General features: G+C 41.9%; 3 protein-coding genes and 1 long non-coding RNA gene across 12 annotated transcripts; 1 reads left to right on the top strand and 3 right to left on the bottom strand.

Moving 5' to 3' along the window:
• Positions 1–1,856: 1,856 nt before the first annotated feature.
• Positions 1,857–4,511, bottom strand: LOC119716523 (uncharacterized). The gene is made up of 3 exons (XR_005264694.2): positions 3,869–4,511; positions 3,656–3,782; positions 1,857–2,467 (listed from the first exon to the last, which is right to left on the bottom strand). It is a non-coding gene; the product is annotated as an uncharacterized lncRNA (long non-coding RNA).
• Positions 4,512–10,448: 5,937 nt separating this feature from the next.
• LOC101796851 (glutathione S-transferase 3) lies at positions 10,449–18,830 on the bottom strand. Of its 3 annotated transcripts, XM_027455109.3 has the most exons (8): positions 18,645–18,786; positions 17,857–17,910; positions 16,489–16,595; positions 15,071–15,122; positions 14,598–14,730; positions 13,112–13,253; positions 12,002–12,133; positions 10,449–11,246 (listed from the first exon to the last, which is right to left on the bottom strand). In XM_027455109.3, exons 3-8 carry the CDS (start codon positions 16,573–16,575, stop codon positions 11,103–11,105), a joined length of 690 nt encoding a protein of 229 aa, XP_027310910.1. In that variant the 5' UTR covers positions 16,576–16,595; positions 17,857–17,910; positions 18,645–18,786; the 3' UTR covers positions 10,449–11,102. The 3 variants fall into 3 exon arrangements, with proteins under 3 accessions (XP_027310910.1, XP_005009255.1, XP_005009254.1); XM_005009198.6 differs by lacking the exon at positions 17,857–17,910 and having other exon boundaries at positions 18,729–18,830; XM_005009197.6 differs by lacking the exon at positions 17,857–17,910 and having other exon boundaries at positions 18,645–18,809.
• A 1,393-nt stretch (positions 18,831–20,223) lies between these two features.
• Positions 20,224–49,773, bottom strand: CILK1 (ciliogenesis associated kinase 1). Of its 7 annotated transcripts, none has more exons than XM_072036370.1 (15): positions 49,626–49,773; positions 49,326–49,445; positions 45,027–45,212; positions 43,354–43,408; positions 42,468–42,589; positions 40,457–40,536; positions 39,073–39,205; positions 38,451–38,622; positions 37,796–37,963; positions 35,115–35,411; positions 33,893–34,083; positions 26,430–26,581; positions 25,822–25,950; positions 24,253–24,366; positions 20,224–23,789 (listed from the first exon to the last, which is right to left on the bottom strand). In XM_072036370.1, exons 3-15 carry the CDS (start codon positions 45,125–45,127, stop codon positions 23,635–23,637), a joined length of 1,869 nt encoding a protein of 622 aa, XP_071892471.1. In that variant the 5' UTR covers positions 45,128–45,212; positions 49,326–49,445; positions 49,626–49,773; the 3' UTR covers positions 20,224–23,634. The 7 variants fall into 7 exon arrangements, with proteins under 7 accessions (XP_071892471.1, XP_071892466.1, XP_027310909.2 ...); XM_072036365.1 differs by having other exon boundaries at positions 45,027–45,291; positions 49,356–49,445; XM_027455108.3 differs by having other exon boundaries at positions 49,356–49,445.
• Positions 49,774–49,923: 150 nt separating this feature from the next.
• Positions 49,924–66,233, top strand: FBXO9 (F-box protein 9). The gene is made up of 13 exons (XM_072036371.1): positions 49,924–50,179; positions 53,766–53,843; positions 55,444–55,602; positions 56,228–56,285; positions 58,217–58,316; positions 58,838–58,968; positions 60,386–60,500; positions 61,190–61,308; positions 61,748–61,838; positions 62,805–62,900; positions 63,472–63,565; positions 64,063–64,217; positions 64,841–66,233. The coding sequence occupies exons 1-13, from the start codon at positions 50,177–50,179 to the stop codon at positions 64,947–64,949; spliced, it is 1,308 nt and encodes a 435-aa protein (XP_071892472.1). The 5' UTR covers positions 49,924–50,176; the 3' UTR covers positions 64,950–66,233.
• Positions 66,234–70,424: the final 4,191 nt, after the last annotated feature.

The following is a 70,424-nucleotide window of genomic DNA, read 5'->3' as shown; positions in this document are numbered from 1 at the left end:
GAAAAGAAAACGAGTTTCTTTTACAAAACATTTGGTAAGCCACACCTGTGAGTATTGAAGCAGCTGGCATGGAGCCCAGGTACCACTTAAATGATCTTGGGTTGGGCATAGGCAGATTTTAAATAATACACGTAACATACCCCAGCATGTCAAGTTCCCACTGTGCTCTGTGGATACATTTCATTGTGATGTAGCTTGAAGTCCAAAGATTTCTCTAAAGGAACTTGCCTGTGATCCTCACAAGCCACCCTGCAGCTGACCAGGGGGACCATAGCTGCTTCCAGCAGCATCCTGCCAGAGGTGAAGACAGCATATACAGCTAAATGCCATGGGAGAGTTAAGCAAGAAGGCTCGCAGATTCTCCCTTTGCTTCTGATCAAGCTCTTAGAGTGAAGCACAATGCCTTGATAAAAAATTAGAGTCCATATGAGTACCTAGAACAATCCCTGTGTCACGCAAACCCAGACTTGCCAACTTTTCATAAAGTAACCTTCCAGTGACTGCTCTGGGTCTGTCCTGGAAGCTTTACCGAGCTCCCAAGTACAAGGTCAGCCATGCCCACATTTGCCTTCCTGCGTATCTCTGCAAGCTGTTTGGCACCTGTCCAGGCCACCGGCACAGAAAAGTCTGAGAACAGAAATCCTAATCCCGAGTTACGCCCATGGCGCTGCTGGCAAGGAGAGCTTAAATGCGGAGCCAGAGACGAGATTTATGCTAGCAGACAAAGCGAGGCCAGCGCACAGACTCCAGGCAGCACTGGCACGTGCCTCTCCATATAGCAAAAATTTCCTAAAACAGTGTTGACCTGTGCCAACTAATGCTATCCCACATGGCATTCAAGCACCATGGGTGGGGAAGCGTAGGCTTCATAGGTCATTTCCAATAACCAGTTCAGGTGCAGCCACCTGACTGAGATTGGCTGTAGGGACTTGAGCTCCACCATGCCAAGGGCTGCAAGGTCAGAGAACTCTCCTGGAGCAATGTGACCAGCATGGACATTGACAAATAACACAGACTGATTGTTTGAGGGGGTCTGGACAGAACCTAGAGCAACATTTAGTGATGCACCCAGGAACGAGGACAGTGAGGACAACATGAGGGTAGGCTACAAGCTAGCGGGCAGGGAAAGATGCCTTACGTGGCTTACAACTCTGTGCAACATCAGGGGCCAACCTAAATACCAGTTATGCACATGCCCCAAAGGAGCATAATCTACAGAGATATCTAGCCATCAATTTGTACTACTTTAAAATAAGTTTAAGGCATGTCAGTTTATAGAATGTTACTATTTGGACCCTTTAGCACTTATCGACTATTGATCTAAGCACCTCAGCATGGGCAAAAGGCTTATTACGTAAGCATGAGATATGCAATATCAAGGCTTTAAAGCCAACTGAAAAGTAACTCTAATCCATATTGTGAAATATTTATCTTAAATAAGTAAGGTATTATAATGACTTATTTCAACTTGTAACTTGTGTAAGTGTGTGTGTCCTCTGTATGGTTTCTGGCATGTACTGGGAATACTCCCAGTTTATGTGCATTGTTACAATTATCTATTTAGGAACAGGTAATAATCCAGTTTAGGTTTAAAGAATCTGTCTTCAGAAGGGGATGTTGGGAAGTAAGACAGAACTTTCAGTCCTGTTTTTATCTGATGTTGATCAAGCTGGACAAGAATATGTTTTCAATAAAAGATAAAAATGATTATTTGAAAATATTTAAAAGCAGCCCTTATCCCATGAGACATTTTTTTTTATTTGCTTTGGTCATTGTCTTTATAAAACCAGATTTATTTATACAACTCATATAAGGAGAAACAGATTTCATTGACAACAAAGACAATTTCTTCTCTTATAAAACAGCTTTGTTTTTATTGAAGTTAGTGTTTCCCTGGAGATCATCAGAATTTTCATAAGACCCAGCATTCTTTATACATATTTTAACCTTAGTTTCTCTTCAAAGCCAAATATTATCTCATTTCCTTAGACTCTTCTGCACAGATCCATCAGCACAGAAAGATTCAATGACACATTATTTATACAATCTACAAGTGTCTGACTTATAAGGTAATCTTTATTTGGTGTTTTGTGTCATCTTCAAAATTGTAAGATATGTGTGTTTTAATGATATTTATGAGTAAACTTCTACCTCTGCATTTACCTGTCTTGCAGATACATTTAACAGTTTGAGAAATGTAAGCTCAATATGATATTGTTTTGCCCCTGTTGCATGTTCAACATCATACAAATCTAGGAAAAAAATATAAATAACAATAAAAAAAAATAAAAATAAAAGTTCAACTAGGAAAAGGGGCTGAAAAATGACCGCAGATGGAACTTGGCTTCATTTCCTATTGAAAATTCTGTGTGTTAATGCTACAGCTTCTTCATCTTGTGGTGACCTTCTTGTCAGGTTGGAGGAAATTTTTAATTGTGGCAATGTTGCTTTCACTTGCTTTAAAAGCCTAAAATTGGAAACAATTCAACTTCTAAGAAGAAGGGTGGAAAAAGTTCTGATGACAAGCCAAGACTTGTGAAATAAGCCTCATCAAGTGGTGGTTCAAAACTGGGAGGGGGCAGTTTCCTAAAAGCAAATGATACAACCTCAGAGAAAAGTAGGTACAAGTCAGGTGGTACAAGTCATAGAATCACAGATTCATAGAACGGCTCGGGTTGGAAGAGACCTGAAAGACCACCTAGTTCCAAGCCCCCTGCCATGGGCAGGGATGCCACCCACTAGATCAGGTTGCCCAAAGCCCCATCCAGCCTGGCCTTGAACACTTCCAGAGATGGGGCATCCACAACCTCTCTGGGCAATCTGTTCCAGTGCCTCACTACCCTGACAATGAAGAGTTTCCTCCTGTCTATTCTAAATCTCTTAGTTTTTAGTTTAAGACCATCCCCCTTGTCCTATCATTATTTACCCAAGTAAAGGGTCCTCCTCTATCTTTTTTATAAGACTCCTTTAAGTACTGAAGGGCAGCAATGAGGTCTCCCCAGAGCCTTCTTTTGTCCAGGCTGAACATCCCCAGCTCTCTCAGCCTTTCTTCATAGGAGAGGTGCTCCAGCAAAGGAAGGTGTAAAGGAGTTTTCAGTACTGGGATAGTCTGCCTTTCAGAATTTAATCTTTCAGAGCTAGAGAGCTGCTTAACACCTGAAAGTTCATGATTTCTTTCAAGATTCCACAGCACTAATTACTATATACTTGATATCACTTTTATCCTTTCAAGTTCCTGACCTCAATGATATCCTCTAACAATGATTTCTGCAGTCCTAGTGTGAAACTGTTACCTTTTTTTCTGCTTGTATTTTGCTGCTTTTAATTTGAGTGTCTTATTCCGCTTATAAGACAGGGAATATGAAAACCACTCTCCCTCTCTTACTGGGACCACAAAGATAAAAAATAATTTATATAATAGTTTTGTTTGTTTCTTTTTAAACACATAGGACCATAATTCACTTCTCACATGTATTTCTCAGCTCTGCTTTTACTTACTATTATTTTATATTCTCTGTGCTTTACTTTATAGACTGTGTTCCCCGATCCTCTCTCTATTACTTCTGCATTCTGGCAAGGAGCTGCCAAAGCATTTTAACTTCTCTTCCACAAAGCTTGGAATGAATATGACTGTCTTATTATTTGATTTAATTACCTGCAGCAAAGAAAATTTGGAGATAATGTGGACGTTTTCACTTCTGCCATCAAGATTGTTTCATCAGTTGGATTTCTGCCCAGGTGAGCTGGTTTCCAAAAAGGAACTTCAAAGAATTCCAAGGAATCTACAGAAAGTGGGAGAAATTTTCATATATATCAGCATATTCCAGTCTCAGCTAAAAGATCATTAAAGTATTATACCTTTACCCACCTTGTAAAGTAGGTGTTGTATATAAACAGGAAAAACCTGATTATTTTGGCAATGGACAACATGAGCAAAATCCTTCTCTTTGCCTTCAGACAGTGTACCTAGAGAATGTACCCAAAGCAGAATTAAGATTTGAAAAGTAAGGAGTGAGCACAAGGAAGTAGGAATGAGCACATTGCACTCACCTTTGGAATGGAAGATACCTTGCACTCAGGCTATTTACTGCCTGGGGCTGGGAAATTCCTACCTTCTTGTACAGCTAATGATGGGTCTCATTAACGAATTAATGAATGTGATTCAGGATCCACTTCTGCTCCTCTCCATTGACTGCAAAGAGGTTTTGGGTCTTGGTAGGTTTGATTCAGTCCCCAGTCTCTTAAATTCTGACAACACAGTAAAAACTCTGCTGTTTGCTATCAAACATGCAAACATACCAAAAGGAGGTATTTACAGTTGAAATACAGGTCATTGTTGGAAGCGCTCCATCCAGTAAGGCTTTTAGCTCGGACTATCATCTGGAAGGCTTACTCTTGTGTTTCAAAACAGGAGAATGGACATCCATCTCTTCTGTCTGTCCATTTTGTGATTATGGGGATGTGGTCTCTCACCTTCTGCCTGACCATTAAAGAGCTCACTTCTTAATGTAGATAACACTATAATTCAAGAAAGTGACCCACTTCTCAGTACTGATAGACATAAAAATTGTGACTAGCTTGATTCAAGAGGAAAATAATTTCTAGAATTTAAAAACGAGTCATTAAATACAGAGTTGATTAAATATTCATGACCTAAACGTACATTTCAGTATTATTTCGGCATTCCTGGTCAGGAATATTGAAAAAAGGCTTTGGGGTACTTGAGAACCAGGGCAATGCTGTGTATAACCTTTATATACAAAGTGATAAATCTGTAGCAAGTAAAACAGTGTAAATACATTCATGTTATGGAAGTGGTTATGTTTCAATAGGTTATGTTTCAATGTGTCTTCCAAGGCTGGTACAAAGTTGGACTAGGTGATCTTTCAAGGTGCCTTCCAACCGAACTATTCTGTTCTATAGCAAACACGGGAATCCACTTTAGGATAGCATTTTTTATTACCAGGAATGTGTATTAGGAGAGTGTTTTTATTAACTTACCTCCAAACAGAATTTGGTCATGACAGCCAAGTACATAACCTTAACCAATAAAATTGTGCAACATTATACAAAAAGATGTATGAATCCTTCTGTAGGTTAAGCCTTTCCATAGGCTTACATACATGATTTAATTACTGTCCAGACATTTCCATCCACATGTTTCATATCTACAAGGTGTTTCCTGTGGACACCCTCAGCAATAAAATCAGCACTGGCTGCTCTAGTGTTGTAGCTGAACGCAGAGATTCCTAGTTTTCCTCATAGGAATGACCAGAAAAGACAGATCAGTCTTTGAGGCTTAAACATATACATTTGTCTTCAATAGGCTGTTTTGGAAAGGTGTGCCTCTTGCTTCAAGGACCAGGACACTATGCAACCTGTGACGTACTTTCCTAGTACAAAAACAATTTCTAGATCCAACAGAAGTACTTTCTCCAGCCTCAAGCCTGTACAGCTTCATATTTATATCTCTTACAATGAGCAAGAAGGTACCATGGCACTAGAAAAATAAACAATGTGCTTGTCTAATTAAGGTTAAGATACACACAGTAATGTTGCACCTTTTTTCTTTTTATGTTGTGTGGGAATACTTTGCATGTGAGAACTTAAACAATGAGGTACTATGCAACGTGTGACAGCTACACCTTTCATTGCAAGGCTGTCGCCATGCAAGCCCTTCTTAGACAAACTTTATCAGAAACGATTGACCAAAAGGTCATTCCGAGAGTAAAGACTGCCTGCAGCAAATCTGCTGACTAATAGCAGAGTTCGATAAGGTAGTTACTTCCTTGACAAAGGGGGTGGATACACATTAGTTCATCTGTGCATGAACTAATGTGTATCTGAGTAGGGCTGGCACAGCTGGGATCGTGAGCTAAGCTTGGGAGCATCAGGCTGAAGGATAAGGTTAAGCTCCTTCTGCCTCTTGCCAGCAGGAAGGTAATATTTCCATTCCATCTACTCTCGATTGACCTTTCCACGTGTGAGTTTGAAGGGTTCTGCTGCAGTGTAGAAATTGTTCTGAAATGGATAGTAGGGCAAGCAACAGAAAGAATTGGAAGCTACAGCATTTTTTATTAATTCTCAGTGTACGTACTACTGATTCAGGTCACCAAATCTCACATTTCTTCCCTCTTGTCACTTTTCTTCTTTATCTTCTGCAAACTTTGTTAATTTTTCTTTCAGTTCCATAAAATGACATAAATAAAATTTTACGTAAAATGTCAAATTGCAAAGTGCCAAGGGTATAACTGTGTTGAACTATCTAACGTTTAGTGACAGAGAGGGCAGGAACAGCCTCTTCTCAGAAAAGCACGCTGAAAGGATGGGAGAGGACTGCAACAGAAGTTGCAGCATGAGAAATTTTAAACAGACAAAGCTGAAGAAAGTTTTGCAATGACTTGGTCAGAACCTGGAGGGGCTGCTGGAGGTGTGTATATGTCTGATTTCTGCTCTGTACTCTTAGGGGGCTTGCAGTTATAACCTTGGAGAGGTTAACCATGCCTTACAGTTCAGTTAACTTACCATCTGGAGATAACTGTTTCTTTCCACTGACTACAAAAGTAGTCATCGTTCAAAATCAAGCACCTGGTGCTTTTAATTCTAGAGTTACTGTACCAGGCTTTGTCTCATTTAGGTCTTTCTCACAGAGGTTGTACTTTTCCTGCTGTGCTGCTGGGGATGGTTCAGGGCCGCACCATCTTCATCCTACATCTCCAACATGGGCACTTGCTGAAAGAGCAGGGCTCCATCTAGGGACAGAGGAAAAGTAACATCAGGCTAATTCAATGCCTTTTGTGTTGTTGAAATTCGGCTAGTACTACAACCTAGTAGTTGCCTAGGGAAGAAATTTTCCCCCAGAGCAAACAGGATATAGAAGAGCCTTTGCTAGGAGCAGGATCTTAAGCACGATGTAAACAATAAAACATTGATTAGCATGGGAGAGATATTGTGGCTGAGCAGTATCCTATGCTGTTGTCCTCTTCCCTCTTTAGGGAAGTGATATCCTCAAAAAACCCACGTCACACTCAGGATGTGTTTATGAACACTTTGCAAAGGTTAAGAGATTCTGTTTCAACTGCTACTAATCACACAAAAATGTTTTCTATGTTGCCATGAATATACAGACACCTTGGACTTTACAATTCTTGAGTTACCATTTTAATAATAAACAAATAGGTTGCTCAACTCCTTATTTAAAAGATGCCTGGTGGCACCCACTAAACACTACTCTCCAGCTTCCCACCTTGCAGCAGCAGTAGCCTGCCAGCTGTCTTTGGCATCTTCCACAAAGACAAGCTTTTTGAATTGTATTGCTACAGGGGATTGACTTAATTCGTGCCAGATGTCCCTGCTGGGGTTGTGCATCAGAAATGAGAGAAATAAAGCCAAACAGCGTGTTCCTGTCTCACCTTTCCTACAACTCATTGCCAAGGGTGAGTGTAAGCCCCAGTGGTCCTCTGAGGGCTCCTCTGTGCCCATGCCCAAGCAGGAACATGCAGCTGATGCTCAGATCCTACCTAGCACCCCCAAAATATGAACCTACCCCCTCCTGAACCTCAAAGCAGTGGCCAATGCTGTTGCGAATCATGGCCGAAAGCACGACAGACACCAGTTGAGTCAGATCATGCTGCTCCATTTTATTGCCCGAATAGCCTAACTTTTATAGTGAACTTTACAGGGGCGGACAGTGTTTCACACACGATTATTGGTCAAGAGCACTCAGACAAACAACTATAAGAAAACAACCCCCACCTGCAAGAAAAGAACCCCCCTTGTGATTAGCAGTCAGGAAAACAACCCCCTTTGTGATTAGCGGTCACGTAGACCCAGTCCTTGAGGCCAGCTGCTGGTAACAGTATTTTCTGAGTTCCTTAATTGGGCGATGTGGGAGTCACTGCTGTGGGAGCTTCTCACAGTTACTCTGGCAGCTTGGCTTGCTCAGCTACAGCAGGCCCTGAGATTTCTAAGGCCTACCCCTGGCTGCTTAAAGCAAGCTCAGATCGAACAATTGTTCCACGGGCACATGTCCACGTCCTGTATGCCAATTCCCAATACAATGCACAGGAGCATTTGCTCCAAGGTACCCAGCAGGTCCCAGTAACCCACATGGCCTTTCCTCCTCTTCCTTTGCTCCTTCCTTCAGTGAGAATTTTCCTACTGCTTTCATTGGGAATGGACTTGTAATTCCACCGACGGCCAATGTTTTTAACCCAAACAGGTTGTGTAGGACCACAGTGCTTACTTCCACTAAGCACAGCTTCTGCCTGGCTATCAGAATGATGCTGCAAGCTGCTTTGTATATATGTCTTGCCAGAGCAAGGGTTGAAAGCAAACCTAAGTCCTTGCAAAACGCATCAGAACTGTCTTAAGCACTTAAGTGCTTTGGGACGGTTCAGAGTGAAGTTATTCTTAGGATCACTGTGCATTCTGCCAAGAGGTATTGGGCCAGCAGCACTGGGAAACAGGGGAGATGATAACAAGCATCTGTATATTTTCTTTGCTTGCTACTGTCCTGAAGGTTGGTAACAGAACTGAAGTACTCTGATGTGTCTTAAGAGCATTATCTACTAAAGACCTAAGTAATTACCACTAGTAATTACAAGTCCTGTACAAGGACTCAAGGATACTCAATAAGGAGGTATTTTACACTTCTCTGGCTATTAGGCAATTCCTGAAGATTGATGGCCTCTAAGACCCCTCTGCTTCTCATGAGGTTTACAAAAGACTTAGATCTAACTTATTTCCTCTCTAGTTTACCCAAAATTTGGAAGATCACAATAATAATCTATAGACCTGTCACTCTGTGGAGGCTAAAAACTAAAGTGATAAAGTGAACTAAAGCGATAAACCTATATGGAAATATCCAGATAAGAAACACACCATCCTTAGAATTATTGCCTATTCCTTCCAGTGAGGAACAGCTCAGAACAGACCCTTGTCCAGCACTACTAATTTTCTTGACAAAAAAATAGCTAGTAACATGATTAAGTTCACCGTAAAGCATACTACCACTGGCCAGGGGGCTGCTTTTCTTCTGCTTTTTACTGTTTATCAACCAGGTTTGATTTGATTTTCTCCATATGAGCACCTAGTGACACCTCGGATATCCTGTGTCAGCTGTTCCAGAAGGCCACGAGTCTCCAGTAGTGCCTGTGTCACACTATGCAGCCCTTTGATGACAGTGTAAGTGGAGGTTGTGTTACATGGAGGGGTACACGCTAATTCATATATAAACACAAAAAGAATGCAAGTTCTCATTAACCCTCTCTCACAGATTAAACTGACACTTAATAAAATATCAGGAAATAACCCATCAGCTGGGCCAGATCAGGGTCTATCTACGTTAGAGGTCTGGAATAGGAGAATGTTTTTAAAGTGCATTTCTTGACTGTACTTTGGCTCTCACCGCATTGTGATCTTGGACTGCACAAAATGGATCTCTGCTGGGTGAAATTAAATTGAAAATTGTGCTTTCAGAGTACAGTCTAAACAGCACTCAGTCACCACAACCACTCAAGCTAGGCTGAAGCAACCCCACCCACAAACCCACACAGCACGGATGCCAAGTTTGCAGTACTGACTGTCCTTCTGTTCAACCTCATTGTTACTGTGCCATGCTCTCTGCTGACGGACATGGCTACAGCCTGCCAGGCTTAGAGCTGACAAACAGACACCCATTTCTTCTGCATCCCCATGTGCGGAACATTCAGCATCATGTCACACCTCGCCTCAGATTCCAGAGAAAAAGTTCAGCAAAGGGATGGAGATCAACAACTATAGGGTTTTCCAAATTTCCTTATTAAACCAATCTGAGATTAAACTGTAATTGCAATCGACATTAGGAAAGCAGGTGACAGATAAATCCTGTATTCTTGCAATGAGAGGAAACCATTCACAGTGCTGAGAACTTCAGCCGCTTTGAAGCTGGGAGATTGACAAGCTCTCAAGTGGGCAATTAATTCATCAAACAGTACTTAGGAGCATTCACTGCATTACAAGGTCAAGAAACATCCTGTTTCTCAGCATATAGCCAGGACTTAAACAACGACATTAGGGATGGAGAAGCCCCAAGCTAACACCCTATGAGCAGCTTTTCAAAGTGCATGAGCCATTTATTTGTTTGATTAAAAACATTTGCCATTCCTTTGTAAGCTCATCTGCTGAAACAATGCACTGAAGAAACTAATAGAGAGAGGAAAAGAAATAACATTTTGAGTATGGGAGTCATTAAAGCTTGGACAGGAATTATACCAGCTCTGTGTGATGGTTTACTACCTTCCCTTTTCATCTCCTTTCTTTGGTTTAAAATTGCAAATTAGATGTTTTTTCATGGGCTACACAGGTTAACAAGGACCCCCTTCAAATCAAGTCTTTGAGGATACATTTGGCATATACGATAAAGATTACCAACCTCAACTTTCACTCATGAGACAACACAAGAGGAACACAAATGAATAATAAGTTTATTTGATTAGAACAGGCCCTCTAGATATACCAGTTATACACGTATGACAGCTGGTAGTCATTTTATTTCTTAATTCAGTAATAGAAATGCAACTTAGCTATGAAGGCACAATGCTGGTATTACAGACAAATCACTAGTGTTCAACAGAACTGGCTAGAGAAACACCTCCCTCCTACTTTCTTTCAAAACCACTTCTTTCATTTTACTAAAGTGAAGTTAAAAACACCAAAGACCTGAATCGGGACCAATCATATAAAAATCTGATCTGGATTTCAGCAATACTTTTATACTCCTTGGAGCCAGTATAACATGCTGGAGCTCTCAGTCAGCAACTCACATTTCCTTCTCTTTTGCTTTCCCCTCTTCCAGTGAGCTTCCAGGAAGACAGCAAGCCTGCTGCCATTTCAATTGCTTAAAATTACCACAAAAATCTCAAGAAGAATGAAGGAAAGAGCACAGGTTATTAGTGAAATGCAAGTTAAAAAAAATTGCATACTGTACTTTGTATGAGAGAACACACGATATTGTTCACTGAAACTCTTTTTAAATGCATCTTCACCTTCCCTGTGCAGTTTAATTGTATGCTCTCACAGCTTTCTTCCACCAAGCATAGATGTTGCTTTAGACAGGCACACTAATTCGCTTTTATATCATAATACATGCGGAGAACTTTCCTCACAGTCTCCACATATTTATCATCAGGAACAGGTTTTCTCTGGCTTCCAGGCTCTAGAAACTTCTTGATTGTGGGGATGCTGCTTATCCTTCTTTTAAATGCCTAAAAGGTAAACAGAAAGTACATGGTAGTTAAAAAAAAAAAAGTTAACACAAGAAAATAAAAACTGTTAAATTCATTTGTGGAAGCAGAGTATTTAACTGAAGAGGGCAATATTTACAGAAAGCATTAAACAAATATTGTCTGCCACTGCTGGAGAAACTACAAACGATAAATGTCCAGAACTGTTTCATCAGCAAAGGAAATACTGGTAAGAGATGTGCCTGTATTCATCTCAGTCTTCCTAATGGAAGTCAATAACATCCTTTAACAAGCAGCATGAGAAGGCAAGACAAGAAATACAGTTTTAACCACGGATAAAGTTTACTTCCCCTCACTCCAAACTCATTATTTTAAATAGTAAGACAGCCCGCCATCTTGTACTGATATACATGTAGGTTGAAGTGGAAACAGTTATCTGTGGTTTCAGATGTGAGCTTTATACAAATCACAGATTCTGGTCTAGAAAGTATTTTCCGTTTCAGGCATCACAGAGCTGTTGAGAGGATACAAAAAAAAACAAAAAAACAACAACAGAAACAGAAGGTGGTTTTCTTCGTGTCTGTATGAGAATTACTCCAGAAAATTATACATTCTGTAGATGAATCCTATTAGGAGTTTCTTCCTAAAGCAAGCAGAGCAAGACTACAATAAAAGAAGAATGACAAACATTCCTGTCTTATGTAATTGTCCACACATAACAGAAATATCTTTTATCATATTTCCATCCATGTAAGAGTACTGTTAATGTAAGTTACCTGCAACTGAGGAAAGCTCGAGAGAACGTCCGACTTCTTCTCTTCTACCATTAAAATGGCTTCAAGAAGATGAATGTCCGCCCAGCTAAAACTGTTGCCAACAAGGAAGTCCTGCCCATGGTCTTTCAGAACCTGGAAGCACCATAAATGAAAGTGTTCAGACATGGATAAGCAGCTGTGGTTGATGTTTACAAAATACTCAGGCACACCTCCTCTGGCTGTACTTACAGCCTCCTTTTCACCTTTTTCTCCCCGGCCTCTAGGGATACTGTTAGTGCAGGAGATGTGAGCTCAGGGCCTATAATCACCAATCATTTATCCACAAGCAGTCCTCTCAGCAGTAATCTAGAATCCCACTGTTTCTCTTACCCATCCTTTTTTTCCATCCTATAGCCCTGGGTAACCCCATGTACTGGACTACAGGGTTAGATCCCTCCTTGGTTTTCTCCCCTTTCCAGCCTAATAAATCTTGATTTTTTTCTGCATTTGGTTACAGCTTCAGTGGGAAAATTGAGATCAGCCATAGAAAAAACAAGATGCCAGTACGGCTTATGTAGCAGGACGTTCAGAATAGAAGACTTCTGTGCCTCTTACATCTGCCTGAGGAAACTTAAAACACTGAGGCATCTCCAAAACTGGTTTATAAACTGTGGTAATAACTGCTTACTACTGTGGTTAAATAAATAAACAACATAAATATATAGTTGAGATGTTAAACAAAGTTGACAATTAGCTATTTCAAAATTGCATCTCCTTTGTAATGTAGGTTACATAGTTTCAGTTCTCCTAAAAGCAGGAAGCTGCAATTTCAACTGTATATAACCATCGTTTACACATTCAGTGGATCAAAGGGGTACTTGGACCTTTCACTGTCAGTGGTGATGTTGCTCAAACCACAAGATCTCATCCAGAAATTTCTACATTTAGCACACCCCCAGTTCTCTTACACTGCTCTGACCTCCCTCTCATCTGTCCAGCCTAGTGTCTGTATGATGTCCAGTTTACAGTACTGGGCTGAAACCTTCCTATTTCCTCTGCTTCTTGTAAAATACCCAGTGTGCCTACTGGTGCCCTTCCAGAACAGCAGAAGGAAGGGATCCTACGACGTACCTTTTCATATACTGGGAAGTACCTGCTGGTGGCCTTCTGAACTATAAAGGCACGTTGCTTTTCTTTATCCTCAGCCGATAAGAATGGGAACATCAAAATAAAGCCCATAAGGTCCTCAGTTCCTCCAACATACATATCAATCCTTACAACAAACAAAAAAAACACAAATGTAAATAAAAAGGCACCTCCATAACGACAGATCTGCACTGTAATCGTAGAAGTTGAACCCCCCCCACTCCCCCATCATACAAACTATTTTTCTGGTTAAAAAGTAGAGGCATTTTGGGTTTATATGGCAAGGTTTTGGTAGCAGGGGGCTGCAGGGGTGGCCTCTGTGAGCAGAGCCCAGCAACTGCCACATGTCAGATCAGAGCCAGCTCCAGCCAGCTCCGAAGGGACCCTCCACTGTTCAGAGCCAAGCCAGTAAGTGATGTTATTTGCACTATTAAATACAATGAGACGCTATCAGATATTCCTGCAAGGTTTAACATGTACCAGCTTCACCTCTCTGGTTTTCCAAAACTGCATTTCTACACTACAGGAGACCAGTTACCCGAAGTACTTCAGCCTGGGCTAATCGCAGTAAACCCTTCTCATAGCACTGCCCTCAAGAACAAATCAACAAATACGTTTGAATTCTATCTTCTGATAAACAGAAAGAATAGGTCCCAGACTAAATATATAACTTGATGGAAGAGGATTCTGTCTGCAGGAAGACGTATTCAAGGAATTAAAGCTGTAGGTGATGGCTCATTAACACCACAAAGAAGTTGGTAAACTATGACTGATGCTCCATGTTATTTTTCTTGTTACTTTCCTGAACCAGCTCCAGCCAATTTACTTAACTACTCACACTTCTGTGGTATTTTACCCACTGAAGTTGGATTCCTTACTAGTTAACCTTTAGTTTTCCTTTAATTGAAAAATAATAGGAAATGGGCATTTAAAGGCCACTGAGATATCCTAAACACATTTTTTTTCCTTCACAGACACAGCATTAAGATCTGGATTTAGTTTCACATGAAACCAGAAATCTTTTGGTGGTTTTTAGCTGCACTTTCTCCAATTCCCGAAAAACTAAAAAGTAAACTTTTTATAATGCTGAGGAACACCATCTGAACGCAGATAACATAACTTCCATGTCTTATTTTGCAAACAGAAAAGCTAAAAAACAACCACTGCTTTCCAAAACGTTTTCAGTTTATAAAAGTAGCTCAATATTTACACCCCAACCAGTTCCTGAATACCTGTGGCAAGCTGTACTAATGTTTTACTAGAGCACAACAGATCCACACATCAAGCATTTTTTTTTGTAAAGATAATCTAATCAGAACAAATCAGTTGGGTTGCACTGAACTGCAGCTTGTCAGTCTCACTGCAATTTGTGAGGCACTGAAGCACATCAGCAATTGTGTGTGCAACTACCCCGTTAATTCCACACGTATCTAAGTTACTGTAATGCATCCAACAAGAACAGTCACAGTACAGGGCTCTCTCCTTCAGGTCCTTTCCGTAGAGGTTGTACTTTGCTGCAATGTAGTTGAGGATGGCTCTGGTCTGCACCATCTTCATCCCATCGATCTCCACCAGGGGAACTTGCTGGAACAGCAGGGATCCACCTGAAGAAAGGGAAAGCAATACATTACTTAAGAACACAGTTCAAGCAAATTTTAAATCCCAAAATTTCACCCTCATTACCACTATCTTAATCTAAATCGGGACACTCAATGAAGTTTTAGGATAAGCTTTTGCAAATCATTGTGAAATTCCACAAGTTGGAAAGACATTCAGTTCTCAGTGTGGACAGATATCCACACACGGGGAAGAAAAGCAATTAAAAAAAAATCAGTCTGAAAAAATCTCTGCCGTGTGGGAAGTCAGTCCCACAGTCTTTAAACATCTTCTCTGAGACTATGTAAAGCCTGCTCACACTTCTCTTGAGGTTTTATATGCACTCACTTTGCAGGAGCTTCTCATACTGTTCTCGTGTTTCCAAAAACTCCTCTTCAAACTGAAAAAAACAAACAAGTGAATAAGGAAGAACAGGAAACGAACATCTTCTCACATTTCTAGGACAGACAAATTTCAGTCCTGGATAGTGCTTATCATGGAAGAGAATACAAATCTTGGTCCCTACATTCCAGACATAACTCTAAGGGAGAAAATGCAAGGGGCAGAAGCACTGGCAAAACCTCTTGGTCTATCACACCTGACAAATGCTGCTAAAGGCAGCCCTAGTAGAAAAATTGGCATTAGGACCTTGAGCGAGGATGGTTTATTTGGTATTGAACAGGCAATTTAACTTGAGACAGTCAACAACATGGACTAGGCTGTCCTTAAAATGCTTCCTGACATGTGGAAAAAAAGCTCAGCTGTGTGTTATTTTGATTTAGGAGCTACAAGGGAACAAATTATTAGGAAGTTAAAACAAAGCTTTTACAAAATAATGTTAAAGTATTATGCCAAGCAGGAAGATTAGTGCAGAAGCATATTTAGGACACCTAAAGATGAATTATTCACTAGATAAGAAACCAAAAGACACAGCATTGCCTGTGATCAGAGTGATGTAATTATATTCAGTATGGTTGAGGATGGCTGGTAATTACAGAGGATTTCAGTTCAAGATTAAGGCACCAAAGCTGGACATTTACATGTACGTGTGCCATACATGTCTAAGGTGCCATTATAGTCAACGTAATCCATAAAGACTAGAAAGTGATTGAGCTTACCAAGCACTAGAAGCCTCGACACGAACTCCCAAGGGTTCCTCCTCAGTCAGCCTCTCTACGAACGTGCGTGTGACGTGTGTTAATAATTAAGATTTGCTACAGCAGGGAAAACCCAGAAAGTTAGGCACACAAATACAGCACGGATGTTCAACTAGAGTAAGTGGGATCACATAGGCTAAGATAAGCTGTTAAATCTATCCACATGAAGCAAGCAGGACAAAATACGTTTCATGCTGCAGCTCATTTTGAAGGATGCAGCAAGCTGAATGAAAAAATAAAAATCCCTGTACAAGCATCCAGCTGAAAACAGACAGACTGGAGAATGCAAATTTGTTGCTGTTTTACTTGGCACGGATTATACTCGTTATGCCAGGAACACATCTATGGTTCAGCTCAGTAGCACTGGGTGAGCAACAGAAGGCTTAATTAAGCATTCTTGCATTAAGCAAGAGCCTGGCTTGCAGTGTCTCAGAAGACACGTAACTTGAAGCCATACTTTTGTGCACCTGAAGTAATAGCACTTAATCGTGCTGAATAACCAATACTTATTTACTATTGCATCTTGGGATAGTTTTTCTCGTTTGGTTAATGACCAGTGTCCTGACGAGCTTAAAATACGCAGCTTAAGGTTAAAATGGTGAAACAAACCTCAACCCCGGCTGCAGCTAACAACCAGCGAATGGATTCCATTTTGCCTCTTCCATCAAAGTAGTAAAGTTTGGGTTTTCCAGCCATGACTTCAGACTTCCTGTTACCTAAAATATTTATAAAAAATATATCAATAATAATTCAAAATACTGATGGCTATTGAATAACGGTTCACAGGTCACTCACGGGACAACGATTTAAGTTAACTTCAGACTGGAAGCTTTACTGAAATTATTAAACTGATTTGGTTTCATTGCAGCACAGTCAAGTCACAGTTATTTCATAGTTGTCTTCACCTCCCCCCCCCCCAAAGTCAGAAAAAGTAAGCATCAAGTTGTTAATCAGGAGATAACCAGAGAGAAAAATAAAGTCACCACTGAAGAAATCACTAAAACTCTTAAAAAATGAAAGTCTTAGCACTAGAGCTACTCAATCCATTGCCACTAAAAGCCATGTTTCAACCAGAGGGGACAAAAGGGAGCAGATAAGGTTTTTAAGTCCTTAAGTATCTAAACATTCATTCTACACATGAAGCATGAAAACACAGTTTCAAAACCTCTCACTTGTCTGTCTAGCTGTGGTGATCCAGGGTATGTGATTCTATACAAGTAGTAACAAAATTAAACAGATAAATAGATAAAGACCAGCTTCTTCTGTAATAACCCAGACTGAAATACTTAGATTCAGACTGCTGTACTATTTACTTTTCTACCGGTCTCATTTCTTTCTATTAATAAACCTTATTGATAAGTGTAACTTTTCAGTTTATCATATACACCATGCTTTGCAAGCAGAACTTTAGTACTTCCATGCCTCCATAGAGGAGGCAATTACTTGTTCTAGGATAGATGCATTTTGGTTGCAGAAGGAACTGGATTCCACTGCACAGCCATAAGCCAAGGGAGCATTGAATTTCATCATACTAGCACTGCATATGCACAGATCCGAAATAGTAACTCCTTGCTGCAGCTGAGGGCTGTTCTCCCTCTGCAGGGAGATGCCTTGTCACCTTAAGCAGCAGTTGAATCAGTCCTGGAAAGCAGCCTTATGGCATGCGAGCACTGACCGCCGGTTCTCAACGTTGCAAGCACTCCTTCAGAAGCAAGAGGGGTGGAAAAAAAAGCAACCTCTAACAGATCTTGAGCACAGATGCAGCACCAGGTAAGAAGGTGAGGAGAAAAAAAGAGAAAAAAAAAAAAAAAGGACACAAAATCACAAAATAAAGGCTGCTGCTGACAGGAATTCAAATGAGCAAGGTTATTTGGCCCTTTGTGCCTGCTGAAGGGCCTCCACTTGGCATGGAGCTGTGCAGCAGAGCCTGTGGCACCATGTCACACCAAGCAGCAGCGGGATGAGCCCAGCACCTACCTGAGCGTCAGGAGAAGAGGCTGATGACAACAAGCAACACGAGGTGCAGGCAGACTGCAACGAAACGGGCAAAGAAGGCAAAAAGGATGGTTTTCCACGAATGGAAATGGCTTGCAAGACAGTTAAACTCATTAAAGAGGGGAAAAGAAGGCAGCCGAGGTGATTGTTAATTTGAAGTATTTAAAAAGTAAGAGAAACATTAGAGCTTTTGGTTCAGCGTGCCCTTCTGAGATGTGCTCAAAGCATGCCAATGTCGCAGAATCACAGAAACATTAAGGTAGGAGATCATCCTCCTAGATCATCTGGCCGAGCTGTCCCCCTGCCACCACCATCACCCACTGAACCATGTCCCTAAGCACCAGGTCCAGCCTTGCCTTGAACACCCCCAGGGACGGTGACTCCACCACCTCCCTGGGCAACCCGTCCCAGTGCCTGCCTGCTCTTTCTGAGCAGAAATGTCTTCTCATTTCCAACCTGAGCCTCCCCTGGCACAACCTGAGGCCACTCCCTCTGGTCCTGTCGCTGGTTACCTGTGAGGAGAGGAGACCCCCGGCTCCCCACACCTTCCTCTCAGGCAGTTGCAGAGAGCAATGATGTCTCCCCTCAGCCTGCCGTTCCCCAGACTGAACAACCCCAGCTCCCCCAGAGGACACCCGAGCGGCAGTGCCACCCCCAGAGGCGCACAGCGTGGGGGCTCCTCAAGCTGCGCCAGCCAGGTGAGGCAGGACGAGCACCTCCAGCTGAGGGAAACACGGAACCAGCGAACATCCCGAGCTGGAAGCACCCACCAGGACCACCGAGCTGTCTCCACAGAAGAGCTCCCAAAAACCAGGACTGGGGGAACGCGCTCCTGCCCCTCGCCCCCTGCTCACCGCAACGCGAGGACACAAAATGGCGGCCGCCGCCTGCCTGAGGGGAGCTGAACTGAGCTGAGCCGAGCCCAGCCCGCCCGCCCGCCAGGCGGTGCCGAGAGGGACAGCAGCCAATAGAACGGCGCTGATTTGCGTAAACCGCAAAGGCCTGTGGGAGGAACGAAGATTGAGGGAAAACGTTAAAGTGCTTATAGCCAGCCTGGAAAAGACGTGTTTAGGCAGAAGTAATGACGAGAGAATGTTTCTGCTGTCTGTATCATCGAATTTTCACCCTCAAATTTCCTCACCGTAGCCTAAGAAGAAAGGCTATACGGAGCTTTATATAGAATTTGGGCCAAACGATACTCTGGATGTGAGGGCGATCTGGCTGCGACATCTGTCACCCCATTGATCGCCAGGGTTGATTCGGCTGATCTGGCTGGCTAGGCGGGTGTCCCCTTCCTCCCTCACCGCTCCATGTGCGTCCCTCCCGAAGCTGCGCGCTCGGTCGAAGAGGACGACCTTCCCCGATAGAGGCGTGTACCGTTCATCGGTCAAGGGTATACGGTAGCTGCGCTCCCCTGCTAGAACCTCCAAACAAGCTCAAGGTCCATTTGTAGGAGAACGTAGGGTAGTCAAGCTTCCAAGACTGCAGACACATCCAAGTGAGGCGCTGCACGGGGCAGTCTGCCATTGTTTTGCAACGGGACCCACCAGCAATTCCCCTCATACGTCTTCAATCCCACATCTACTTCTGCCCCCATACAGTTCAAGCCCGCTCCAAGTCAGCAAAATAGTTGGATATCCAACTTACTGGCCAAGGTATTTCTACCACCCTGAAAGGCAGCAGGAGAGGAGAGATCACAGATCCCTCAGCGGGATGGGGGAGAGAATTGGAAAAGAAGTGAAAGCTTGTGGCTTGAGATAAAGACAGTTTATTGGGACAGAAAAGAAAGGAAAATACTACTAATTATTATTAGCAGTACTATTATCATTATGTGTACAAACAAGTGATGCACAATGCGATTGCTCACCACCCGCTGATGGATGCCCAGCCTAACCCCAAGCAGTCTGGCCCCCCCACCCCTATATATTGCCATCCCTATCTATTTATTGTTCAGCATGATGCCAGATGGTATGGAATACCCCTTTGGCCAGTTTGGGTCACCTGTCCTGGGTCTGTCTGTCTGTCTGTCCCCTCCCAGCTCCTGCTGCACCCCCAGCCTGCCCCTTGGCAGGACAGAGTGAGGAGCTGACAAGTCCTTGCCTTAGTGCAGCACTGCTCTGCAACAATTAAAACATCAGTGTGTTATCAACATTATTATCATCCTAATCTGAAACACAGCACCCTACCAGATACTAGGAGGAAAATTAACTCTGTTTTAGCCAAAACCGGGACACAGCTACAAAGAGGCAGTACCCATCTGAGAAGGCACCAAATGGAAGGCTTATTTAAAAAAAAATAAAGTGCTGTTATTAAAAACTCAGTAGAAGATAAAAGACACTAGTCAGTCCGTATTTCTTCAATAGTAACTTTATTCTGGGCAGGAGACTTGACACAGAGGGAAAGAAAACGTTTGCAACAGTTTTGAACAAAAACACTGAAGGAACAAGAACCATTACTTCTTTAAGATCGTACTCACATCAACAATTCCACAATTCCTCTTCCACAGAAGCTCAGAAATGTTCTCCTCTCCTTCTGGAAGAACCTACTCACAACAACAGCCTTATTAGACATGGAAATACCATGGAATTGGTGAAGTTTTTTTTTTGGCTAACATCATGGCACTCACACAAGACTTTTATCAAAACCTGGATTACAGAGACAAACGATCTACTGTCAGGCTCCTTTATTTCCAACAGCCATTACACGCTATGCATAAGGCAGAGAAAAAGTAGACAGCAGAATTCGAGCAACACTTTGCACAAAGATGCTGCTAAACATTAAGACACAAAGGAGTAGGCTACATATGATAAATTCTCAGATGTGCTGCTTGCCCAGATTTCAGTGTAACAAACAGACTAACATCTTTTCCACCTGTGCTGCATGGTGAGAGCACAGCGTGATATACTGCTCAGCCAAGTCAGTCCTTACTCAGAAAGAACATTCTCCAACATCTGTAGGAATCTGCTTGAGTGAAGGTTACAAGAGTGCTCCCAATATACTAATACTTCACAATTTTCTCATCCAACTAAGTTAAAACTAGAAGTCATTCAGAAATGTCAAAGATTATTAGCTTTTTTTCCCCTCAAAAATAATGGCTTTTTTTCTTTCAGGAAAGGGGGAGTTGTGCCAAAAAAAATTGTAATACTATTTTTCTAATATTTTTGCTGAGCTGACCAAAACCTGAATGCCATATTCAGGTTCACTGCTGCAGGGCTGTGCTGATAAAAGTTCAAAGATTACAGGCCAGGTCCAGATTCAACATGTACCATGTTAAGCATGCTGAGTAGTCCCCATTGTCAGCGGCAGAGACCCAGGCATATCCAGGGGGCTATTAAGTTCTCAGGCGAGCTGAGTTTCTTGTGAGTGATTCTCACTTACCTCTGGTTTAGAGAATCAGCTCACGCTTAGGCACCAGTGGTTAGGTAGGATGAATCCAAGCCTCAGCAGCCCGTTCTTGTGACTTGTCTCCTGCTTCCATTAATAGGAATTATATGCATGAAACCGACTATAGAAATCGCCTACTTAGGTCTAAGGATATTTAGGACAGGTTTAGGGTATTTTCTCTTGAACTGATTATTCAGCGATAAAATAAATTAAATGATATCTAGACATAAATACAGGTATTTCTTTCCAACAAGAGAAACAACTATCTTTCCAGTTCTAACACAAATATACATATTTCCCTTTCCACTCAGCCAAGACAACATCAGCATGTGCTCCAGAGTTGGAATGGCTGCTTTAGGGCACTGCTACGCATTGGCATCACTGTACTTGTTTGTATCAAGTAATTAGAGTAGCTGGACATGTCCGTGGCACATATAAGTCTTATATGTATACCTCTATAATGCCTTCTGCTCCTTTTTTGCCTTGTACTGTCTCACTGTGGGCTGAGTTTGTTAAAGCAAACAGTGACCAGTGTCCCTCACGGTTCCCCCGTAGCACTGAGCCAGCAGCCTACTCTAGGGTCCTGTTTCCTGAGTCCCGTACGTTCTCCACGGAAAGAACTGAAGGTGCCAGAGCATGCCACCAGCCTCCAGTCCGCAGTGGGTGCCCCTTGTGGGTGCAGGCAGACCCCACAGGTAGGACTGCACTCACACACTAGCACTTCGCCTCCTTCAGATGGCCAGATGCCCAGAACCGTACCTGCTCTGAGGATCTTAGTCTCCCAAATTTAAGATCTGCCCGACCTGTTCATAAAATGAGTTCAGGTGAGGTTTCCCAGAGCTAAGCATTTCTGCACACTTCTGCAGGAAGATGTGTTTTCACAGCACACTTCAGCTTTGATGGTGCTTTTCCAAAGCACAGCTATAAAATATGTTCTCCCACAGCACTGTTTTATCCACAGGGCTAATCTTCTGTGGAAGGAGCTGCAGGAACACCCAAATGCTGACTGTGATCAGAACGAACCTTTTACTGCTGGCTGAACTCTGGCACTCCTTTCCAGTGCAGAAATAACCCAGGCTATGAGGCTATTCTCCTTTGTCTATAACCCGCTCATTCGTTCTCTCCTATAAACTGAGTTAAATGCTTTTAGTGAAATCAATCACAATTTTAGAATGTTTTTTAGTAGGATGAGGTAAGGTCCCAGTTTTTCCCAGGAGAGCCTGGGGGCCTAACTTACAGAACAGAGGACATACTCTTCACTTTGCAGTGAAGTCCTACTGAAAAGCAGAACTGAAGCTTAAATTGATTCATTTGCTCCAGATTTATGTTTTTCCCAAAAGTGATTTAAAACAGTTATAAAATAGATAGAATAGATACTGTTTCCTTAAACTCTGCTGCTGCTGGTATCTCACTAATACTTTGTTACTGTGAAACTAGCTTTGTAATTGTCAATACTGTCTTAAATCTGTCTTTGCATCTTATATTCCCAACAATGACAAAAAAGCAGAATCTACTTTCTCTCCTTAGAAGTCATTAGGAAACATTTACATGAATTTAACAGAGGTAGGTCCACATTCTATTTCATAGTGAACAACACCAAGAGGTAACTTTGAAACAGGACAAACAAGCATCGGAAAACAAATCTACCGAATACCCTTTACTAAAGGAGACTACCAAGATTTGGTAAAAGCAAAAGAATGGGACTGGAAAGCTGGACAGCAGCTCACCAAAAACCTGGTAAAGGTAAAAATAAATACTACAACAACAACAACAAAGCTTCCCACTGACTTCCAGCAGTCTCTCAGTGAATGCAAAGGAGAGTTTAGACTGTTACTCATCCCTACTCATTGATGTCAATACAAAGCAAATGAGTGTACAACCACAACAGCATGGCATCAGGATGTGGCACTGCTGAAATTATAAAGCCTCATTTAGCACATCAATTTCCAACAATATCTAATGAATGCCCCTTCCTCACTACTTCTCTTCCACTGCAATATTGCACCACTTTGCTTCTTTTTTTTTAAAACCCACTTTTATAAAAAAGTTGAATCCAATAAAGGAAAAGTTAAATTTTAAAAAAGTTTTATATAAAAATTTATCATATAAAAATGCCAAGACCCCTCAACCATATATACAAAATGATTTTGTTATGAAAATAACTGGACCCAATTATATAACAAAACAATTTCATACAAAAGAAGTACAAGATTGCATCCAAATTAATACAAATAAAAATTAAAAAAATGCCTTCAAAAAGGTCTCAACCATAGAAGATCTTTTAAATTTACAGGTATACAAAACAATATAAAATTGTCTTGTGTTAGTCACCATTTCATGGGAAATATACACTGGTTCAGGAAGTTTTTCCATGTGTCACCGGTTAGCACCGTACTTTGCAGACCAGTCAACGCGGCCGTGGATCGGCTGAGCTGGTGGCGGGAGAGGCATTAACCTTGGTGTGCTTTTTGAAGGGGAGTTGAATGAGGGCCGTCCAGGATGGGGTCTTACCAACTTCGGAGAAGCATAATCTAAGGGGCAAAAGAAAACACCAGGAGATAAAGATTCGGTAAGTAGCTGTCCACATTGGAAAACAACTGATCTAGAACATCATTTCTTGATGAAACAAGCATCAGCAAATTCTAGTCAAAAAAATGATGTGAAACACCAGAGGATCCAATCCCTAAACCCTTATCATACAAGGAGTATCTATGTCTCGGATTTGAAAAGTGTGAATTCTGTGCCAGCTCTCGCACCAGACTCTAGAATCCACTGAAATATGCTTACTGGTTAACAGCCGTGGATAAAAACATGTAATTCATACACCAAAAAATAAACCTTCTCCATATGAAGTTCACGAAGATTATGAACTATTTGTTCCAGTCACTCAAATATTTACAAAGCAAAGCAAAGATATGTAACTCAGTGCTGCACGTATGCAGCACAATCAGAGTAATGAGCAAGGGACTGAGACAGTGTTGGCACTATACTTACTAGAAGATGGATCTGCAATTGGTGCTAACTGAACCCTCTGCCCAGCAGAGCCTACTTCCTTCTTCAGAAACGAAGGGATATAACCACTACTTAGACCACTTGATCCTATGGGACCTGAAAGAAATGGCAAGAAACGTTGGAGGTCAATACAATAGATCTCCTGTACCACCAGCAGATGATAGATGTGTGAACTGATGGGCCATGTTTGAGATCAAGGCTGACCGTGGACTGATGGAAACAGCAACTTTGCTGAAGACAGAAATCCACACATCCTTTGTATGTCTCTGTTCAGAAAGCTTCTACTAAAGCCAGTAAGAGTGCCATTTAACAACCTGTGACAGATTTGTGTTCCAAATCTGGCAAGTCAGACACCAAAATTGTCCTTAATATGAGCAAGAACACATTTGACTGACCACTTTAGATAACCTTTAAGAACTGGAACAATAGTTATAAATAAAACCCTCTAATCTTATACCACAGCTGAACACTAAACACGTTAGCATGTACAGATGGCACATATTCCTATAGTGTAATAGAGCAGTACAGCCACGGCACAGCATATTGTGGGAAATTATGGTAATAAGGAAAAAAGGGAAAAACCTAATGATATCCTATACAGCTACAAAAGAATCAAAACCTTGTAGAAGAGCCAGAAAGGAGCCATGTGCTACATATATACTGGTTCTCACATAGTTTATCTATTTACATCTCCCATCTTAAATTTAAAAAAAATCATCTTCTGATTAAATTACATCCAAATTTTTAAGGGTGTTTTTATTTTTATTTAAGAGCTTCTAAAGGCCCCAAATATTTTTTTGACCAAGAAACAACAGAAAATTTCTCAATCTAATGTTTTTGTAAGAACATATGCAAAACAAGTACCACACTGCAGAGCTGTAATGTCATGTGAAAACATGAAGCCAGGAGAGATTAGAGAGGGAATAAATAGGTATAATTTAGAAAGTCAACATGTTTAAGTATATCTGGTAAAATCTAATGTTAAAATCTACAAAATAATTACTTCAAATCCAGTAATAGGGATTAAATACCTGAAATACCAGATGTCAAAAGATACTTGCAGACAAAAAATGGAAGTGGCTTTTTGTCTGATTTTTTTAAAGCTACAATTATTCCACTATTTTAAACAGCATCAATTAAAAGACACAAGGATAGAATGTTATTCACATAACAAGAGTGGTCTGTATGGCTATTTCAGTTTGTACCATTTTTCTTCTTTGTGACAGTCACTTAAGCAACAGTTTGGTTAAAATAACTCTGAAACCTGAAAATATGACTTACAAAAACTGGCAAAAGGAAATTAAAGGCTAGATGAAGTATTTCAGGTTGTACACACCTGAGCTGTCCATACTTCTATGCATGTGGTACTTCAACACAGCCTTTCAGGGATTCATTAGAAGAAATGCCTATGTTTTAGTTTCGTGTAATCTCCATGTAGTCTCATTACTGGACATAAGAACAGGCCTGGCAGCAAATATCCTTGGAGATGACAATGTACTACAAATGGTTGACCCCAACACACAGCTATTTGGAATTGCAGAGACATCTTACCTGAATTTATCCTGTTAATACTTCCTCCCAAACCTGAAGTTTTCCCAGGCAAACCAGAACTGGGCCAGGGATTAGACGGAACGGACTCTTTGCTCGAAGTGGAGACTAAGCTATTCCTTGTGTTTACTCCTATGACAAAAACACAACAATTACCACACTAAAAATCTCTGATTACGCAGGCCTGCATTCATTCCATCTCATACACAATCTTAGAGCAATTGTTCGGTTCCATGAATATTCATGAGACAAGTTAAGGGCATTTTCTCTTCCAGTCTAGAAGATCAGTCATATCCTTCTTAGGGAACCAGGGAACAGCCTGGCACATTAGCAGACATTTTCTACCACACTTAAAAGCATAAAAGAGCATGTGATAGAAGGGAGAAATGTCAGCAATCCTATCCCCCTTCATGAAAGCAGGATTTATCTCAGTTGCTAGACTGCTAAAATGTAGTTGGCATTATTGGCCAACTATATTAGCAAGAAAGCTCTTCCTCTCCTCGTTTTCTTTAAGTAATAGCCCCCCCTTCCACAAATTCAAAGGATAAAGCCTAATGTATTTCGTACCATTGTTGGAATTACAGGATGAAAAAGAAGTATTTGATACTAACCAGGTAGATACCTAGAATGTCTCAGGTAGTGCTGCTTTGCTGCAGAAACTCGCAACGTGGGAGTGTCCTGCCGAGGGAAGGTAACGTGGGAAGGTGCACTGTTGCCAGAGCCAACAGCATCCGAAGGCTTCAGGTCCAAAATGCTTTCAAATCTATAACCCAAAAATTGCTACGCTTAGTCCAATACTTATAGCATATGCTTATCCACAGTTGGCCTTCTCTCCTCCATCCCATCTCCACGAATCACTTCCTCATATTGTGTTTGCTACAGCATAAACACACAGACAACAGGGAATATTTTCAGCCTGAAACCATACAAGTGCCCCTAAAATTCTGACCTACACTTCTAGCTCTCTAATAAATTGCTTTCTTGGTTTTTATATATCACCTAGTAAGTTTTTCTCTACTGTGTCTGATCCATGGAAAATGCAGCTTAGAGTCATGTGATACAGTTTGTATGTGGGTGTGTTGGGTCTGTCTGAGCTGGAGTCACCTTTTCCCTGCAGCAGCCTGCACAGTGCTGTGCTCTGCACTCGTAGCTGGAACAGCACTGATATCACTCCAGTGTTGTGTCTATTGCTGCGTAGTGCTGGCACAGCATCAGGACTCCTAAGCCCCCAAGAGCCAGCAGGCTGGGGGTGGGCAAGTGATGGGGAGGGGACATTGCCGGGGCAGCTGACCTAAACCAACCAAAGGGATATTCCATAACACCTGATGTCACACTCAGCAATAAAAGGGGGGGCTCTCGTGGGGGAGGGGGCTGTTCCTCCTGAACAACCACTACGCGTTTGAGGCCCTGCTTCCCAGGACGTGGCCGAACACCGCTCGCTGATGGGAAGTAGAGAGTAATTTTTTTTCTCTCTCTCTGTGCTTCCGCGCGGACTGATTGTTTCTTTTGTATCTGTTTCTCCTTCCCATTCCCTTTCCCTTTAATTAAACCTTTCTCATCTCAAACCTCGAGTTCTCTGTGTTGTATTTTCTCCCCCCTCCTTCTGAGGAGAGGGGGAGTGAGAGAGCGGTTGTGGTGGAGCTTGGCTGCCCACCTGAGTAAAACCACCACAGTCCTTTTTTGGCGCCCAACGTGGGGCTCGAGGGTTGAGATAACAATAGCATTGATTGAAGTATTTACAACTAACATATCGATAGTCATAATGTTCGGTTTTCTGGCAATACTTTTCTGTGTGGATATGTTGTATGTAGCCTACTCTCTGTTTTCTTTTTTCCTTTACATCCGATCGGAGAAAGTGTTGAAGTCTGTGCTTGTTTTCTTTATCGTGTCGTGCTGTAACATACTGGCCTTCAGTTTTGTTTGGTATTCAGGCCCGGCATGGTTATCCTCCTGGTCTCCTGGAGATTATCTTATTGAAAATATTAAGAATTACAGCGCCTTCTTTTTTGCCCCTAACAGTCAATCAGTGAATAATATCGGGTGTGGTGCCTTCTACTTTTCTCCCTGTGGGCTAATTACAGCAGCCTTTCAGTATCTTGGATACCCTTGGTCAGATATTATCCTCCTATTACTAGGTTTTGTGTTTGTCTTCTTCCCCAAGGTAAAGCAATTTATTAAGAATATTATCCAAGGACCTGTCCCCAGACAAAGTTGTGGGTGGCAAGGTGTGTGGGGGGATTTGGGCAGGTACCTATCACGGTTTTCTCCTCCAATGGTTCTAAATTTCACCCCTGAACAAGTGCAAAATCCAAGGAAGCTGGTGCAGTGTTTGAAAGACGTATGCCCTGACCCTGGCAATACTAGAGAACTCCACCAGATTGCTGCACTCTGCTGGGGTCTGGCTTACGCCTATCAAATATCAATTAACATTGCCCAGCACCCTCAAGGGAATAGGGAGGTTCTTGAATTTGATGATGAGACAGCACAAACTGTGACCACCCTAGAGGACCGACCATCTATGGTATCAGTCGCCCCTGTAGTAAAGACGAAACAGTGGAAACGGAGATCAGGTCGTTTAGTACGGGAAGAAGCTCCTCCTACAGATGAGGGAGAAGAAGAAAAGGCAAGCAGCTCTAAAACAGCGTTATCATGGCAACATCACAAAGGAGAGACTGAAATCATAGATGAATCAGAAACTACTCGGTCTCTATCCTTGAGTGAGCTGCGAGAACTACGAAAAGACTTCAGTCGCCATCCAGGTGAGCACATCCTCACCTGGCTGCTTCGATGCTGGGATAGTGGGGCCAATACCCAACAGCTAGAAGGCAATGAAGCCAAGCAGCTGGGATCCCTTTCCAGAGAACGGCTCATTGATAGAGTAATTGGAAGAGAGGCACAAGTTATCAGCCTCTGGAGGCGAATCCTAACAGCTGTGAAAGAAAGGTATCCCCATAAAGAGGATATTGTCTACCAAGTAAACAAATGGACCACTATGGATCAGGGCCTCCAGCAGCTGCGGGAATTAGCTGTGCTGGAGATGATTTATAGTGATTTAAATAATGCCCAGACACCTACAGACCCCGATGAAGTTCAATGCACAACATCCATGTGGCGGAAGTTTGTACGGGCGGCACCCCTAACACATGCCAGCACACTGGCAGTAATGGGTTGGGATGAGGGGATGGGGCCAACTGTGGACACCGTGTCCAATCAACTTCATAAATATGAAGAAAATCTCTCTGCCCCAGTACGGGGCTGCATTTCAGCTGTGGAGAAATTGTCCCAACGGCTAGATGAACACATAGCTTCGTCCTCACCTAAACAAAAAAATCTTTCGGCCATCAAGCGCCAGCAGTCCCCGGCTCAAACAAGGGAGAATCCAGGACGCACACCGCGAGGTACCTTGTGGTTTTATTTACGTGACCATGGGGAAGATATGAGGAAGTGGGATGGTGAACCGACCTCGGCCCTAGCTGCTCGGGTACGTGAACTACGGAAAGATAGAGCAGCAACAAAGAGGGCCCCTAAGAGGATTGCTGCTCCAGTTTCTGTTGAACAGTCCCCCAGAGGCAGTAGAAGGAATAGTATTACTCCTGACCCTGACGAAGAGACTTCTGCTTCACATTTGGAAGAATTAATTGATAGATACTCCGACCAAGACTAGTGGGGCCCTGCCTCTGGCCAGGTAGAGGAGAGGGACAACCGGATTTACTGGACTGTGTGGATTCGATGGCCTGGCACACCGGAACCGCAAAAATATAAAGCTTTAGTGGACACAGGCGCACAGTGTACCCTAATGCCATCAGGCCACCAAGGGGCAGAACCCATCTCTATCTCTGGAGTGACGGGGGGATCCCAAGAGCTAACCATATTGGAAGCTGAAGTGAGTCTAACTGGGAAGGAGTGGCAAAAGCACCCCATCGTGACTGGCCCAGAGGCTCCGTGCATCCTCGGCATAGACTACCTCAGGAAAGGATACTTCAAGGATCCAAAAGGGTACCGGTGGGCTTTTGGCATAGCTGCCTTGAGCACAGAGAAGATTAAGCAGCTGTCTACCCTGCCTGGTCTCTCACAAGACCCTTCTGCTGTAGGACTGCTGAGGATTGAGGAACAGCAAGTGCCAATTGCGACTACAACTGTGCACCGGCGGCAATATCGCACCAACCGAGACTCCCTGATTCCTATCCATGAGTTAGTTCACCATCTGGAGAGCCAAGGAGTGATCAGCAAGACTCATTCACCTTTTAACAGTCCTATATGGCCAGTGCGAAAGTCCAATGGCGAGTGGAGGCTAACAGTGGACTATCGGGGCCTGAATGAAGTCACACCACCACTAAGTGCAGCAGTGCCAGACATGCTAGAACTCCAGTACGAACTAGAGTCAAAGGCAGCCAAGTGGTATGCTACAATCGATATTGCTAATGCATTTTTCTCTATCCCTCTAGCAGCAGCATGCAGGCCACAATTTGCTTTCACTTGGAGGGGCATTCAGTATACTTGGAATCGACTGCCCCAGGGGTGGAAACACAGCCCTACCATTTGCCATGGACTGATCCAGACGACACTGGAACAGGGGAACGCTCCTGAACACCTGCAGTACATCGATGATATCATTGTATGGGGTAATACAGCAGAAGAAGTTTTTGAGAAAGGGAAGAAAATAATTCAAATTCTCTTGAAAGCTGGCTTTGCCATTAAACAGAATAAGGTCAAAGGACCTGCACAGGAAATCCAGTTCCTGGGGGTAAAATGGCAGGATGGACGTCGCCACATTCCAACGGATGTGATCAACAAAATAACAGTTATGTCTCCACCAACTAGCAAAAAAGAAACACAAGCTTTCCTAGGTCTTGTGGGATTTTGGAGAATGCATGTGCCCGGTTATAGTCAGCTTGTGAGTCCTCTATATCGAGTAACTCGGAAGAGGAACTCGTTTGAGTGGGGCCCTGAGCAACAACAGGCCTTTGAACAACTCAAACAAGAAATAGCTCGTGCAGTAGCCCTTGGGCCTGTCCGTACTGGACCAGCTGTGCAAAACATACTGTACACTGCAGCTGGGGAGCATGGGCTCACCTGGAGCCTCTGGCAGAAGACCCCAGGAGAAACTCGAGGCCGACCTTTGGGGTTCTGGAGCCGGGGCTATCGAGGATCAGAAGCCAATTACACCCCAACTGAAAAGGAAATATTAACAGCATATGAGGGGATTCGAGCCGCTTCAGAAGTTGTTGGTACAGAAGCACAACTTCTCTTGGCCCCACGGCTACCTGTGTTACATTGGATGTTCAAAGAGAAAATCCCCACTACACATCATGCAACCGATGCTACGTGGAGTAAATGGGTAGCGTTAATTACACAGCGGGCTCGAATGGGAAAACCCAACCGCCCAGGAATCCTGGAAGAGATTATGGACTGGCCAGAGGGCAGGGATTTCGGAGCACCAACAGAAGAAGTAACTCGTCCTGAAGAGGCACCACCATACAATGAGTTGCCAGAAGACAGAAAGCAGTATGCGTTGTTTACTGACGGATCCTGCCGTGTGGTAGGGAGCCATCGGAAGTGGAAAGCTGCTGTGTGGAGTCCCACACGACAAGTTGTGGAGGCCATGGAAGGGGAAGGTGAGTCGAGTCAGTATGCAGAAGTGAAAGCTATACAACTGGCCCTAGAAATTGCTGAAAGAGAAAAGTGGCCGGTACTATATCTCTATACTGACTCATGGATGGTGGCAAATGCGCTGTGGGGGTGGCTGCAACAATGGAAACAGAACAACTGGCAGCGCAGAGGTAAACCTATCTGGGCTGCTACCCTGTGGCAAGATATTGCTGCTCGGGTAGAAAACCTGGCTGTAAAGGTACGTCATGTAGATGCCCATATGCCTAAGAATCGTGCTACCGAAGAACATCAGAACAATGAAGAAGTAGACAGAGCTTCAAAAATTGAAATAGCTCAGGTGGACCTGGACTGGGGACGTAAGGGTGAGCTGTTTGTAGCTCGATGGGCCCATGAAACATCAGGACATCTGGGGAGGGATGCCACTTACAGATGGGCTCGTGATCGAGGGGTGGACCTGACCATTGAGGCCATCACACAGGTTACCCATCAGTGTGAGACCTGTGCTGCAATCAAACGAGCCATGAGGGTAAAGTCTCCCTGGAATAGAGGGAGATGGCTTGGATTTCGTTATGGTGAGGCCTGGCAGATTGACTACATCGGACCACTTCCACAAACCCACCAAGGTAAACGTTACATACTCACCATGGTAGAAGCAACTACTGGGTGGCTGGAAACATATCCAGTAAACCATGCCACGGCCCGAAACACTATCTTGGGCCTGGAAAGACAAGTGTTGTGGCGACATGGTACACCAGAAAGAATTGAGTCCGACAATGGGAGTCACTTCCGAAATAATTTGATCACTTCCTGGGCCAAGAGACATGGCATTGAATGGGTGTACCACATCCCTTATCACCCACAAGCCTCTGGGAAGGTTGAGAGGTACAATGGACTGTTAAAGACTATGTTACGAGCATTGGGTGCTGGGACATGGAAACATTGGGATATAAATCTACCAGAGGCCACTTGGCTAGTTAACAACAGGGGGTCTGAAAGCCGTCCTGGTCCTGCTAAAACAAAACCCCTACACACTGTGGGAGAAGCTAAAGTCCCTGTAGTGCATGTGGGGAAGTGGATGGGGAAGGCAGTGTGGGTTGCCCCTGCCATGGGAAAAGGCAAACCCACTCGTGGGATTGTCTTTGCCCAAGGACCAGGGTATACCTGGTGGGTAATGCAGAAAGATGGGGATATCAAGTGTGTGCCACAAGGAGATTTAACACTGGGAGAAAATTAATCTGTTATCCAAGTTATGTGTTGTAGGAGGACACTGCAGAACCAATGACAGGTCAACTTTGCAAGGAACCGGGCAAGTGCAACAGTGATGTGAGCTAAGCTGGTGCTCGTGTCAAGAAAACCAACTTCGCATGTCCTGAGTGACCACTTTAACAGATGAAGCTGAAACCATCAACAGTTTTTATGAGCATTTTGGGAAAAGACCTATAGAATAAAGAGAAGTACAGACATAAAAATGCTTCAATGGACAGAAAACAATGGTGATGAGAACATCTATATACTAAACTGTACCTGATTGTGACACAAATGTTATGGAATAAGGGGTGGAAGTTGTGTTGGGTCTGTCTGAGCTGGAGTCACCTTTTCCCTGCAGCAGCCTGCACAGTGCTGTGCTCTGCACTCGTAGCTGGAACAGCACTGATATCACTCCAGTGTTGTGTCTATTGCTGCGTAGTGCTGGCACAGCATCAGGACTCCTAAGCCCCCAAGAGCCAGCAGGCTGGGGGTGGGCAAGTGATGGGGAGGGGACATTGCCGGGGCAGCTGACCTAAACCAACCAAAGGGATATTCCATAACACCTGATGTCACACTCAGCAATAAAAGGGGGGGCTCTCGTGGGGGAGGGGGCTGTTCCTCCTGAACAACCACTACGCGTTTGAGGCCCTGCTTCCCAGGACGTGGCCGAACACCGCTCGCTGATGGGAAGTAGAGAGTAATTTTTTTTCTCTCTCTCTGTGCTTCCGCGCGGACTGATTGTTTCTTTTGTATCTGTTTCTCCTTCCCATTCCCTTTCCCTTTAATTAAACCTTTCTCATCTCAAACCTCGAGTTCTCTGTGTTGTATTTTCTCCCCCCTCCTTCTGAGGAGAGGGGGAGTGAGAGAGCGGTTGTGGTGGAGCTTGGCTGCCCACCTGAGTAAAACCACCACAGTGGGAAATATGTTGAAATTTTTAATATGGAAAAAAGAAAATATACATTCAAAGATGAATTTGGGAAGACTTAAATATTATTTTCAGTGGAGAAAAATGAGCAAGAAACTGTACAGAAAGATGGACTGTCCATAAAAGAAGATGTTTCAATTGAAAGGTCAGCATTCAACAAGAAGCCAGGACAAAGTAGGCGAGAAAAAAAACCGCACGGATGTACGTTTCTATATCCACAGAAAGCATAAAAACAATATTATGCAAAAAATAAGACCAAATAGCATACAAACATAATAAAAAACAACTTACCTACAAAGAGTTTCATCATTCTGCCTCTTTTTGTTTTTCAGGTCAACTCTTGTGACAGAAGAGCCAAAATCAAGGTCTTCCAAATCATCCCAGTCTTCAGAACTCTTCACTGTTCTAGCAAGATGCCCCCATCTCCGCCTAGCTTTTGGTTTAAGTTCACCGTTTATGTTCTCAGTTCCAGCAGATGTTTTCTATTACAATAATTGAAAAGAAACAAACCCAGACAGTTACACTACAAACCAGGTGATAGGACCAAAGCAGCTTTTCTTCCTATCTGAAAGGGCAAGAGTGGTAGCAGAGCTGTAACAGAAAGCTAGTCTTTCTTTAAAGATGCTAAGAACACCATCTGCAGCCTGTAGACCTTATTACGTGTCTTCCCCATTTCATCCCATATTAAAATATTTTACATTGACAGAAGAATAAATTTCTTGGGTCTCATTTCCAATTCTACCTGTCTTTCACTGTACAACTTCTGAACAACTAGTGCATACATGATTTGTATTCCTTAACCCATCTTGGGAACACAAAACCATATGTACATTTATGTTTCCACTAGCCTGTACCTGCATATTTATAGAAAATATTCTCCTTGTGGGACAGCGCAGATACAAATTTGCCTCTCCTTAGTCATTTAAGTGTTATTTGTACATTTCAACCTTGAGTGAATCAGTACATTGCCAGTACAGATCCTGGTTAAGACCAATTGTTTATCAGAAGTGTTCACAGTAGTTTGGCCATCTATCTTATGCATCCATTCTCCTTGTATAATCAGCATAAATGGCAGGTTCTTACTCTGAAAGAATCCGTTGTCTTCCATGGCCTGTACAGAAACCCAAAGGGTTGTCTTAGTTATGTAAACTGGATGACTTAAATGGACTAAGCTAACAGACCCCCAGCGTAATTCAATACCATTTAACTTAATAGTTTTATCCCTGGCATCAATCACATTAATATGCACACCACTGTACATCATTTTACTCATGTAAAATCACCCTTTATAACAAAGGGAAGTGTAAAACGCCGTAAAATAAGAAATCAACTTGTTTGTTTTATAGCAATTGGATTTAGATTTCAACAGACTACCTTCCAGTTTACACCAGAGAGTCATAGCTGTTCTTTATTCACATTGCCTGTACTTTTAGTTCAGTACAAGAACCCCATGCAAGAGAGCAAGAAAAAATAAAACAGTTCAGGAAAATCCAAACGCTAGATGGACCTTTACCTGCTGAGGAACCTTATTGTGAATTGCAGGAAGAAGAAGCTGGTTAGACTTGTCTTCCTGCAAATAGTTACTGTGATCAGTCCCAGAGTTGTCTGTCTTATATGGATAGACCAAATGATGAGAAGCCTGGCTTTGCTGAAATGCTCGTGAAGAAATACGGGTGTGGGATTTTGAAGGAGGTTGTGGTGGCGGGACAGGCTTAATATGCAGAGATGATTTATCATGGAGTTCCTTCTGTTTTGCCAGGTCCTGAACACCCAAGGCATGCCCAACCTGGAAATATGGATATCGGAGTGCCTAAAACATAATGAAGAGGTTAGGATCCATCTTAGGAAACCAGTTTCTAACTTACCTAGCCCTATGGGACAGTACAAATTTTATTTACCCTTTTCTGAGGTAGAAAATAGTAGAAGGTGCATCTTTCAACACCAGACCCTAGTGAGCACAATCCACCTCAGAATATGCTGCAAAAGTAAAAAAATCTCAACAGATATCAAGTAATCAGATCACCTGTGAGTCTCCACAAAAGGGAAAGGTTCTGCAGAATGGTAACTAACTTCACCAGGAAATGTGTGATCTAGAGGCATGTTCCACTGTTCTCTGTCTTTGTGCATGCGAACATTCCTATGTGGAAAGGCATGAGCAACTGTCATCACAGATTCATCCATCAAGACTTGAATGACCCCAGAGACATTCTATCTCTTCCATTCTCCAGTGAAATAAACATATCCCTTATGAAAATTAGCATTTCTCTTTCTTGGAAGATATGTTGGTAAAATTGCCTTATCCTGCCTTACAAGTAATCAAGGAACTGTCAGTAAAGGCAATTCATCTCTGCCCACCTTGCTGTTTCAGGGATACTCATTTTCTCTCCCCAGAGACCTCTCACTGTAAAAAAAAACTGCTAAAAGCTCAGGTTTCTCACCATATTTATACTTACTCCAAAACAGGTGCTAAGAATTATCGGTCAATGGCTCTTAATACCAAGTTATATTCAGTGTTTTTGCTTTTCATTACCTCTGTGATTTCTTGATCTATTTTACTTCTAAGATGGTTTAATTAACTTTAAAGCTTTTTATTAGAATTCATACTGAAGGTCTGATATTGTAGAGGTTCACCTACAATCCTACTGAAGTCAAATCAGATTTGAACCCAGAATAACATCTGTTTTTCAGAAGGTGCCCTGCGTATTTCATTAGTTGGGTGCTATCACTACAAGCACTGTTACCTAAAAACCACTGGCTACCACCAACAGGACTGCTGTACATGCACTATTTGGACTATGTTTATATACAGCACGTTGGGACATATTTACAGTGCGATCAAGCCCACACTGTCCTTCAAATAGCTTTGATAAGGTAGCTTTGTCTAAGCAACAGTGGTCTGGATGGATTGGGTAACAGTGAGGTGAGCTGAAAGCTGGCTGAATGGCTAGGCCCAGAGGGTGGTGATAGGTGGAACAAAGTCTGGTTGGAAAGCAGTAACTGTCAGTGCACCCCAGGGGTCACTGATCTGGGAGGGGTGGCTGATACACCACAGTTGTCCTACAAGAGGGACCTTGACGTGTTGGAGAAGTGTTCTGACAGCAACCTCATGAATTTCAGCAAGAGGAACTGCCAAGAGCTGCACCTGGGGAGGAAGTGAGCCCAGGCACCAGTACGTGTTGGGGGTCACCCAGCTGGAAAGGAGCCGGGGGTCCTGGTGGACACCAAGCTGAATGTGAGCCAGCAATGGGCTCCCACTGCAAAGGGGGCCAACAGTGTCTTGGGCTGCACTAGGACCGTTACCAGCAGGTCAAGGGAATGATCCTTCCCCTCTACTCAGCCCAGGTGAGGCCACACCTGGAGTGCTGGGTCTGGTTCTGAACTCCCCAGTACAAGAGAAAGACCAACAAAGGGCTACAAAGGTGATTAAGGGACTGGAGCATCACATATACTCAGAAAGGCTGAGACACCTGGGACTGTTCAGCCTGAAGAAAAGGCTCAGGGGGAATCTTATCAATGCCTACAAATACCTGAAAGGAGGATGAAATGAGGTTGGAGCCAGGCTCTCTTCAGTGGTGCCCAGTGACAGGACAATAGGCAATGGACGCAAACCAGAGCACAGGAGCTCCCATCTGAACACAGGAGAAACTTCTGTGCTGTGAGGGTGACCAAGCACTGGCACGGAGAGGCTGGATGAGTCTCCGTCCTTGGAGATACACGAAAGCTGTATGGACATGGTGCTGGGCACTCTGCTGTAGGTGACCCTGCTTGCGCAGGGGGATTGGACCAGATGCCCTCCAGAGGTCCCTGCTAACCTCAAGCACTCTGTGATTCTGCGACACATCTCAACAGCAATGAAAGAAAGCACAGCACCATACTATATGCTCCAGCATCCAGACATCCTACCTTCAATCCTCTGTAATTCACAGCAACTAGGTTATACTTAATTCAGGTGCACATACACTGCAGTCACACAGAAAACTGAGGACACAGCCCATGTAGTTGATGCTACACACAACAGATTGATTACTCCCTTTTAATTACTCCCCTTTGTCTTGGAAATCGTTCTAGGCTTGTGCTCTTTTCCCTTCTGAGAACTGAATCCCTGAGCAACTGTTAAATGACTGCCTAAAAAAGTGACTTGTGATGGAAAGAAGAGTCATATGTGGAGATGAGAAAAAGAAAACAGAACCAAACCTGGCTAGCTGTTGGCCGCTTTTTGGGGTCCCACTGCAGCATGTCTCTCATAAGCTGCACTGCTTCGCTGCTAGCGTTAGGTATGAGGGTTTTCAGGTTGTTAGGTACACACTGAGGCCAGCGAAAATTCATGGAGGATGAAAGTTGGTAGCCTTCGGGCCAGTCATTCTGGAAGAATGAGATTTCCAAGCACAAAGTAAGTTCAAGTGTAAAATATCATAATGCCTAAATATACTAGCATATATTCTCCAGTCAGGAATAGACTACATCCAGCTATTCTAGAAGGTTTTAAGGATTTCACTAGAAATTTTCACCTCAGAACTCCAGTGGGAGGTCAGTCTTGCTTTATATCTGATCATGACAGAGGTATAAAGGTGACCATTTGCCATGATTCCAATTTTTATCCTCTTAAGGCATAGTTTTATACGCAATAGGCAAAAGATAAGGAAACGTCAATGTCAAAATAAATCACAGTCTGATGACTTTGTTTGCTGTTCAGCACTCTATTTCTCCTCCTCTATACTTCATTTTTTCTAGTATAATACTTATATAAATATAATACTTATGTATAAAGCATAAAGTAAAGGTAAATTGATTATTATTAATTGTAGAATACCTCTACTATTATTGCAGTGTGGAATGTCTCTGTACCCACCTTCTTTGGTGTCCCCAACACCTGGCAAATTTTGAATATAGTATCAATTTCACTGGCACCTGGGAAGAGCGGCCTCAGCGTGTAAACTTCTGCCATTATACAACCAACAGCCCAAATATCTATTGGAGAACTATAGCTGGTGGATCTCAGTAGGACTTCAGGAGCCCTGTACCTGTAAGAGTGAGGGGAAAAAAAGTAGAGAAACAAATCCCAACAATAAAAAAAAAGTCAAACACAGTCATACACAAAACCATTCTGCTATTCTTTTCTGTTAATAGAGAATATCCCTTAAAAGCTCCTATAAGACTTTTTTTTTTCCTAGAACAAAGATTTAAAACCTACATAAGCTCTTCTAAGTTCTCTTCTGCCTTCCTGACATGTAGCATTTCTAGCATGTACCACCTGTGTTAACAGGTCCCTCTCAGTTCTTGTTCTGGTGTCATCTGCAAACTGTCTTGCACTAACTGAAGCTTTTTGAATTACGCCAAACTTAAACAGAAGTTTGACAAAGAGGAGGAGTCAAAAGTGGCATTATATTCTGCACTAATTTTATACTACTTATCTAAAGGCTTGATTATAAGACCTGCAGATTCACGCAATATAAACTAGTACTTGCACTTACCATCTCGTGGATACGTAATCGGTGTAAGGAGGTCTAGATCGGATTTCTCGGGCTAAGCCAAAGTCTGCTATTTTTACAAGTTCTGGTCCCATGCACAGGAGGTTTTCAGGTTTCAAGTCTCTGTGAAAGAACCCTAAAATTCAAATGAAATATTGATGTGCATTGTGATGCCACACCCAGCTGTTCCTTTTATTTCCCACCTGGATTGTTTTGATTTAAGTCTTACAGCTGAAGCTTGAATAGCGGAACATGGAGTTCTGAGTCTGATATGGTCGGCAGAGCTAGTCTGTATAATGCTTGCTCACTCAGACTCTGAAGAACAGGATAAACGAATCAACTATTTTATAATAATTCAGACCATTTAGTTAGGTAGCTATCTTTCAAGTGTCACTTCCTTAAAATGAAAAACAAACAAACTAACACCATTTAATATTAGTTTTATTCTAATTAGACTAGCAATTGTGCAATGAAACTAACAAAAACATTTACCAAAAAGATATTTTAAACAATAGAAATTAAAATATAAGGTGGTTTTTCTGTACTTTGAAGGCTTTTTTGTTTTGTTTTTTTTTGGTAATCTGAGAACTTAACTCAGCAAGCACTGAACTACTCGTCGCCATATCATACAGCAGTTCTGAGTTTTTTTTTTTTGGTATTCTGGTAGGTTGTGATGCATTTGACAATCAGTAAAAATAATGGTGGTTTAGATGTTTTTTTAGGACTCTGACAGCTGACCAACAACATTGTACATGACTGTATTTAGCAGATCTAATTGCAGAGGGCAGTAAAACATGGTGATGAAGGTGTCTTAATCATTAAGATTTTTTTTTTTTGAGTGAGAATAAGATTTTTTATTATTATCAGTTAAGCAGGTCTTGTTACTACTAGCTAATACACCAGCTTTAGCTTTTACCGTCATTCTAAAAATTAAGTGCAAAGCCACGCAATGAAAGCTGTTTGTTACTCAGATTTTATTAAGACTATCTTACAGAGAATGTGCATTTTATACAGACACCTTTGTGTAACCTGGGAATAAAGCAGAGAATAACATTTATTTTATGCTCAACCTCAGAAGACCTCTAAGTCTATCAAGAATATGGCCATTAACATCAGGTAAGTTTTACAGGTAGCCAGTTGCCAGTTTGAGAATGTAGAAATCTACAGAAAAGAAATGAAGCAAACCTCCAAGTTGAAACATCAGGCAGCTATAAAACACAGATACCTGCTTTCTATTTTCAGTAACCTGAATTTCTAGTTTAGTGCCATTCTTTTGACCAATTCCTCTAATACAGTTATTACTATTCACTAAAACAAACAAACAAAAACCTTACACAGACACTATCTTGCTCTAATTCAAAATGTTTAGAGGTAAAACACAGCTTACCATGTTTATGGATAAATGCAAGTCCTTGCAGGATCTGATACATAATGTTCCTAACTGTAGACTCAGGAAACAGTTTGTTTCTGTAGGATAAAAAAAAAAAAAAAAAGGAGGAAATAGACATCAATGATTAAGTTCACACATTAGCTTATGCTGTCTTTATGAACCAAAGGTAAAAGGTAACAATGACAATAAAACTACTAGCTATATTTTAAGCACTTTCAGGTAGTTTATTGCTCCAAGAAAACTTGCTCAGTATTTGTATTACAGCCATATTATTTTATGTTAAGACTATATGTGACAGTGAATTTAAAAAAAAATAAAATTGGCCAACCAAACCTTAACATGAACAGGTTATCAGGCACATTCCTCAAGACAACAAGAGTTCACGTTAATTCAGTAATTCTTCCAGCCTCTCCTCAAAGCATATTGAAATTATACTTTTCAATTTCCCTTGCTATTATCTAACAGCTGATGTGCTACTTCTTCTGCTATTTGAAAAAATAAGTCTAATCTCCTACCGGTGAAAACAAGAGGCACTTCTCATAATATTTAGACAAGATCAGCCATAGGAGGCTTTTTAATGATGGCCCCTTTTATCAAGAGAAGATTAAACAACCCTGGACCAGCTGCCTCTGCATATGCCAAAACATGGTTGAGATGGTTTGGGGGAAGGGGAGGTCCAAAAAAAATAATAATATTTAAACAGAAAGGACCTAATAGGGAATAAAGAAGGCGGCCTGGGCCTTATTCAATTCCTGAGCTTGCTTCCTCGAAAAAACGGATCACCACATATTTTGGAAGTGAAATCACCTATTACAGTCAGCTGTTCATAACTTCTTGTTTATTTTTTATATTACAGCAGAAAAAGAACCAAATTTCCTCTACAGTTCCTTCAAGCAAGGCTGGCAATTTTAACTAAGACTTAAGGAAATAAACCAAATTCTTAAAGGCCTGATTTATGCGATACCTAACCAGTCTGAGGCCTAGCTAAACTGGAGAGAATGTGTTGCATACCTTTATAGACATTTGCCCTTTTCGTTTTCATAAGGAGGTAGAATATATTAAGCATTTCTAAGAATTTTATCATAATTCCTAGAGATAATTGGTTTATGAGATACTAGAATTATTTTCTAGTTCATTATTCCATTTCATTAAAAAAAATCAGCATCTACATACACGTGCACAATTTAGTGACAGTTGTTTTATACCTGTGCATGCATATTAAGTATTTCTACTCTTAAAAACGCATTTTATAAAGTATTTATGAAGCATTCACAGAGATATAACAATAATCTTACTTGGCTAAATGAAGCAAAATCACTGTCCTCCCACAGGCTTTCTACAGCCCATAGGAAGAAAATGACTTGTTCAGAATTTCAAAGTATGGACCTATTTTACCCCAGCTTATACTCTGGAGGATCCTATCGTGGCCAAAGGCTAAAATTAGGACTTTATTAATGCTCCAGCAAATATCAAAAAGAGGTAGATTTTCCTGAGAAGACTGACAGATAAAATTGGTATTCTCTGGACATGCCAGAACAAATTTCAAGAAAAACAAACAGGCAAAAAATTCCTAGAAGCAATTCCCAATTTGATCCCTCACAATTACTACACTTGTTTATTTATTTGAGGAAGCCCATCGGAAGGGGTGGTAATACCTGCCTCTAATAGAAAAAGTGTTGCCAGCTGGAGTACTTCCCTAGAAATAAAAAGTTCTATATTTAATGCCTCCTCAGCCTGAGGGATGTTAAAAATTCACTGTTCCTAACTCTCAGAAGAGTGCCCTACTTATCTGTCAGGCTAATCTGAGGAGGGACACTAGGAACTCTCATTAAACTGTTTGGAATATGCTCAAAGGTGAAAGCCACAGCTCCTGCTGTAACAGCAGTTTAAGCCACAGTGATCGAAGCCTAAGCAAATGATCCAAAGTCCCTTGAAAAGTAACAGGGATGTTAAAAGTAAGCAGAACGAGCACATTACACAATTTGGAGTGGGTGATGCTGTTACATACCTTTCTTTCATTAACTGATAAAGATTTTCCTTCATGTATTCAAACACAAAGTACAGATGATCATTTTCCCTGATAACTTCTTTCAGCTTTACTACATTGGCATGGTTTAGTTTTTTCAAAGACTAGAAGGAGAAAATACAAACAGGATTTTAAAAGGGGCTTACTCTAACAGAAAGAAAAAGACTGGTTCACTGATGCAGAAAGACTTGGCTTCAAAACTTTAGCATTTTAAACAATCACATGGCTGTGAGAATAAAGACCAGATTTGCAAATATTGGCTGCTACATAAACCCTGGAAATTCTTGTTTTTCTTCATCCTTCCTTCTTTTTACATTTTCTGCTCCACATTCCTTCTTGTAGCAACACAACTGTAGTGCAAGAAAAGTGACCTAGGTTTTCATTTGCAACAGTAACAGCAAAGCCTAGAAATTAAGGGAGAGCCTTAAAAGATCTCCTTAAAGCTTTGTTAATGTCTGAATTTCATGCTATGTCTCCAAACCAATTATCCAGAAAAAAACAACTGCATGTACAAAGGTTACTGCTGAGTGAAGGGCATGTGTTCTCAAGCTCTGCAAAACACACTGATCAGCTGCAGGTTTTGTGACATGAAAGCTGTCCCACTCACTCATTCACCACCCACTGAAAGGAAGCAGCAGCTCCATACAACCAAATTTTTTATTTTTATTTTTTTGTAAGACTACAGAATTTTGAAAAGACTACAGACACCCTGTTCAAATGCAAAGCCAGGGAAGAGGACTGTATGGACACATTCCACAGCAAATTTTGGGGAGACTTTTTGATGAAAGGGGTAGAAAGAATTTGGTGTTACTCAAAAATGTAACCGGGTTCTTTAATGTTTAAGTCAGCCATTGAATGAAGCAAGTACCTTAACCTCTCGAAGGTTCATGCATTCCTCCCAGGAATAAAACTTTCTCTTCATTCTACAATGGTACAGGGAAAAATAATTAATATGTGGTCAACATCAGCTACAATCTTAGATCCAGAAGTCTCATTACAGCTTAGCAACTCAGTTTCTTCATCTAAATATAAGGTGTTATTTCCTTTGTCACAGAACTTTACATCACTAGACAAAGTAGGCTCTAGTAGAATTTTAAAACACCACTCTCACACAGGATTGCCTTATTTTGCATATGCATCTTTCTGCAAAGATGTTAGACCTTTCAACACATCAGGGCATGCTATTTTTCTTTCATGTATACAGTGTGATGAAGCAGAATCCAACTGTAAGAAGAACAAGGGCAACAACAGTTACGACCAAGTCAGACTAAGTTTTGGAACAAATCTACTGAAAACCAAGTTAAATCACATCCCTGGGTCTCCAATTTCATCATATTCTACCTGCTCCTCTCCTCTGTATTTTGATTTCTTTGTAATCTTTAAACATTTCCCCTACATTTTATTTCTTCATTTTACAGTGTTCACTACCTCCCTTGCTAGTTTCATCTATCAAGCAAATTGCTTTTCAAATTTGCCTTGCCTTTCAAGCTTTAACAGAAAGAAACTGTGGCAGATCCTTTGTATCCTAATCCAGAATATAACTGTACAAAGCAGATTTTATTAATAAATCACTACCTATTATTGTAGTAATTTTCCAGTTTGAAATCAGTGCTTAAAAAATGTTAAGTATACTGACATGGTGTTCATTTCTTGAAAGCTTTTACATTTTTTGTTTGCTTAAGCAGTGTTTCTGCAGTTACTGTCTTGTTCTTTCAGCCACCAGTCCACTTCTGTTCTTAATAGTGGGTTGTCATTAGCACGTAAGCAAACAGTTCCATCTTTTGGTTTGTTCTGAACCTCTTGAGTTTCCATCATGTTGCAAAATGAAAATCAGAAGTGTTTCTGATGAGGTTTGGTGCAGGAAAAACATCCCCAGCACAGAGAACTTGTGAAGTTGCTAAAGCCAGCTACTGACTATTCATACAAAGCAACATTGTAGTGAAAGCTCCTTTGACAAGTACATCTCTGGGTCATGGCTGGTATTTCAGAAAAGGATTTCATTGCAATGCAATGTCTCTCACCACAACCAGGACAAATAAGTCATTTACAAACTGAGGTCACTGCTGAAGTGGCAGACAAGGAAGACAAAAATCGAGTGGGCTTCTCAAGCAATTTTAAGAAAAACTTGAGCTGAAATGACCAGTACATAACAGAATATAAAGTTAAAGGCAATTACACTGCAGTATTAACATGAGATTGGAAATTAGACCGTGAAATATATGCTCCATGTAAGCAGCAGGGAAGGGGCTGCAGATTCCCAAACAGCATTGCAGAATACTCTAACTAAAATACACAGCACATGCTTGACAGCATGGAGTAGCTGAGCACTATTATAGTACGCCTACGTGTCTCCTCCTCTCTCGTTTCTGCTGGGGCTTCGGAGGATACCAAGGACTGTTACTGAAGCAGCATGCAGGGCTCAAACAAGCATGCGTGCTGTGGGGAACCTGAAGTGCTTAAACCAGCACGAGCAGGTGATGCAGATCGCAGAATGGAGAAATCCAGACCATGCACCATTAGGTAACACACAAACATACTTACTTTTTAATGGCTATTAGCTCCCCAGATTCAATGCTTCTCCCTAGGAGGACAGAGCCGTAGGTCCCATCACCAAGCTGTCTGATAGTTGTGTACCTATTCATGATGAGGATACTTTAACTGCAAGCGCATTTCAGTCCTTAGTGTCCTGAGTTCTTGTGTTGCTCCTCCGACTGTAACCAGTTCTTTCTGTGGCAGCATAAATACAGAGCACTCAGGACAGTGTCAACAGTTGCAGGAATCATGTTTTCAAGACTTAGCCTTTGGTCTGAAAGCACAGAACATAATCCACTTGATTTCTGCACCCTTCCGAGAGTGCTTGTTTGCAGACTCCATTCTCCTCAGAGAAACAGTCCCTGTAAGCTACAAACAAACACTTGTCTTGGTTTCCCTCCAGAAGCAGTCAGCCTTTACCTGGAGGTAACTGGGTGTGCTCCCCATGTACTCTCTCACGTACAGCTAGAGGCACTTCACAGCGAGGTGGTAGCCAGCCCTAGTGACACATGCTATTACTGAAAGCAGAGGATGAAGTCTCATAGCTTATATTTTAAAATATTATACTCATGTCAGGTAAGGCCAAACACACTTCTGCACAGTAGCCCTCAGCATCAATCAGTCTCTGGTAGTGGATACATCAGATTATCTATCAGACCGTTTGTCCTGACACTGCTCATATGAAATCCAGAACGATAGACATAAATCAAGAAAGTTCTTACTCCCTCATTTAATCTAATTGCTGCTGATATTTTCTAAAATTTATGTTACTTTAGAATAAATGGGATCTATTCTAAGTTAATCATACATTTGGTATAAAATAGAGTTCCCCTGCAATTAGGGTCTGGTCCCTGCTTTCTTTTTTGTCCAGCTCTCAGAGGACAGCAACATTCCTTGCTTGTGACTTTAGCCTTCTGTAACCTGCATTTCAGCGAGACTTGCACATTTTTTGTGGCTTCCTTAACTCTCTCCTCCATCTTGCCTCATTTCACAAGCCAAACAATGATTTTAAAAGCAATGGGACTATACTGTATAAATGTTCTGATATCAGTGCAAAGTCACAACTCTGTGTATAGCAAGATGTTGTGAAGATTGTTTGTTTTCATCTTCTACACCTATCAATCCCATTACAAACAAGCAAAAATTAAGAAATACAATGGCAATACACTTCTTGACAATCTTACACATCACATATAAAAAAGAAACAGCCTGCCTCTGCCTTCCTCAGACATCAGGAAGCGTGTAAAACTGGCAAGAGGAACTGCCCTCTGGCAGTACCAGCATCTCCCCACACTCTACCTCAAGGAACCACAGCTGAGCAGTTTATGTTGGAGACCTAATCCCACTTTTGTACTGCTTGCTGAGGAACACAGAGCCTGCCTGAATGGCACTTTGGGGTACCAGTTTCTGTTTGTGCTTTTCCAGCACAGAATAAAGCTATGTTTAGGCAACACTCAGCATTCAGGTTAGAAAGCTTTGGTTACTCCAGCTGGACAGTGTCTGGATGGTAACTCAGCTCCCAGGCATTTATTCAGATCCTTAGTGCAAATGTCAAACAGCAACAAAGCTTCCAGTGGTCTCCCAGTCTGAAAACGTAGTGCTGGTTAATATCCAAACAGATCATTTTATACAGTAACTTTGAACTAAAACAGATGAGACTCGTGGACTTTTCAGCACATATTCCCCTCACAAAAGGGTTCTGAAACTGTAATCGTAACAGATGTGATACCTTGCAATTTTGTGGACTGTAAAGCTCCCCCGACTCACCATCCACATGTCCCTTTCCTGGGGACTATGACTACAGAGCATCTTTGCCTTATGTTTGACAACCACAGCTAACCAAAACTCATGGGACATTGCGAGCAATAACCTGCAATGGCTGCCATCAATGTCTACCGTTTGTTTGCTGCCTCTTAAATAGGCAAAGTGGTGAACATCACTGCCTTTTCCTCACTGGGGATACGAATTCAAGCCACTGATCTTCACAGAACTTGAAAGAAACTATCTTTTGAATTCCAAAAGCTCTACTGTTGAATGTGATCAAAAGCAGACAAATTAATGGAAATACTGCCGGAGCATACAAGGGAGGCAACGAACCCGTAGAGAAAAAACTGTCCAAAAGTCAAGATTTAAATGAGGTGTGCATGTTAAAATACATACTAGGATGCACTGAAGTTAGCACGACTCTTATGGAAACCCAAATCCGCCCGTATGAAAATCCACTAGGCAAAAGCTTAATGATGTTTTTTTTTTGATTAATTGTATCAGTATTGTTTATTCTTGAGCTTATTAGTGAAACTGGTTTAAAAAAAACAAGCTATTTTCCTTTGCACTATTTACATTCTGTCCTTATCCTCTTCTGCTCTCACCTTAAACTACTGGAATGAACTAAACCTTAGCCTTAAAACTTCACAGAAATGGAGTCCCGCTGAAAAAAACACACAGGTCTTTGACGAACTGTTTGTGGAGCTCTAAATGTCGATGCACAAGCTCTGTATCCTAGTCTAGGTCTGCAGTCCAGACAGATGCACATTGTTTGAGGATGTAAATACAAACTACAAAATCATCTTGGAGTGGAAGAGTTTCACTAATTTAATTTAAAGAAGCCTTTCCCATCTGGACACAGCGGGGTTACCTCTGCAGCTCCCTACTCTCTAGCTAACGGGTCTGAAGCGTTGCTGCACTGTGAACTGAAAGTGAAACTGGCTCCTTTTTCCTGCCCCAGCTGGGAGACACAAGAGCAAACAAGCAACAAGTGGCTTTCCAGATTTGGTCTGCGTGCTGGCAACAATCTCAAGGCGTTACTGGCAGCGCGTGTACAGAAAGGTGTGGTTTAAAGACCCAGGCTTAAATCCACGCGGCCCCTCTGACCTTTGTTAGCAAAGGTGATGAGGTTCCCCATTAAAGGAAAAACTACGTGTAAGCGATGGGGAAGGCTCCATCAGTAACAAGGGGGCCCTCGAGGCTTTACAAAGCCGTCATGACACGAGTCACAGGCTCTCCTTGTGGGCAGGAGGAAGGGAGTGAGGGAGGGCAGGCAGCAGGGCTGCGGGCAGCCAAAGCCTCTCAGGCATCAGGAAGGTTCCTGGCTGCGCCCGAAAAAGGGAGGGCTCTGAGGGGGGACAAGGCAGTCTGCGAGCCCCAGCCAGCAGCCTGAGCAGGGATTAGGGCCCAGCTGGATTTTAGTATAATTACACGAAGATAATCCCCAGGGGACCAGCCTCGCTGCCATCTCTGAGATGAGTTTAAATCGCAAAACAGTGCGGCCACGCAGAACCACGGGACTGCTAACAACCAGCAGGAAGAGAGCTGCTTTCCTGTTACCGCTCAGGCATCCACAGCGCTTTCCCCGGCTGCAATCTTCCTGCTGCTGTGCAGAAGGCCTGATCCTGCCCTTCCTGAGCACCGCAGGCTCCTGCTGGCTCTAGCGGGGTCACGGGAACAGGAGGAGGAGGCACACAAGGGAAACAAAGAACAAAAAAAAAAAAATATGGCCTCAAGCAACCTGACTGCCAGCCCCAACTGTAACAGCTCTGTCCTACCTGCTTTTCACCCTCCTTCATTTGGGTTTTAAAAGTACATCACTATGTTATTTCCCCAGGGCTTGGGGTTTACAAAACAAAGTGAGCTGGGCTTGGAGCTCAGGAGCATGGCACATGCAGCTCCTCCCCTGGGCAGTCTGTTGTGCCAGGGAGTCCTGCAGTGAAGTGCACTCATTTAAGAGGAGGTTTGTTTAAAAAGCCTGAAAGGTCTGGATGCCCAGACCACGCAGCTACATAGAGGCTGATCTTCAGAGCAGTTACATTGCTTAAATTAAAATAATATCTAAAAAGAATAGAAAGGAGTTAAATCTCCTTCTATAGGCATGCATGACGCTCAGTGAAGCCAGCTGGAGCTGGGTGTACTTACTCAAAAGAGATTTCTGCTTTAAGTCATCGCTGTTACATCGCATAAGCATAAATGTGTATTTGTGTCCAACCCCGTGACAGAGCACCCTGCTTTGCTGTTGTTGGAGGCAGGCTTCCCTCACTCCCCGATGCACAGAGACACACCCAGCCAGGAGAAAAGCCTGACAGCTCTGCCTGCAGCCCCAGGCTACAAGCCCCGTTACAGCCAACCCGCTGTAGTGGTACCGAGGATCCCAAAACCTCAGCCAGTCTGCTCCAAAAGCGAGCACTGCCCCTGCTGCTCCAGAGCACCAACCCCACGGGCGTGCCTGCAGGCAGCCGGGGCACTTCTTGCTCTCTTCCCCACGGGTTCAGCGGGTCTGAGCGCTGTGCCCCCTCCCTCATGGCGCCTCCCCGTTACCTGCCAGCAGCGCCCGGCCTGGGCTCTCACCTGCCTGCCCGCTCCACACGCGCATCCCTCACGGCTCCTCATGGGTGAGGACTAACGGCTCACGTGTAAGCTCACACCGGCGGTGTTTTCCTGAAGAAAACAAAGGCTGTTAGGCACGTTTAAAACCCGATTCCCACCCGTTTTTGGAGCACCTCACCGAGCACGCCACGTACACCCCCCGCGCCAAACCTCCTCGCTGAGGCGGGGGCACCACCGCCTTCAGTCCCCTCCCCGCCCTCAGCCAGCCGCTAACGAGCCCGGCCCACTCACCCACCGCCCGGGAAGGGCCTCGGGGCAGGGCAGGGCCCCCGCTGCCGGCCGGCAGCAGCAGCAGGCGCTGGGCCGCGGCGGCCTCGGGCGGGAGCCGGGCCCGGCCCCGGTCCCGGGCCGCTGGCCGAGAAAATGGCGCCGCCCAGCGGGGACGCGGCGCTGCCTCCGGACTACACTTCCCAGCAAGCTCCGCGCCGCGGCCCTCCGTGCGGGAGCAGGGCGGCGGGGCCGCGGTGCGCGCTGGGACTCGTAGTCCCCAGCGCGGCGGCGGCGCGGTCTCCTCAGAGCGGCCCGCGCGGCGGGCGGCGCTGTGGCGCTGTGGCGGTGCCGGTGTCGGTGTGGCCGCGTCTCCCCGCCGCCGCCGCCGCTCCGCCGGCCCCTCACCGCCGGGCAAGATGGCTGCCGTCCGCAGGGCCCGCCGCGACTCCCGCTGCGTGGTGCGCTTCTCCGACCGAGAACTCTGCTAAGTGCCCCCCGCGGGGACCCGGCGGGACGAGGGGAAGGGGGCACGGAGCCCCGGCACGGGACGGAGCCGCCCGAGGGCCGGCAGCATGGTGAGAGGGGGCAGTGGGTGGCGGGGGGGGGGGGGAAGCGGGGGCTGCGCCCCGTCAGGCGGAGCCCCTGAGGGGATTTGGGGGCCGGCACCCCGCTCCTGGGGGGTTTGGGGTCTGAGGAGGCTGGGTCAGGGCGGCTCTGCCGGCAGCACCGCCGGGTCAGTGCACACCCGAGCCCTTTATGTCCCTCAGAACTCACCGCCCAGCTAAAACACCGATTTTCTGGCATAATGTCACTCCAAGCACATAGGCGTAACCGTGAGCTACTCCTCGTTTCCCTACAGTTCAGTAAGAGCCTTTGCCATCGGTCGCAGTTTTGCAGTGTCATCCCCGCTTATTCGCCAATTCCCAGCCCTCTCCGGCCTCGAACTCTTTTTCCTGCCTTTATTTTGCTACCCTGCAGTGCCGAGCCCCCTAGGAGGTGGCTGTTGTGCTCGGGGGAGAGCAGCACGCAATTGTTGATTGCAAAATAGTAAAAGCAGAACCACACGCATAAGCTGGTGTTTGCATTTGGCAAATGTTTTCCAAAGCTTTGCGAACAGATCGGAACCAAATCGACTCAGCAGACTTCTTTCCGCAGGTCGCAGGCTGGCTCTGGTGCTTGCTGTCTCCCTGTTGACCTTTTGGGTGATTTGCTGCCACTTTTCTCACGGAAAAATCGCTCGAGCTGCTCAGCCTGCGCTGGGGATGGCTCACTTTGTAAGCAGGATAGAGTCGCTGGTAGGTAGGACGGCTGACTTGTAGCACCAGGAAGGCCAATAGCATAGAGACAAACAGCCCTGATTCCTTTAAACTCCTGAGCAGTAACAGTGCAGGATCCTGTGAACCTGAGAAGCTGTAATTGCAGCTGAAGTATGTTTCCAGAATGCAGGGAAGGAGCCAGTTTTTACAAGTCAAAACCTGCCCCGGGTACGATCTCAGGAGCTGCCTGCCAGTGGTGATGCCTACTCTACTGGTGTGTTTATGTGTTTGTACTAGCAAAACCATGGGGATTTCACCGATCAAATAAAGAGCAGAAAGGCTGCTAATAGAGAAAAATTTTCCGGTCCAGTTAGCTGTGCAGCAGCAATGTGAAAGAATTGCATTACAGATAAATTTGGAGGGTAGCTTATGCTGCCACTGCTGCCAGAAGACAAACCTGTCAGATGAGAGACTGCAGAACAGACGTGAACTCAGCACAGAAAAAGTAAAGATGCGAGCCAAACTTTGGTTATAAAGACTTCTGTAATGCTTTTTTTTTTTTGTACAGCTGCTGGGCTTTGGAGTAGGTCTCCGTAGTATGGTGTATTTTTATTTTTTAATTTGAAATTGAGAGCACATTGAAGTTTTAAGGGGCATTGAACAGTATTTTGGAAGCATGTGGTCCAGAACCATGGCTGACTTTTGACTCGGAAATGAAGAGCAGGTAGGGCAGTTGAAACAAAGGCAAGGGGAAGAAAATGAAGACTCACGAGAAGTTACTGAAACCAAGTTTTTGAGCAGTAGGCAGAATCATAGAGTACCCTGAGTTGGAAGGGAGCAACAAGCTAGACTTGAGCCAACTTTAAAACCTAAATAATTCTGACTCTTATTGGCTTAAAATAACTTATTTGCAGACTTTGTAGTTTAAAGCTTTTAATGGGTGTGCCTTTATGTGCAGGGAGATAATGTGTTGATTTAGTTAGAAATAACTTTACTCGTCTCTGCATTTTGCAGATAAAACCAGGCTTCTTCTGCCCAGCCTGAGAGTTGCCTGGACAAAGCTCAGCTGCAGACCAGAAGCCTTGTGGCTCTGTGCAGGCAGAGGTGGGCCTTGTTTGTGCCAGCACCGTGCCGTAAGAACACAGATACAAGACATCTGTGGCAGGGCTCACTTGTTCCTGCCTGGCTCTGCCCGGCGTAGGTGTAGTCCCCGTGTGCTGAAGTACTCTGCTGATAGGTCTGCTGCGACTTGCACAACGTTAGCAGCCTGCAACCAAATTCTGGAGTGAAAAAAATGATGTTTCTGAGTTATTTACTCTTTGCTCAGATTTAAGGCTTTGGTATGTTCTGGCTTACCTACTTCCTCCTCTGAGAAATTTAAAATACACAACCTTCAGAATCCGTCTAGAAGCAGACACAGTGTCTATTTTAACCAAGCAATGCTGTTTGCATCATGAATTGTAAAAGATAAATCAACCAGTGTAGTAGTGAAAGCACGTCTACAGATGACAAGCCAGCCCAGTAAGTCTGTGGTAGTTCAGGGAACCAGGGACAAGTGCTACGAGCTGGACTCCAGGGATGTGCTTGTCACCAAGACAAGAGATTAAACTTTTGCCCGTCAGGTTTGCCAGCATTCTGGTTGATTGTGAGCTTCCAGATGCTATATAAATTCTATAAACTTTCTGAATGCAGAAATGCTTTGACGTCTGCGCTGATACTGTCAGGAGATAGGGATTTAATTATGAGAACTCCAAAGACTCTCACTAGTAAGTTTACAGGATGTCATTTTAAGTCTTTGAGGGCTATCTGCAGGAGGAAGGAGGGGGATGCAAAGCTTCTATAAGTGGTGCTGGTAATCTTAATGCCAGGTTTGCCTTCATAATCTCACTTAGTGTGACATACTTGCAGAGCTAGATGTGAATTTCAGCACAGAATCATAGAAAAACTGGGATGCCTCAGAAACAGCAAGAACTTTAAACAGATGTCTCAGTCTTTATTGATTTTTTTCTTTACTGGCATTTTGCTGCTGTTATTGTGGTGGCTTGTCAGTGATTTGGAATTTGTTTTATTTTAGCATAAATTCCATACAGTTGTAATGCATTTTAGCAATGAGAAATTTCCCTTTCTCAGGGAAAGCAGGATTGGGGAAGCTTTTCTTTCTTTTTTTTTTTTTTTTTAAGGAGGGGTGTTTTTAAGCTCTGCTCTTAATCTAGCTGTCTAACTGGTATGTTGGGCCTTGTTAAGTTCAGTAAAAGCTTTGTCTTATTTGTTTAACTTATCTCTCAGCAGTATTGTAAATAAAACCAGCCATCAAGCTCTCATGCTAGCTTCTTAACTCCTTTTTCAGTAGGGCAGGTACTTCATATTTTAATATGTAAGTTTTTGAGATTGCCCTTCTTGTCCCATAGTTTCATAAAGTAGCTATTGTTACTCTAAGAACTTGTCTTTTCATGCTTTCCTAAGTATTAAACAAATCCAAAATATTGGTTATCTTTACAATGAGAAGATAGGGGAAATCAGAAGATAATCACTATGAATTACATCTCAGTTTAATGAAGTTTTGGGTCTGTGTTTTGATGTGGATACTGAGTGTTTTTATTTGGGTATCGTGGCAGTGTGCTGGTGTATGTGAGCCTTCAAGTGATACATACCTAGGCTGTGATGGATCGATAGCACTGAAGGGCAAGAAACATCCTCATTGGGTTAATAGGAAAGTGCAAACAATATTGGTTAATTTAAGATTAATTTTTCTTGTCAATTAAGATTGATCAGTGGGAATAGACAGGTAAGATGTGGGAAGAGTGTGTTTTGTTTTTTTTTTAAATGTGTATCCTTGATAATTGTGTGTTATGAAAGTTCTGTGGGGACCTGCACTCTGTAATCACATCTGACTACTCTCTACTAGGCAGAAGCTGAAGAAGATTGTCACTCTGACTTGGTAAGAACTGATGACAACGAAAGATCTGGTGAAGCAAATCTTCAGGTATGTTGTATATGCTAACATTTTGTTTAATCACTGCTGTGATTTCAGCTGCACTGTTTATACTCATCTAGGTATCACATATTTGTTGCTATGACATGTGCTTAATGTCCCTGCCCCTCCAAAAGTGAAATTTTGCATTGTGTTCCGGATGTTAGTCAGCCATCAGGTATCTGTACAGATGGAAGATTGTGGCAGATCTGGAATTTCTTTGAAAATCTGTAGAAATCAGACAGCAATTTCTGTATGGGTTAAGCTCAGGCATAATGTGACGCTTTCTGCTGGAGCAAAAGTTGATAAAAGCAGTCTGATAGAACACCATGTTTTCTTGCATTTGCTGTTTTTTTGTGTCAGTGCTCCCTAGCACTCTTGACAACTGCTAGAAACACTTAAAGTGTAACTTCAAAGATGTTGAAAAAAATGCATGGCAAGAGTAACTTGTCTTGTTTCACAAAGCATAATGCTTTCGTTCTTAAAACAGAAAGGAATGTAAGGCCTCAGATGTATTTTATCTAAATGACAGCCTTGATTAGTATGCTTAGTGTGCCCTGGCAGCCAGGAGGGCCAACCGTGTTCTGGGGTGCATCAAGCACGGCATCGCTAGTAGGTCGAGGGAGGTGATTGTCCCGCTCTACTCTGCGCTGGTGCGGCCTCACCTCGAGTACTGTGTGCAGTTCTGGGCACCACAGTATAAAAAGGACATGAAACTGTTGGAGAGTGTCCAGAGGAGGGCTACGAAGATGGTGAAAGGCCTGGAGGGGAAGACGTGCGAGGAACGGCTGAGGGCACTGGGCCTGTTCAGCCTGGAGAAGAGGAGGCTGAGGGGAGACCTCATCGCAGTCTACAACTTCCTCGTAAGGGGGTGTCGAGAGGCAGGAGACCTTTTCTCCATTAACACCAGCGACAGGACCCGCGGGAACAGGGTTAAGCTGAGGCAGGGGAAGTTTAGGCTTGACATAAGGAGGGGGTTCTTCACAGAGAGGGTGGTTGCACACTGGAACAGGCTCCCCAGGGAAGTGGTCACTGCACCGAGCCTGACTGAATTTAAGAAGAGATTGGACTGTGCACTTAGTCACATGGTCTGAACTTTTGGGTAGACCTGTGCGGTGTCAAGAGTTGGACTTGATGATCCTTAAGGGTCCCTTCCAACTCAGGATATTCTATGATTTTATGATTCTATGCTTATGTACAAAAATGAGCTTTTCTACATTTTCATTTCAAGAATTAACTCATGCTCAAGATAGTTCTGCGTGAATAAGAATGCATGGTATCTCTCAAAAGCATATTTCCTGTGGAGTTTTAGGTCATAACCATGCTACTAAATGCACTTCTTGGAACATCCCAGTTTTTCTTCTGAGGCAGGCAGTCCAGATAAAGGCAATTGTGTTATTGAATGACGTTAAACAAATGCACGTGCACTTTTTAAAAAATTTACTATAAAACAATTGCTAATTCCATGCCTGAACCCACTGAAACCTTTTAAGACTTGGAAGTGTAACGCATAATTTGGAATTCTTTTGTGTGTTAGTACTGTATAATCTCTGCTTAGAAGACGTACTGTCTGAATATGTGATACTAAGTTGGAATTAATCGGATGTTTTAGGCAGAGCTCCAGATGTTCAGAGCTCAGTGGATGTTTGAGCTTGCCCCAGGTGTGAGTTCTAGTGGGTTGGAAACTCCGCCATGCAGAGCATCGCCAAGAGGACCTGGAGTGAAGTCTGCAGATACCAGAGGGAAACAGGAGATAGCAAAAGAGGAAAAGGTACAAAAATAAATGTATGATTCTATTATTTTCTGTCCCAAGTATAGCATTGAATTTTCTCATAAGTATTTCAATACTACTTCAATAATCGTGTCTTTTATTTCCTAAGATGGGGCTTAGGCTATTTTTTGGTTCTTTTCCATCTCGCCAGCTCCTTTTGGAATGGGTAGCTATCTGGTTTTGTAAAGCTACAAAGCTTTGCAAAGCATTGTCATAGCTGCAAGTCCAGCTGCTGTTCTAAAGGAGTCCAAGTACTGAAAAGAATTAATTTATATAACCCTGCAAAAAGTGGGTCACGGTGAGAGGATTGTGATCCAGTCAGAATAGTTTTGTTAACTTTCTTCACTTCTTACACTTCCAGCACCATGCTGTGATCCAGATCCAGGCTGGTGGGACTTTTTTTTAAACTTGTTTAAATCTTTTTTTAAAGAACTTGGAGAGATTGTTGTTTGGGAATTTCAGTTCTGGCTTGTCGCTTATGAATATGCTCTATCATCTTAAGTATAGAGTTATTTTGTGCTCCTTTGTAGAGTATAGTAGCTAAGATGAAAACTAATTTTAAATCAAATGGCATTGCTCTTGTATTTACAACCAACTTAAGTGTTCTGTGTAATTTATTCTGCAGGCAAAAGAACTTTTCCTGAAGGCGGTAGAAGAAGAACAAAATGGGGCCCTTTATGAAGGTAATAGGAAGTCTGTAGTGAGTGTCTTTGCTGCAGAATAATTTAACCTACTAATTTATGAGTAAGAGTGCATGATGACAGTACAGTGAACTTAAACTGAAGGCTAACAGTAATTTGAGAATTATTTGGATAAGCAAACAACCTTGCTGTAAAAGGAACCGTTGTATCACAGATCTAAGCTTGAAAGAATCAAGGAAATGATTTCTAGATTGTGGATAAAACATGAGAGTATTTTGAAATCTAAAAGTATTAGCATTAGCTTAAAGGGGAAAAAAAAAAGGCATGCAGAATCAAAAGGAGAAAACAATTATTCTCCACTTCCCACCAGCAAGTGATGCTCAGCCATATCATGAGAAGCAGGGCCTTGATACATGTAGCAGTTGCTTGGGAGGACTGTTCCTACACGTACATCCATATGAGACCTCAGAAGCAAGGTCCTACACCAGACAGATAAATTACTGAGCATGTGTTGGGACAGCTGTTTTCAGACCACACTTTTTATCTGCTGACCTGGCCCAGTTCTCCAGAATCCAAGTGACATTTTAAGCCTGCTTCTGATGTCTGCTGATACCTGATGTTTGTGAGGCAGTTATGTGAGGCAGCTTCTTCATGCTCAAGTACAGTACAAGCCTAGCTTGGAGTCTAAATGCTAAAGTTAAGAATGATCTGTTCAGCTGAGGCTGCTGCTATTCCTTATCCTCCCCAGCCACAGGATACTAGCTGTCAGTCAGCAGCACTGACAAGTACTCAAGGGAACACGAACACTTACCCCAAACTCAGGCTTCTCAGACTCATTAGTGTAACAAGTTCTGAGCTCCAAACTCACCAATGGTTTGGTTTGGTTCTTTTTTAAAGGTCCAAACTGATGGAGAATGGCCATCTGGCCTTAGTATCATCACACGGGAGTAATCATGTGGGGATGTAAGGAGGCACATAAACACAGTCTTTTTTAATACTGGTGTTAAGATAACGTGTGCATGTACAATGAACCCATTGCCTTCTGAAGGATCCACAGAGTTAACTCAGAAGAAAGCCATGCTGCAGCTTAAGTAACAGTTCTTTCACAGAGGGTGTTTTTCCTTTGCCTCTTTCTCTGCTCAGTGTTTGTAGCATCTTTGGAGTGTTAAAGGCAGAAGTACTTTCTCCTGAGTGCTGGATGAAGCCCCAGCTGTCAGTTCTCTCTCACATCCCATAGTCTTTTGTTTGCTTTTTGAAAAGGCTGCTTTCAAACCAGTCAGGTTCCTCATCCTCAGAGTTTTGAGTGGCTTGCTCCTGTGCCTTCTGTAGCTTCCATGGTAAAATGTATTTCTTTTGGGTCTCTTGTTGACGTTTTTTAAACATACAACAATATTGTTTGAGATTTCACCTATATAATGTCAGGTATGTCTGAATATTTGTCTGTACTACATTGGGAATTTAAGGTATACCTACATCTTCTTTCAAATTAGGTTTTATGTTAAAATTTAGTTATGTTAAAATTTATTAGGTTTTATGATCAAATTTATGTTAAAATTTGTTTTTTTTTTTAGGTTATTTATGACATCAATGCTTAAAAGCTTTATGGCTTGTTGGAAAAACTTTAAGTCCTTTGCAACAAACAAAATGAGGACTTACAGCATGTACTGTCAAATTTTGTCCTCCATGACTGATTTTTTTTTTTTTAGTGGTTAAGGCAAATCTGTAAAGGCTGAAATGTGAGAAATTGTTATTATGGAAGAGTATATGAAGTTTTTAGTTTTGACAGTGTTTGATTTGTCTTTCTTCTGTAATGAATTTATACCTAATCAGTTTAGATTAAGCAGGATTTACTATGCGAAGACATTTTCCGCGTTTTTTAATACTTTTAGTCAAAGTCATCTCTCTGAAAAGAAATGTTTGCTTTTAACATATAGGCATCAGACACATTTAAATATTACACCTTTTGTTTTCAGCCATCAAGTTTTATCGTCTAGCCATGCAGCTTGTACCTGACATAGAGTTTAGGATCACCTATACACGGTCCCCAGATGGTGACGGAGTTGGAAAGAGGTGGTAAGTGTGAAAATTTACTAATTAAGTGCATAGAGTATTGAAACCTGAGTAAAACAATTTACAGTGTGTCCTGTAGGTACTGGGGCTTTCCATTGTAATCATCAAAATAAAGGAAGGTTTGTTGAGTATAACACCTTGCTACGGTTTTAGTCACGACAGGCCCAAACATAATTCTCCTCTCTTTATGTTTTAAAACCCTTTGATAGGTCTGCTAGTTGCTGACTGGGCTCTTTATTCTCAGCTCATTCCATTAAGCTTGTCTGGAGTAGAATTAAATGATACTAAAAAGTGACTGGAAGATCTTTCAGCAACTCTGTATCCCTATACAGGAGAAGGAAAGTATTTTGTGATGAGATGAAGGAGAGTTGTGTGGTTTGTGGTTACTTTGTGCAAGCAAGCATGAGCCTGTTAAAGGATCGTATTGCAACATACAACTTAAATATGATCTAGCAAATTGGTGTAAAGATAAGGACACCTGTTGTTATGTCCGATATCAAAGTTTTGGCATTCTCTCTTTCTAGTGTTGAGGATAACGAAGAGGATGGCAAAATGGCTGATCTCCTGTCAGATTTCCAGCAACAGTTAACTCTTCAGGACTCTTCCGTCAAACTTTGTCAGCCTGAGCTTGATGTTAACCAGACCCATATCTCAGGTATGAGCTAAGGTGGACTTCAGGAGTTCAGAGGAAGAATTTTTATAGATCATGTGTTTCACTTGTCTTTATTAAAACATTTACCTTTTTCATTCTAAAGGTAATTTTAGAGAAAAGTATACAGTATCCCTTTATTTACTTTTATAGTTATATCTACTTTTTCATGGATGGTTTTGCCTTAAACCTACAACCTTTTTAATGTATTTATGTATTTCTAATGTATGTATGTTTTTAATATATTTTTTTATGGTTTGTGTTGTCTTTATTTTTTGTTTACACATATCTATTACAATTCTTCAGTAAGAGAGGTGTTGTTCTGTGAAGGGATCTGTATTTCTGTGTTTCCTGTTTTTTATCTGATTCTCTATCAGTTATCACTTGTGGGAGTGCAGCAACATTTTTTTTAAGAAGCTTGATTTTACACTAAAAGCCAAAAATCTAGTAAACTGCAATCTTTGCCATGGTATTTACAGGTAGTTACTGTTTAATGTGCCTTTGTGCCTCAGCTATTTTCTCTTGAATTTCGCTCAAAGCTGTTAGCTGTTACACTGAGGAAAGTCCTTGAGTCTTATGTGGATGTGGTGCTACAGGTCAAGGCATAGGTCCCAGAAAGCAGCACTTGTTGAAAATAAATGAAATGCGATTCCTAACAATAGAAGATCAGTAAACAAGATTATTAACAACTGAAACAGAAAACACAGGGAGGCAGAAAGTTATAAGAAGGAAATGAAACCAAAATTCTCAGGACATTCTCACTGAATTTCTAATGCTAGGAAAACTCTCATATGATCTTGTGGAGCTTTGATGAGGATTCTGTCATTATCTACTAGTACATTAGAAGACGTTTTTAAGCAATGCTCTGTGAAAACGTTTTGTAACATATGATAACACTAACATTTTCCTAACATCACTGGACTTGTACCACGAAATACAGTGATATGACACCAATTTTGTGGTGGATACATTGTTCTTAGATTTTTTTTTATCCAATATGGAACGTGATCTGATCTTGTCTTGCCAAAGCAGTATGCTTTGAGGTAATGTTACACTTTAGATCAGTTGGAATAAAAAAGCAGCTTTATAGACACTGAATGTGGAATGTAGATGTGGAATTTGGTACCTTACAAGTACTCATATTTGTAGTCTAACACTACATCCTGTTGTTTTAACATAATGCAATTGAGTCTTAACTTTTGATTTTTTTTTCCATTTTGTTACTTTTTTCTAATATATATTTTAACTTCCTTATTAAAGGAGACTGTTCTTGGTAGCCTCCCTGATATCTGGAAGCAGTGTGGAAAAACAGATTTTTTTTTTTTTTTTTTTTTGTGGAAAGTCAGAATGTCTGTAACTGAAATGCAGACAAACTATTGATTTACACATTACAATCTAACAAGAAACTGTTTTCTATTTGCAGCATTGCCTTTGGAAGTACTGATGTACATCTTCCGATGGGTGGTTTCAAGTGACTTGGACCTAAGATCATTAGAGCAATTATCTCTTGTTTGCCGAGGATTTTACATTTGTGCCAGGTATTGTAGATAATTTATCTAGAGTAAAGCTTCTCTCTGCTCTAAGGAAGAAAAAAGGTGTTTTATGCGCAAGCATATATAAACAGTATGTAGAGGTGGATGACAAATTCATAGAACAAAATTGTCAATATTGAAGGGGTCAGGTTTTTTGTTTTCTTTCATTGGTTTGTTTTTCCTGCAGCCCACTAAATCGTACGTGTAGGACCATGTCCTGCATTTTCTTCCCATGGCAAGTACTGTGTTATGCTCCTCACAGTTAATCAGCTTTTGAGTATGCCACTGGTTGGTATGTTAGATGAATAAATTGTAATAAAAGTTGCTGAAAGCATTATTTCTTCTGCCTTGTTTGAAAGTCAGAGTTGCAGGGTCTCTAGAATGTATATTTTGTCATTATCCTCGTGGCCACAGAGAGGAGTGCCAGACTGATGAAGTGCTCTTCTGTACTTGGCTGAAAATTACATTGTGTTCTTGGGTTTCTTGAGGAAAAGGAAACGGTTTTCAAATGCTCCAGAATTAAGGGAATGAACGATGTTAAATTATGGTACTCTATGAGCCACAGTAACTCAAGAAAGTTTATTTCAGTTGCATTCAAACCAAATTAAAGGCATTTGTTGCTCTGATACATAAAAGATAAATTTTGCAGGAAAGTTTTGAGTTAAAAGTTTTACTTTTTTTCTTATTTTTACTAGAGATCCTGAAATCTGGCACCAAGTCTGTTTGAAAGTGTGGGGCAGGAGTTGCAATAAGCTTGTTCCATATTCTTCTTGGAGGGAAATGTTTTTGGAAAGGCCTCGCGTTCGATTTGATGGTGAGGTGTACTTTGGGAAACAGATTCTTGTTACTGCATGTAACTGTGACAGGAACAATTGGATGGGGTTTATGTTTGACATTCTTAGACCTGATCTGAATTTGTTGGGACCGCCTGGACGTGGTCCTGGGCAACCAGCTCCGGGTGGTTCTGCTTGAGCAGAGGGTTTGGAGCAGGTGCCTTCCAGAGCTCCCTTCCAGCCTTGACCGTTCTGTGATTCTGTGGGCCAAGGATCTGTACGAATATGTACGAAATCCCACAGAAATCTTACGAATCTGTAGAATATCTGTAAAAATAAAGGGGAGGGTGTACAGGACAAACAAAAAACTTCCGTGTATTTAAGTAACAAAAACTCAAAAGTTTTGGGTTACCATTTTTAATCTTAAGTATTTTATGCATTTTATTTTTGTTCCTATACTTATTTCCTTCATTCCTGTAGGTGTGTACATCAGCAAGACAACGTACATACGCCAAGGAGAACAATCTCTTGATGGTTTCTATAGAGCATGGCACCAAGTGGAATATTACAGGTAGAACTGTAGTACAATGAGTGAGTGAAATGTTTCTCTCTCTTAAGTTCTTTAGATCCAGCCCTTGATATCTCAAACATTAATCACCCTGTAAAACCCAGTGGAGCTCTTACTGTGTGCAAGGCTATATATATTTTTTTGAGAACAGGTCTTAAGAAATAGTGCCTGTTACAATAATTAGAGGCGGGCTTAGAAACACATTTCATGTTCGGTTATGCTGTTTCATGTGGATAGAAGTTCAACAGTAATAACACTAATACACAAATTTCATTCACCAAATCACTTCTGTTTTACATTTCTGATATAATAATTGCTTTTAGCAAAGGGAAAACAAGTGATTATACGAGAGCTGTTTTTTTACTTCATTTGTAACCAGTTTTAAGTAATCCAGAGGCTGAGCTTTCTCAACTTACTGTAAATACCTTGCTATTGGTTTCTTCGGGCTATTTTTCTTTTGTCCTTCATTCTGCTGTTCACTAAGTTTGTTCCACTCCACTGTCTCTTCCGAGGCTGGAAACTTAATAGAAATTGTTGAATCTCATGGCTATTAAGAGTCTCTCAAACATCAAGATGGTGTCTGGGTAGTGTAAAAATTAATCAGATCCCAGATCCTGAAAAAGACCATGTGACATTGTCCATTTCATACTAACACTGTAATTAAGATTTTATTGCATATCTATCAATAGGTGCTGGGAATGGAGAAAACTTTATTGACTCCAGCCTCCAGAAAACTTTATTGACTGGAGTTTTGACTCCAGGATAGCCTCCTTGCTTTAATGAGAGCTGGCGAAGCTCCCAAATTGCTGTCCTTTTGCATAACTCCTCATAACTTGGTCTTTTAATCTTCAGAACTGCCTTTTGGGTTTTGATCTTTTTTTTCTGCTATCTCCTTCTGTAAAACATCCAGTGATTTAATAAATAAATAAATAAATCTAGATTTATATTATGTAATTTATATTTTTGCAGGTATTTGAGATTCTTTCCAGATGGTCAAGTTATGATGCTAACAACTCCTGAAGATCCTCAATCCATCGTTCCTCGCTTACGGACTAAAAATACAAGGTTAGTGACAGAAAATATTTAGCTGTACAGTTTCCCTATTGCTTCTCCATGGCAATTTCCACTTACTTTTGTGTCCAATTCTATATCTGGGCTTAGCAAAACGAGGGTAAAAATGTAATGTTGTACAAAAACTACTGAGAACAACTGCTTTCTCCCCTTTCCTTGACTGTGTTTGTGAAGGACAGTGAAGTTTTTGGTGGGACTTGTGTAAATTATTGCCTGATTTCTTTTTGATATTTGTATGAACTTACTAAAAATGCAGAAAATCATTTGGGACATCACAACAGGCTTGAGCTGTTCACCAGAAACCTGAAAATACTTAGCAGTAGGCTGGACAGGACAGTAACGATAATAAGTTCATCAGTTCTATCTGGGAAAATTAAAGCAGCCTTCCAAAAATGATTTCTTGATTTCATACTAAAAATGAGCCTGGTATTTACCAAATGCAAGTAAAAATAGGCCTCCTGGATAATGATACATAGTTATCTTTTCGTTACTGACATTTGTAGAAAACTCTTTTGGGACAACAAACTTCTTTGCCCTTGACGATATACTTCTCTTAACCTTCCAGAACGGATGCAATCTTACTTGGCCATTATCGTCTTTCCCAGGAAACAGACAATCAAACCAAAGTATTTGCTGTAATAATGAAGAAAAAGGAAGAGGTCAGTAGAACACACAGAATAGAGAAAAGTAATTTAAGGAGAGGGCTTTTTAATAAGTCTCAGACTGAATATTTTAAGGCTCACAAAGATTTGTATTACACCAGAGGATTGAAAAATGAATGTTGAAAAATGTTTAACATAAATACATAAATGTGATGAATTGTCTTTTTTCCTGGAATCTGTAATAATCCTGATTAAGACATAAATATTTGGTTCACAGTTGAGCAATGGTTCTCCCCTTTAGGCTGAATTGACATGTGAGGTGCTGTTAGGTAGTTTGTAACAAACAGGAGGGAAGGGTGGAAAGAGGTCATTTTGAGATCAGTTTTTGACCATGCACATAGATGTTGCACAGCATCAAATGAAAAGAAATGAGTTAGTAGTGTTACCTTACTCTACAGCGAGTTTATGTAGTTTGGGTGGTGTCTTCCATTCGTATTTTCCTGTGAAAACTTCTATAATCAACATCTAAATTCAAAACTATTTTCTTTGCACAGAAACCAATTGACTACCACAAATACAGGTACTTCCGTCGTGTTCCTGTACAAGAAACAGATCACAGTTTTCATGTAGGGCTGCAGTTGTGCTCCAGTGGGCGCCAGAGGTTCAACAAACTGGTTTGGATACATCATTCTTGTCACATAACTTACAAGTAAGTAAATGCAGAGTGAGATCAAAGAAGGATACTTAATTGTAGAAACACATGTGACATGAATTTATCCAGAACTTAGGTTCAGAAAATGTGTAGGCTCTGAGACTGATGAGGCTCTAACAAAATGTCCTGGAAACAGTAGCTGGTCCTGATTTGATGTATTGTAGTGAACTTTAAGAAATCCCAAGATCTGAATAACTTTTTTTAGTGGTATGGTAAGTGCTGAGTAGCTGAGTTGCAGCATTGTAGTCATTTAAAGGATCCATACACAGTGTTCAAATGACTTCAGTGTGATGCCAGTAAAAGTGTGTGGAAAGCCTATATTCATTAAGGTCTATCTCTGTTGTCCTGTGACCGTGCAAGCTGTAAACACCACTATGTGAGGGTCCCTGCACCCACTGTGTGGGCACTCTGGTGCTTGCAGACCACAGAATCCAGCCGCGCAAAGTGTTCTGCATGGTGTGACCTAGCCAACATTCACGTGCTTTCAGAACGAGGCGGTGTGAAAGATACATGCATTCCAGCTGTAGTTTGCACGTGCCATACTGTGGAACTTGACTGCATAATTGAGGGAGTTAAACGGCAACTTGTGTCTGATTTAACTTCTCTAATGCTCTTTGCAGATCGACTGGTGAGACAGCAGTTACTACTTTTGACATTGACAAGATGTACACCCCTCTGTTCTTTGCACGAGTGAAGAGTTTTACTGCATTCTCAGAAAAGCCGCTCTAAGAAACACCTTTTCCTCTCACAACTCTTGCATGAATAAAAGGTTGTAGCTAATGAGCACTTAAGTTATAAATGTGTATATATTTGGAGCATTTTAAAATTCTGGGGTTGGTAGTTTTTTCTGTTTCTTTTTTCTGAAGGCAGTATGTTCCATTTGATTATGGCTGGGGATTCGTTTTGAGATCAAGCTTAAACACCTTTATGTTGTGACAAGAATTTGATAACAAAGTTTTTATTTTTTTTAAACAGATTTTATAAATCAGTCTGCTTAAAATGTGAGTCTTCATCTGCCCGGACACTGGTTTGTCCAAAAGGAATTGTTATAGGAAAATCTCATTGTCCACAGGACAGTGCTTGTGGTCTCTGGTGAAGGCTTGACATGTGAAGGGGAGAAAGCTGTTTTATATTTGTTAAGCTGTGTGACTTAAAAGAACTTCAAATAAATGTTTTCTTTAAATTAAATTTATTTTGTTTGCCTTCAAGATCTGGCATTATGTTGACATCAACCTTAAGGAAAAAACAATCCAGGGCAAGCAGTCACGAATATAATGTTTAAATGCAGAGGTACATCCCCACCAATGCAGTGATTCCAGCTGGTCTTAAACGTAACTTGAGCTTTACACAAGTTCAGTGGAGCCTGCCTTCTCAACAGGATGGACGTAAAAGGGAGGAGGACGTGGGCAGCGAGCTGTCCTCTTGTACTGTAGGCCAAGCTGGCAGGGTGCGTGGCTCTGCTTGGGAAGTGTCACAGTGCAGTGGTGAAACGCTTGTGTGTGTACTGCTTCTGCGTTGGCAAGGTCTGACTGCACGGGTAAGCAGGCCTCACTTAAACGTGTTTGTAACGTGCTATAACCCTTCATCTAACCTCGCTACAGATGCTGTAAATCCTTTGAGCATTTGTTGTACTAAGATAAATTGTGAGGCTGCTGTAGATGTTCAGGTGCTGTGTACTGCTAATCATGAAGTGTACCTTGAGATTGGTGCAGCTACCGTATGCTGCTTCTCCTGCATATATTGCTTGGGGGTGTAGTGCAGACACTGTAATACAGCTTACCATATGTATCTCGGGTTCTGAAAGAGCTGCAGCTTTTTAGTGTAGTTTTTTAAAGCCATTTTGCATAATTTGCCTTTGAACATCTCATTTCGAAATACGGACCTGGACTTGAGAACTGAAGTCTGAAAGAGCTGCGGAAAGAACTATTCTTGTTCCATAATTTATAAAGTGTATCTTTGCAAGAAGCTACACGATTAAAAATACATCAATAAATCATGATTTTGAACACACAATCCCTTGCAATTTCTTATTTTGCCAAGAAAACATTATTTTCATACAATAAAAGATGATTACTTAGGAGTTACCATGGATGAACTGCGTGTTAGGCAAGACTGACAGAATTAATCTCTTAATGACTTCTTATTATGCCACTTTCAGGTTCTCAGAAAAGCAGAGGAGCTTTCAGGTACATGAGTTCTGGGTAAGGAGCTGGTCTTTTGTAGCTGACTGATGAGACTTCGCCTACAACCCTTTGGCCGATGCCCTTAGACCCCAGGGCTGCACTTGTACTCTTACATCATACAACAGAACGAGTGTATTGTACTCTTGTAATTGTTGAAGGGAAACACAATTGCTTAGAACATTGGCTTCATGCTTTGAAGATGAGTAACAAAATATTGCCAAATTTGTAATTGAGAAAAGATGTTAGTTACCTACACTTCTGTTGATGGTGGTATGGATCTGGTTCTGCCTTCATGAGAAACACAGAAAGCTTTTGTGACAAGAATCAGAAGGTGGTTCTGATTATTAGTTTTGTCCAGTAACTAAATTCCATGGAGTAGGGCTCCCTTTCAATTCAAAGCCCTTTTCAGACCAAGATTTCTGCTGTTTCTGAGCTTTCTCTTTTCCTGCCTTTGTTGTATGTTTGAAATGTACTCTGGGCACAGAGGAGAAACTAGCTAGGGTCCTGTTATAAACTGAGATCTTTTACAAACTGAGATCTTGGTTCAGCAAAAGTCTTGGCAATTATTTAAGGTATATATTAATTGCTCCTTCACCAAGAAAGTTACATGAGCCTCCTGTGAGATGGAGCTATGACTAACATGTCTGTTCCTCTACGTTTAGCAGTAAGAGAATCGAGCTAGTTTGTCTTTCAAAATGCTTTACCGTCGGCAAACACTATTGCTGTCTGGTCATGTGCGACTATTAAGATTGTAGTTCTTTCAACAAAAAAGGGCAAGTGGTTGTTCTTCCTCTCTTCTATGTAGGAATTTTTAATAGTCCAAGGCTTTAATAGCCAGAGGCTCTATGTTCGTACAATTTAGTTTTATTGTCCTTTTAATTACCATATAAAGACACTAGTTGGTGTAACTAGTTTACTGCTGGCAAATTGTCCTTGGCTAATTACATTAGTACCTCTAATGAAAGAATCAGGGATACACACTTGCACAGTCCTTTGTTCCCTAGACTTTTTTTGGGGGGTGAGACAAGTCCTCTTATAAATGGAAGGAGGGCTACAAAAGGGAACAGAATCATAATTTTCAAATTAAAAATAGCTTATGGCACTGCCAGAGCACTCTGACCACACCCCCACCGTACAATTAAACAGTCAAAGTGCTAAGCAAATTTTGTGGGGAGAAGGTGCTCAGATGACCAAATGTCGTGCTAATTTGGCTTGGTCTAATCAAAGCCAATTAAACCTTTGTGTGTAATGCTGGTCTGTAGAGGTGGGGAGAGGAGGGAGAGTGATTCAGTGCTCTAAGTGATCACCTGCAGACACTTTCCAGTCGCTGAGCTCAGCTCCCCTCTCAGAAAGCTGGAGCTAAACCAGTCTGAACTTCAAAAACACACATTTATACAAGGTTTTTAAAGAAAGAATACAATGGAATATATATTTTTTAATTTTTATTTTTTTTAAACCCAAGAAATTTCCACTGGAATGTATGCCAGTATATTTGGAAACTTGTCAACATTGAAATGGCAAATGTAGCCCATTTGAAGGGGTCCAGGTGTACCCATGCTGCCGTGTGCTCTTCATTCAAGGCCGTAAGAGATGGTAAAATGACACTGTAGTCTTGTGTGGTTTTTTAATAGAACACACATCCTGAATAGAAAAAAGAAAAAAAAAAAGACGTGCTTCTAAAGGTAATATTCTTACATATTTCAGGACTGGCAACCTTCCTACCTCAGCAGCTGCAGGTATTCCGGCATCTTTTGAATAGTTCTGGGGCATGCTTAATAATTCAGCCTCAGAATGCTCTGTGAGGAATAGCTGGGTAAGATGCAGAGCTAAGAAAAGTGAGATGAGTAAATCCTGGCAAATTATTCTTCAGTGTGGAGAGACGAGATGAGTAGACACCTTTTCACACATTTTTGTTTCTGAATTAATGGATCTTCCCCTGAGAAAGTAAGTAGAAATGCTTAACCCTGCGTGTTTCCAGGCTAAATTTACACCCCAAATAAATTTATTTTCATTAATTCTACTTCCATTACTGTAACAGAAAAATAGCTAGATGAATTCTACAGTAGTAAATAATGTAAAAATTGCTTGTCACAACTTTCTTTTATAAAAGATACCTTGTCTACAAGCTGGTAGGACGTTTGGTCATATATAATGCAAAGAGCAAATCAGACTGAAAATATGGAACATTTGCTTTTAATAAGACTGTTGACAGCACATGCATAATTTTATGATGCATTAAACAACAAAATTATAGAGAGCTACATGGAATTGCTTTTCCATAAACATTCAACCAGTGGAGAAAGGTGATAAGACAGGCCACAAGTACACTTTGGAAATGATGGTAAATAAATTATATTAACTAGTATAATCCATAAATAAAGAATGAAACAATATAGCACGTAGGTCTGTTTAACAACTAACCATATATATATTTATATATAGCTTTTGTTAGCAAAAGTTGCTAAAACAGAAATTCTGCCTGATTTAATTTAATTTTATATGTTTTTGCAAAGGAATGTGCTTGTTTGATTCCCCACCTCCACCTCAGCAGTGGTACCCCTCCGTGCAGGTGGTTTGTAAGGAAGAGGAGCTTTGGGATGTGCTGTGTGTCCTTACTGCTCTCAGCACACAGTTTGGCCATTAGGTGGCACGCTGCAGTTGGAAGTGTTCTTGGGTACTTAATATTTATTTTTTCCTTACAACTTGAGAACATTCCAGAAAAAGAGAAAATGCAACAAGCTGTAGGTTTAGCCTGCCGGGCATTCAGCTCCTTGCCTTTCTGCAACGGGAGATGTCCGTGATAAGGGAGCTGAATGGGGATAAAGAGGTAAGCCAGCTCCTCAAAGGGATTTTCAGTATCTGAATCTGAGTGGAGTTTTCAGTCCTGAATTTGCTTCCCAAACTCCAGAACAGCTTCTAAATGGGAAGCAAAGCAGAAGATGTGCTAAATGGCAGCATCCTTAAACGATGAAGGATGGTACGCTGTACAGAAGTGCAATTTCAACACTGCCACTTGGAGAGCACAGAACTTAAGGTTTGGCTCCAGTACTTCACGCTTCAGTGTTTATTAACATGGGTTGGACAATTTGTTACAGAGAAGTTAACCTTCATCAGCCAGCAGTTGCACATTTGAAAGAAAGAGACAAAAAATTGGATCATTTTCTTCTCTTTTCTCTAAAACCTGGCATCCTTGTCTCCTGACTGGAACTGTGGTCCCACAAACAGGTGACTTTGCTATCAAGACAACTGGGGGAGGAGGCATCTTTACTGTAGTTCTTCCACCTCAGCATTGTTAGGAAGGGGATACCCAAGGCAAAGATAGCTGAAACCTTCCAGAAGATCTCTGAAGTTCATTGTACTTCCCACAACCTCTCTATGCTGGTTTCAGCAAAAATCGATGAAAAGGTCTTTAATTTGTTTTAGATGATGTGACATCTGCCTGAAATGACAAACACAAATGTAGTGGGTTGGTTCTGTACTGCCTGGAAATTTAATCACATGGAGAAGAAAATATTGAATACCCTTAAACTCACCTTGAGTATATATATTAGTAATTGACAGTGTCTAGACAGATGGTGATCTGGAAAGTAAAGTCTGGGAAAAATAAACTTACAGATATTAAAGTCAGCAACATTTCCCAGTAGTAATAAAGAGGAAAGAGGCTGGGGGGTGGAGGTGGAGCATTAACTTTTGTAGCAGCCAACAAAACTGTTGCCAGCAGTCTCCTTTGGAACCTGCTCCCTTTTGAAGGAGTGGGATTTTTTAAAACTTTCGGAAGGAAGGAAGGAAGGAAGGAAGGAAGGAAGGAAGGAAGGAAGGAAGGAAGGAAGGAAGGAAGGAAGGAAGGAAGGAAGGAAGGAAGGAAGGAAGGAAGGAAGGAAGGAAGGAAGGAAGGAAGGAAGGACAGAAAAAGAAAAAAAAAAAGTTTGTAGAACCTGAAAAACTACAGCAAAAACTAAGCTGACGATAAGATGAATATTTGTCTGGGTATGTGCAAAGCTGTGAATCAAGTTTTTCTTCC

The sequence above is a fragment of the Anas platyrhynchos genome, chromosome 3, assembly GCF_047663525.1.
Source record: "Anas platyrhynchos isolate ZD024472 breed Pekin duck chromosome 3, IASCAAS_PekinDuck_T2T, whole genome shotgun sequence".
NCBI lineage: Eukaryota > Metazoa > Chordata > Aves > Anseriformes > Anatidae > Anas > Anas platyrhynchos.
The sequence above is the reverse complement of the archived record's forward strand: the minus strand, read 5'-3'. Positions and strand labels throughout refer to the sequence as shown.

What these genes read in the sequence shown, in the direction of transcription:
- FBXO9 (XM_072036371.1), top strand. An exon ending in TAATGAAGAAAAAGGAAGAG is followed by an intron (nt 63,566 to 64,062) that starts GTCAGTAGAACA and finishes TTCTTTGCACAG; the next exon opens with AAACCAATTGACTACCACAA. An exon ending in TCTTGTCACATAACTTACAA is followed by an intron (nt 64,218 to 64,840) that starts GTAAGTAAATGC and finishes TGCTCTTTGCAG; the next exon opens with ATCGACTGGTGAGACAGCAG.
- CILK1 (XM_072036370.1), bottom strand. Translation starts at nt 45,127, where the DNA reads ATGAATAGGTACACAACTATCAGACAGCTTGGTGATGGGACCTACGGC. An exon ending in GAGCTAATAGCCATTAAAAA is followed by an intron (nt 43,409 to 45,026) that starts GTAAGTATGTTT and finishes GTACCATTGTAG; the next exon opens with AATGAAGAGAAAGTTTTATT. An exon ending in TGCATTTATCCATAAACATG is followed by an intron (nt 39,206 to 40,456) that starts GTAAGCTGTGTT and finishes TTTGAATTTTAG; the next exon opens with GGTTCTTTCACAGAGACTTG.
- LOC101796851 (XM_005009198.6), bottom strand. Translation starts at nt 16,575, where the DNA reads ATGGCTGGAAAACCCAAACTTTACTACTTTGATGGAAGAGGCAAAATG. An exon ending in GACCTGAAGGAGAGAGCCCT is followed by an intron (nt 13,254 to 14,597) that starts GTACTGTGACTG and finishes GTTTGTTGTAAG; the next exon opens with GATTGATATGTATGTTGGAG. An exon ending in CGAGCTTTCCTCAGTTGCAG is followed by an intron (nt 11,247 to 12,001) that starts GTAACTTACATT and finishes TTTACCTTTTAG; the next exon opens with GCATTTAAAAGAAGGATAAG.